Below are 72,089 nucleotides of genomic sequence, written 5' to 3' on the forward strand. Positions count from 1 at the left end.
TCAAAATAGTTGACAGCTTATTTCCATTGACAGCTTATTTTTATTGTTCAAAGAATGTGCGGGAGATGGTAGACAAAACCCACTACACCGATGGCTCCGATTAACAACTTACAAGGAGAAAAATCATCTGGTCGGATTTTGTACTGACATTGAGAATTACAATATCCACAATCAAACTCCTCAACATTATGGTAAATACGTGCCACTAGTGCATGTGTTCAACTACGGTAACTACCATGGAGATACCCTGGTAAGATTTTTACTATTACGACATCCGTGCATCTTTTGCATACTTCTAAAACTAGTACATCATTGCTAACTATGAAGTTATTACTATGTTTTTCAATAGATAATCCCAAAGAATTGTGTGACTCATTTGATGTATAAGAAAGGTAGTCTTAATGTTTTGAACATACAGCCAGGTCATCCTACGAATCTCAACTGTCCATACAAGATTTCTAAAAGAAGTGGAGACATGAAAATCAAAGGATGGAAAAAATGTATGGACAGTCGTAAGGAGGTTCTTGGAAGCAAAAGGAAGCGAAGCGCAAGAATTGGAGACGGGATGTTCTCCATTCTCCATAATGGAGAGTCAGGGTCTATATTGTTTTATGCTATTTTAGCTTAAATAGGGTATTTAGGTCCTGCCTAATACTGATGATCATGTGCTAAGAACAATTAAGTAGGGTTGGTTCGATGACTATCAAGATGATGATCGTATGACTTGTTATTAATAATGAGTAGAAGTTGTATGATGATGATTAGTAGGACTTGTTAGGATTAGTATTACTTCCGACAAACTCACTACTCGCGGTCTCGAGACTTGTAATGTTCTATCTTTTGAATTAGGAGACTAATATGATGAATTGTATTCGGAGACTAATCTTCTATTGTATTCGATGAATCTGCTCTTGTTGTGGGGTGTTGTCTATATTCTGTCCAATAATATATTTTGTAACCTGTGCAAAATTCAGAAAAGTAAAAAAACTAATATTCATACTAATGGCGCATCACCCAACAGTACGCCATTAGTATGCCAGATACTAATGGCGCATGGTGTTGTATACTAATGGCGCACTACGTGGTGCGTCATTAGTATACCAGATACTAATGGCGCACCGGTGGTGCGCCATTAGTAAGAAATACTAGTGGCATGATACTAATGGCGCACCAGTAGTGCGCCATTAGTAGGCAAAACTGGTGCGCCATTAGTAGCCCTTTTCCTAGTAGTGTACAAGAATTTGATTTGCATATCGTTGATAGAAAAGGAGCTGAGAACCCCATTGGAGATAACTTATCTAGGTTAGAAAATGTTCTTGATGACCCACTATCTATTAATGGTAGCTTTCCTGATGAACAATTAAATGTTATAAGTACTTCTCGTAGCACTCCTTGGTATGCTGATTATGCTAATTATATTGTTGCTCAGTTTATACCACCTAGTTTCACATACCAACAAAAGAAAAAGTTTTTCTATGATTTACGACATTACTTTTGGGATGACCCACATCTTTATAAAGAAGGAGTAGATGGTGTTATTAGACGTTGTGTACCTGAGCATGAACAGGAACAGATCCTACGCAAGTGTCACTCCGAAGCTTATGGAGGACACCACGTTGGAGACAAAACTGCACATAAGGTATTGCAATCTGGTTTTTATTGGCCTACTCTTTTCAAGGATGCCCGTAAGTTTGTCTTGTCTTGTGATGAATGTCAAAGAATTGGTAATGTTAGTAGACGTCAAGAAATGCCTATGAATTATTCTCTTGTTATTGAACCGTTTGATGTCTGGGGCTTTGATTATATGGGACCTTTTCCTGCCTCTAATGGATATACACATATTTTAGTTGCTGTTGATTAAGTTACTAAGTGGGTAGAAGCTATTCCAACTAGTAGTGCTGATCATAACACCTCTATTAAAATGCTTAAGTTATTTTTCCGAGGTTTGGAGTCCCTAGATATTTAATGACTGATGGTGGTTCACATTTTATTCATGGTGCTTTCTGTAAAATGCTTGCTAAATATGATGTTAATCATAGAATCGCATCTCCTTATCACCCACAGTCTAGTGGTCAAGTAGAATTGAGCAATAGAGAGCTCAAATTAATTTTGCAAAAGACTGTTAATAGGTCTAGAAAGAATTGGTCCAAGAAACTTGATGATGCATTATGGGCTTATAGAACTGCATATAAAAATCCTATGGGTATGTCTCCATATAAAATGGTTTGTGGAAAAGCATGTCACTTACCTCTCGAACTAGAACATAAGGCATATTGGGCTATTAAAGAGCTCAACTATGATTTCAAACTTGCCGGTGAAAAGAGGTTATTTGATATTAGCTCACTTGATGAATGGAGGACCCAAGCTTATGAAAATGCCAAGTTATTTAAAGAAAAGATAAAAGATGGCATGACAAAAGGATACAAAAGCGTGAGTTTAATGTAGGTGATTATGTATTGCTATACAACTCTCGTTTAAGATTTTTTGCAGGAAAACTTCTCTCTAAATGGGAAGGCCCCCATGTTATCGAGGAGGTCTATCGTTCCGGTGCAATAAAAATCAACAACTTTGAAGGCACAAATCCGAAGGTGGTAAACGGACAAAGAATCAAACATTATATCTCAGGTAATCCCATAAATGTTGAAACCAATATTATTAAAACCGTAACCCCGGAGGAATACATAAGAGACACTTTCCAGAACGTTTCAGACCCTGAAAAGGAATAGGTATGTGGTACGGTAAGTAAACCGACTCCAAAACAATTTTTAAGGCAATATTTCTCCGTTTTGGAATATTTAGAAAAATAGAAAAATAAGTAGCAGTCCAGGAAGGACACGAGGGCCCCACAAGGGTGGTGGGCGCGCCCTACCCCTCTGGGCGCGCCCCCCTACCTCGTGAGCACCTCGTGTGCCCTCCGGACTCCATTTTCTTGCACGATACGTATTTTGGTCGGTAAAAATTCATTATATATTCTCCCGAAGGTTTTGACTCCTGTATCACGCAAATATCCTATGTTTTCATTTCGAGTTGTCCCGTTGCAGATTAAATCAACATGTCTTCCCAGGATTCGGAAGGAGAAAGCTATGTGGATGATTACTTAGCAAATCCCAAGGTCTATGGAGATGTGGAACACGATGGTTGGACCACGGAGGAAGAAGAGGATTATGAACCCAAGGGGAAGGAGGAGACGAGCTCAGATGAAGATGAAGCCCCATTACCTCAACCTGGGGACATGCACGTGGAGTTCAAAAAGTCAAGTCTCCCTGATAGGGTAAAGAAACCCAAGTTCGATTTTATTCCTTTTTGTCTCTTGCGGGAAAACAAGCAGGACCTATGCAAAAAGATATTAACCCTGGAATGGGAGATTGATGATCTGAGGGATCAAAATGTTGTTCTCAAGCGCAAATTAAGGGAGAAGTCTAAGCTTGCTTCAACAACAAAACCTCCACCACCTTCTCCAATAACAAAGAAGGAGATATAATCACATGGGTATGGGCACTCCCCTTGGCAACTGCCAAGCTTGGGGGAGGTGCCCCGGTATCGTATCACAATCACAACTCCTATCTTTACCGTTTTTCTTAGTTCGATCCTATTAGTAGTATCTTGATCTAGTAGAATAAAGTTTATGGCATGATCTAGTTTTGAGTTTTGCTTTATGATCTCTCTTTGTAATCGAGTCCGTGAGCTATATATAATAAAGATTAGTGTTGAGTCAAGGGCCTGATTATTTTGCCATGATCTTGGGTGAATAAAAGAAAAGATAAAAAGAATAAAAAGAAACAAAAAGTTCATATTGATATTATTGAGAGTAATGACTTCACATAGAAAGAGTATGATGATTAAAAGTTGTTGGGAGTTGGCAGACATAGCTTTGGTCATCGTTGCAATTAATAGGAAGTAATAAGGAAAGAGAGGTTTCACATATAGATATATTATCATTGACATCTTTTATGATTGGAAGCACTCACTAAAATATGACATGCTAAAGAGTTGATGTTGGACAAGGAAGACAACGTAATGAGTTATGTCTTTCTTATATCTGAGATAAAGTATGTTGTCATGGATCCTCTAACTTGTTGAGCTTGCCTTTCCCCCTCATGCTAGCCAAATTCTCAGCACTAAGTAGAGATACTACTTGTGCCTCCAAATACCCTTAAACCAGTTTTGCCATGAGAGTCCACCATATCTACCTATGGATTAAGTAAGATCCTTCAAGTAAGTTGTCATCGGTGCAAAGCAATAAAAATTGCTCTAAATATGTATGATTGGTTGGTGTGGGAGAAATAAGCTTTATACGATCTTGTGATGTGGAAGTAATAAAAGCGACAGACTGCATAATAAAGGTTCACATCACAAGGGGCAATATAAACTGACGTTCTTTCGCATTGAGATTTTGTGCATCCAACCATAAAAGCGCATGGCAACCTCTGCTTCCCTCTGCGAAGGGCCTATCTTTTATTATTATCTTCTACCTTACACAAGAGTCATGGTGATCTTCACCTTTTCTTTTTCATTTTATCCTTTGGCAAGCTCAGCATGTTGGAAAGAACATGATATATATATCTAATTGGATGTAGGGGAGCATGAACCATTATTGTTGACATTACCCTTGAGGTAAAAGGTTGTGGGGTAAAACTATAAGCCCCTATCTTTCTCTGTGTCCGATTAAAACTCCGTAACCACAAGTATCGCGTGAGTGTTAGCAATTATGAAGGACTAGATGATAGTTGAGTATGTGGACTTGCTTTTAAGCTCTGACATAGACTCTTTCCGATGTTATGATAAATTGCAATTGTTTCGATGACTGAGATTATAGTTCGTTGGAGCCCAATAAGGTTTATGATTTATACTTCTGCTTTGTGAATAGATCATCGCTTGAATATAAGTAATCATATGACAAAATCTATATATGTTGCTGTTATGAGAATAATCATGATGCCTTCATGTCCGTATTTTATTTTTATCGACGCCTCTACCTCTAAACATGAGGACATATTTATTGTTATTGGCTTTTTGCTTGAGGATAAGCGAGGTCTAAGCTTGGGGGAGTTGATACGTCCATTTTGCATCATGCTTTTATATCGATATTTATTGCATTATGGGCCGTTATTTCACGTTATGTCACAATACTTATGGCTATTCTCTCTTATTTTACAAGGTTTACATAAGGAGGGAGAATGCCGGCAGCTGGATTTCTGGGCTGGAAAAGGAGCAAATATTAGAGACCTATTCTGCAAAACTCCAAAAGTCATGAAACTCCATGGAATATCTTAAAATAAATAAAGAAAAATCCTCGCCAAAGATGAAGTCCAGGGGGCCCACACCCTGCTCACGAGGGTGGGGGCGCCCCCCCCCCTCCTAGGGCACGCCCCCCTACCTCGTGGGCCCCCTGGTGGGTCTCCGACGTCCATCTTCTGCTATATGAAGTCTTTCGATGAGAAAAAAATCGGAGGCAACCTTTCGGGACGAGACTCCGCCGCCACGAGGCGGAACCAATCTAGAGCTCTGGCGGAGCTGTTCTGCCGGGTATACTTCCCTCTGGGAGGGGGAAATCATCACCATCGTCATCACCAACGCTCCTCTCATCGGGAGAGGGCAATCTCCATTAACATCTTCACCAGCACCATCTCATCTCCAAACCCTAGTTCATCTCTTGTATCCAATTCTTGTCTCAAAGTCCGGGATTGGTGCTAGTAGTGTTGATTACTCCTTGTAGTTGATGCTAGTTGGTTTATTTGGTGGAAGATCATATGTTCAGATCCTTTATGCATATTATTACCCCTATGATTATGAACATGCATATGCTTTGTGAGTAATTACGTTTGTTCCTGAGGACAAGGGAGAGGTCTTGCTATTAGTAGTCATGTGAATTTTGTATTCATTTGATATTTTGATAAGATGTATGTTGTCTATCTTCTAGTGGTGTTATGTGAACGTCGACTACATAACACTTCACCATTATTTGGGCCTAGAGGAAGGCATTGGGAAGTAATAAGTAGATGATGGGTTCCTAGAGTGACAGAAGCTTAAACCCTAGTTTATGCGTTGCTTCGTAAGGGGCTGATTTGGATCCATATGTTTCATGCTATGGTTAGGTTTACCTTAATACTTTTATTGTAGTTGCGGATGCTTGCAATAGAGGTTAATCATAAGTGGGATGCTTGTTCAAGTAAGAGCAGCACCCAAGCACCGGTCCACCCACATATCAAATTATCAAAGTACCGAACGCGAATCATATGAACGTGATGAAAAGTAGCTTGACGATATTCCCATGTGTCCTCGGGAGCGCTTTTCCTATTATAAGAGTTTGTTCCGGCTTGTCCTTTGCTACAAAAAGGATTGGGCCACCTTGCTGCACTTCATTTACTTTTGTTACTTGTTGCTCGTTACAATTTATCTTGTCACAAAACTATCTGCTACCACTTATTTCAGTACTTGCAGAGAATACATTGCTGAAAACTGCTTATCATTTCCTTCTGCTCCTCGTTGGGTTCGACACTCTTACTTATCGAAAGGACTACGATAGATCCCCTATACTTGTGGATCATCAAGACTCTTTTCTGGCGCCGTTACCGGGGAGTGTAGCCCCTTTGGTAGGTGGAATTTGGTAAGGAAAAATTTATATAGTGTGTTGAAATTTACTGTCACTTGTTACTATGGAAAGTAATTCTCTGAGGGGCTTGTTCGGGGTATCTTCGCCCCGTCCAATAGACATCATTCTTGGTATGGATTGGTTGACAACCCATAATGCTTTGATTGAATGTGCTACCAAGACAGTCCACCTCACTCACCCTTTTGGCCAGATAGTCCAATACTCAGCCCGAGCAGCTCAGGATGCCAAGAATCAGATATATGTTCTGAATGCATTGAATGCTTCACCTCTTGAGGGAATAGAGAACATTCCAGTCATTCGTGATTTCGAAGATGTCTTTCCAGAAGAACTTTCAGGAATACCCCTCGCTAGAGCTATTGAATTCGTCATAGACTTGAAACCGGGCACAACTCCTATTGCCAAGTGACCCTACAAGATGCCGCCACATGAACTCCTTGAACTTAAGGAGGAAATTGACAAATCTCTTCACAAGGGATTCATTCGTCCTAGTTCCTCTGCTTGGGGAGCACCTTCTCTCTTTGTCAAGAAGAAGGATGGAACTAATCGTTTGGTCCAAGATTACCGACCTATCAACCAGGCAACAATTCAGAACAAGTATCCGCTTCCCAGAATTAACGATCTGTATGATCAGCTTGCTGGTTCCTCAGTATTCTCAAAACTTGATTTGAGGTTGGGTTACCACCAGATTCGGGTTCGTGAAGAGGATATTCCCAAGACTGCTTTCGTGACTCGCTATGGTTCATACAAGTACACCGTCATGTCTTTCGGCTTGACCAATGCTCCAGTGACATTCTCTCGTCTGATGAACTATATATTCATGGAATACCTCGACAAGTTCGTCGTGGTTTATCTGGATGATATCCTTGTATATTCCAAGAACAAAGAAGAACATGCTGAACATCTTCAACTTGTTCTGGAAAAACTTCGAGAACATCAACTATATGCCAAATATTCCAAGTGTGAATTCTAGCTTCCCAAAGTGACCTATCTTGGGTGTATCATCTCCAAGGATGGTATTGCCGTCAACCCCGAACAAATTCAGGCTATTCTCGATTGGACTCCTCCGAAGAATGTCAAACAAGTTAGAAGTTTTCTCGGACTCGCCAGCTATTGTCGTCGATTTGTCGAGAACTTCTCCAAGATCGCCAAGCCCCTGACTGGTCTGCTCCACAAGGGCGTCAAGTTCGAATGGACAGAAAAGTGTCAGGAAAGTTTCCAAGCACTCAAAGACAGGCTGACTTCTGCCCCGGTGCTTGCTCCTCCCGATACTAAGAAGGATTTCATCATTTACTGCAACGCTTCACGACAAGGATTAGGCTGTGTCCTAATGCAAGAGTGCAGAGTGATTGCGTATGCCTCTCGTCAACTGCGCCCTCACGAAGAGAACTACCCAGTTCACGACCTCGAGCTTGCTGCCGTTATACATGCACTAAAATAGTGGTGACATTACCTTCTTGGTAATCGTTGCGAGATCTTCACTGACCACCAAAGTCTGAAGTACCTGTTTACCCAGCCGGACCTTAACCTCCATCAGCAGAGATGGATGGAGATCGTAGCAGACTTTGACATGGGCATTTCTTATACACCGGGTAAGGCTAATGTAATAGCTGATGCTTTGAGCCGCAAGTCATATTGCAACCATCTCGAGGTTCGCAAAGTTTAGCCCTCGCTTGTTGAAGAATTCAGAAAGTTGAACCTCCATATTGTTCCTCCGGGTGCACTCACTCCCCCTCCTAAGGAGTTTCGCAAGATGAACCTCCGTGTTACTCCCCAGGGTTCCCTCAATACCCTGGTTTTCGAACCAGATCTCTTGGATTCCATCAAGAGAATTCAGGGATATGACTCTCAAGTTGAGAAGATTAAAAGCTACCTCGTAGAAGGAAGGCCCTCATTCTTCACTATTGATAATGATCGCGCTTTGTTCTTCAAAGGTCGCCTAGTGGTTCCTTCAAAAGACAACCTGGACATGACTAAGGAGGTTATGAAAGAAGCTCATGATACACCTTTGTCTATACATCCTGGTAGTACCAAGATGTACCAAGACATTCGTCACAGATTCTGGTGGTCAAATATGAAGCAAGACATTGCTCGTTATGTTGCTGAATGTGACGTTTGCCGTCGTATCAAAGCAGAACATCAAAGGCCTGCTGGAACTTTGCAACCTATCTCTATTCCTGAATGGAAATGGGACCATGTCGAAATGGACTTTGTCACCGGTTTTCCCAAATCGCAGAAAGGTAATGATGCTATTCTTGTCGTCATTGACCCGCTTTCTAAAGTTGCACACTTTCTGGCCGTCAAAGAAACCATCACTGCTAGTCAGTTTGCAACTCTCTATATGTCCAGAATTGTTTCACTTCACGGTATTCCGCTGGTAATCAGCTCAGACCGTGACAGCTTATTCACTTCAAGATTCTGGGCAAGTTTCCAAGAAGCTATGGGTACTCATCTGTCTTTTAGCACTGCTTTTCACCCTCAGTCGCAGGGACAAGTTGAACGCGTCAATCAAGTTCTCGAAGACATGCTTCGAGCTTGTGTCATTTCCTTTGGCAAGAAATGGGAGGAATCTCTCCCGTATGCTGAGTTCTCTTACAACAATAGCTATCAAGCTAGTCTAAAGATGGCTCCCTTCGAAGTGTTATATGGACGAAAGTGCCGAACCCCTCTGAACTGGTCAGAAACTGGGGAACGTCCACTCTTTAGTCCGGATATTATCCAACACGCCGAAGAACAAGTCCGCACCATTCGCGAGAATCTCAAGACTGCTCAGTCACGTCAAAAGAGTAATTATGACCGTCATCATAAAGACATGGTCTATCAACCTGGCGAAAAGGCTTACCTTCGAGACACACCAATGAAGGGTGCACACCGCTTCGGGATCAAGGGCAAGCTAGCTCCTCGCTATATTGGTCCTTTCACTATTCTCGAAAGGCGTGGAAAAGTGGCATACCAGTTGGAGCTTCTGTCGAACCTTTCTCAGGTTCACAATGTGTTCCACGTGTCACAACGCCGCCGCTGCTTCAAGGACCCAATCCGAGCAGTGGATCATGAAGTGCTTGAGTTGCAACAGGACCTCTCCTATAAAGAGCATCCAGTCCGCATTCTCGACCAAGCTGAATGCCGCACACGTCAGAAGGCGATCAAGTTCCTTAAAGTCCAGTGGTCGCATCACTCTGAAGACGAAGCCACCTGGGAACGCGAGGACCGCCTGCGTGATGAATACCCCGATTTGTTTCCTTCTACCTCCAAAATCTCGGGACGAGATTTCTTGTAGTGGAGGAGAATTGTAACGCTCGGATAGTTATGCTACAGTATTCCCATGCTAATATTGCCACATCACCGCAATTACTGTTGTTAACCATGCGATGATTCAATTCCGTTCGTTTTCAAAATTCAAATTTAAATCAAACAGCAAAAATGAATAAAAGAAAAGGAGAAAGCAAAAAAAAGATCCCCGGCCCAACTGGGCCAATCAGCCCACCCCGGTCGGCCCACCTCTCCCCGCATAACCACCCCCCCCCACTCCCCAGAAACCCTAACCCGGTCGCCCCGTTCCCCACTCCCCCCACTCTCTTCCCTCGTGCCCAACTGGGCCAATCAGCCCACCCCGGTCGGCCCACCTCTCCCCGCATAACCACCCCCCCCACTCCCCAGAAACCCTAACCCGGTCGCCCCGTTCCCCACTCCCCCCACTCTCTTCCCTCGTGCCTCTCTCCCTCCCCCCCCCCCGTCTGGATCGGGGCAGAGGGCCACGACCCCCACTCCCCCACGACTCTCTCTCTCTCTCTCCCGATCCGATCTGGATCGGGCCGTTCCCCCTTCCCCCCCCCCCCCCGCCGCGTCCCCGACGCCACCGTCGCTCACCCCCCCCCCCCCATCGCCGGAGCCTCCCGATGCCGTCGCACGCCGTTGCCTCGCCCCTCTTCCCTCGAAGCCCTCCCTCGCGGCGATACCCCAAAGCCGCTGCCCCCTGGCGCCGCCCCGGCTTTGCCGCTCGCCGTTGCCGGACCGCGACGCCTTCGCCACTCGTCGCGCCGTCGCCACTCGTCACCACCTCGTCGGCGTCGCCTCCTCATCTCTTCCTCAACCGGCCTCCTCGAGCCTCGCCGGCGTACCCCTGCATCGGGGGTGAGCGCCTTCCCTCCTCTCCCCTATGTCCCGTCGTAAGACGCCGTTCGCCGCGTTCACCTGCTCTCTGACCGCGCGCGTGCGTCCACCTCCACTGCCGCCTCGCTGCCTGCTGCCGCCTGCACCGCATCACACCCGCGGCCGTGGTGCTCCACCCGCTCACCCCCGAGGCCTCCCGCTCGTCGCCCTGCGCCCAGACGCGTGCCCGCGCCCCTGCATCGCCACGCCCGCAGCCCCGCACGGCGCTGCCGCAACCCGCGTCACCTGCAGCCTCGCCTTTCCCCGCGCTGTCGCGCTCGCGCCGCAGCCTGGCTCCACTGCTCCTCTTCGCGGCAGTTCCACTGCCTCGCCGCGCCATCCGCCGTCCACCGCGGCTGACTGGGCCAGCGCCCAGTCAGGTGCGCTCGTCCGGGCTATGCCCGCATCCGCCGCCCGATTAGCCCCCGGGTCTATGACACTGGGGCCCCACGCCCCTGGAATATTTTGTTAAAGAAAAACAAAATGTTAATAAATAATAAAATAAGTAAATAAAGTTAATTATTTAATTAACCACTTAATTAGCTTAATTAACTCTGTTTTAGTATACCTAATTAACTTGATTAGTTAAATAAAACTGTTAATTAGCTGTTAGTCTATGACAGAACGGCCCCACACGTCAGGGTTGACTCTGGTCAACTCAGTTGACTGCTGATGTCATGATGATGTCATGATGATGCAATAACCCCGTTTATGTTTTAATAATAATATTAGAAAATGGTTAAATCTTTGAAAAATCTTATAAAATAATCTGTAGCTCGAATGAAAAAGTTTTCTACATGAAAGTTGCTCAGAACCATGAGACGAATCCGAATACGCGATCCGTTCGCCTGCCACATGCCCCTAACTACCTGAACATGCAACTTTCCCCCTCCGTTTCATCTGTCCGAAAAATGCCAAACTTCGGGAAAGGTTTCCCGGATGTTTCTCACTTTGCCGGTAGCGTGTAGTGCCGTGTTGGAAACACGCCTAGCGCTGCTTATTGCTTGTCATGCATCTGTTTGCTATATATTTATTGTTTCTTCCCCCTGTTCTCTCCGGTAGACCCCGAGATCACTCCTGATGCCCCTGTGATCGCCTACGTTGACGATGACCCCTTCTTCCCTTTCAGCGGAGCTTCCAGGCAAGCCCCCCCTTTGATCATCTCGATATCGCCCATTCCATTCTCTCATGCTTGCATTAGATTTTGCTACTGCATTTGATTTCTCCTATTCTGATGCATAGCCTGCTTTTGTACCTGCTGTTGTACCTTACCTGCTTATCCTAAACTGCTTAGTATAGGTTGGTTAGTGATCCATCAGTGACCCCCACTTGTCCTTGTTGCCCCTGCTTCATCATCAACGACTCGAGCTACATGATCAACGACCAGAGCCCGACACCGCACATCACATCACGCCCCTTTTGTTGCTCGACTCTGTAGAGCTACTATGGAGCGCCGAGGGTGATCCCTCATAACGCACTCCTGATGATAATTCTATAGTGTAGCTATTCAGTCGTGGTCATCGAGGGTGATTTCCTCTTTCACCATTCCCGATACGGCTCTGTCGTGCAACACCTCAAGTGTGAACCTCGAGGGTGGTCCCTCTTACGTTCACCTTGATGATTACATTGAGTGGAATCCTCCGAGGGTGATTCCTTGGGTTTTCCCCTTGATGTTTGGACACACGGTTACCTTGACTTTACTTGAGACCTTTGGGAAAGTCGGGCAGGCCCGGAGAGCACCCGCAAGATGGTTACGAGGCACGGCCAGGCCGGCAGGCCGCCCCCCGAGTGGGCTGGGCTAGCCCTCGCCGTATTTCCTCGAGACGGGGCGACGGGGTCACATTATCGTGAGTCTCTGCTCGTCTCCGCAAACTAATAATACGCCATGGTTTGGGAATTTGTTATGAGTTGGCCTTTGGCCTTTACACACTAACCACCACGCGAGAATAGTTATGGGCCTCGACGACGTAGTATCAGCCGAAGCTTTGTCAGACGTCCAGTTCATCATTGCGGCACGGTCGGATCGTGCTGGCCATCCGAGGCGGTGCTGGTATTCACCCTGCGCACTACGACCCAGAGTGCAACGGGTGATGGGCCCAGACCCCGGAGTGCTTAGGATGTAGACCGGCGGGGACCTCTCTGCTGAGTCTAGGTAGGGCTACGCCGTGTTGATTTTCCAAGGCCGGGCATTGACGCAGAAAAGTGTGTTCGGCCAGAGTAATCAAGCGTGTTGGAAAACGTGGTGCACCCCTGCAGGGAAGATCTTTATTCGAATACCGTGTCCACGGTAATGGACGTTCAGACTTATATCTTGATCTAATACAACTAGAAATGGATACTTAAGTTATGTGGCTCCGGGATTGCTTTCTCGCAGGGAGTCGAGGAGGGATCTCTGGGCATTTATTGTTACAACATGCTTGATAATTATAAACTGCTATGCTTTACTCTTCTACATGCTGCAAGACGCTTGGAGCTGCTTGAAGATGCTAGTCTTTGATAGGCTAGGCCTTCCCCTCTATTCTGGCATTCTGCAGTTCAGTCCACAGATACAACCCTTTCATTTTATACTAATGCATACTTAGTATAGATCTGATGCTTGCGAGTACTTTGGATGAGTACTCACGGTTGCTTTGCTACCCCTTTCCCCCTTCTTTCTTCTTTCCGGTTGATGCAACCAGATGGTGGATCCTTGGAGCCAGATGCCACCGCTAGCGGATACTACTACATGGAGGCCACCAAAGACCAGGAGTAGTTAGGACGTCCCAGGCAGGAGGCCTTGCCTCTTCGATCATGTTGCTTTTGTGCTAGCCTTCTTAAGGCATCCTTGTTTAACTTATGTCTGTACTCATATATTGTTGCTTCCGCTAACTCTTGTGTATCGAGCTTGTATTCGAGCCCTCGAGGCCCCTGGCTTGTAATATAAATCTTGTATTATTTTATTTGTGTCTAGAGTTGTGTTGTGATATCTTCCCGTGAGTCCCTGATCTTGGTCGTACACATTTGCATGCATGATTAGTGTACGGTCGAGTCGGGGGCGTCACAACTATTCTCTGTTCACAGGTACTCATGTCAGCTGCTGAATCACTAGGTTCTCATCAACTTAACTCATTTGCAGCGTTCCTCGAAGAAAAGTTGCACACCTCTTCAGAGAATTCCATTGCTCAAATTCCTCAGCTGAAGAAAATGGCTGATGGTAAGAAGCCACAGAAGGGAGGAAAGAGGCATGAGGTCAACACAGAGTTTGAAATCCCTGATGACATTTATGCTGGGTACTGCACACCCCCTGAGGAGGATAAAAATCAGCGCAAGGTGCGCATTCAAAAGATTGAGAGGAGATGGGCAAGAGAGTGGAGGGAGTACAGATATGTTACTCCCAAATACATGAGGAAATTCGCTATTACCCCTCCATGCTCAAGACCTCCAATGGCACCTGGCCAAGTGGCAAATCCCACCAACCTCAAGCACGGTGAGGATTATCCTGATGAATGGGCCAAGCGCCAAGCCAAACTGTCCAAACATGCAAAAGAAGCAGTGAGGAAATTTAATAAAGACTCTGCTGCTGCTGCTACCTCTGCTGACGCTTTTGCAAACAAGCCATAGAAGGCCATGGCAAAGAAGCCTGCTCATAAGCCAAGTGCTTCACCCCAAATGCCCTCACGGCCAAGTTGCTCAGCAATGCCCTCACGGCTAGATTCTTCAAAGCCCTCACGGCCAACTCCTCAAGCTGCTCCAGCTCCTTCCAAGTCCTCAGCTCCTCCGACAAAATCCTCAGCACATGTGCATCTTGCCACGTGCCAAAGGACAACAGGCATCTCTATTGCCTCAGGAGCTTCTGCTAGTTCTTCAGCTGCACCAAATTCATCAACTGGCCCCTCTCTGCTGAAGAAAAAGGCCACTACTGGTCGAGGCTCTCGACCAAGTCCTCACAAGAAGCAGGTCGCCTTCCAAGTACCGTCCGAAAATGACGAAGCTGATGATGAGGAACTTGCCGAAATCATCAGAGACAGGTAGGCCAAGGCCGCTAGAGCCAAAGGCAGCAATGTGCCGTTGATTCTGGATCCGAAGTTGATCCTAGACTTCATCGACCTATGGCACAAGGATCCCAACACACCTTTGCCGGAGATGAACCTCATTCCTGGTCAAAGTCATGTTTTCACTGCTGTCATTGAAGAAGAAAAATGGAAATTTGAACAAGGAAGGAGAGTGAAGAAAGCACAGTACAAGAAACAGCGCTTTCTGAAGCAAAATGTTCTGAAGCTTTCCCCTGAAGAACTCGTTGCATTGCAAGCTGAGATCAAGCAACTGAGTGATGAATTTGATCGCTGTTATGCTGACTGGCTTGGAGCCAAAGTCAGATTTGTGAAGATTACTGAAAAATTCACTTCAAATGTTGTAGCCCCAACGCAACAAGAAAATCCTCAGGCTGAGGCATCTGCTCAGCCTACTAAGGAACATGCCAGCACCGCTGATGAAAATCAGGCTGCTGATGAAACTACTAGTACTAGGGTCGATGACTCCATTCTAGCCGCTGAAGAAATTGCCAGGGCAACCATTAGTGTTGCGCTTGAAGAAAATGTCAGGACAGCTGAAGCTACAATGGCTGTGCATGAAGAAATGAAGAAATCAGGGCAACTGCATCAGTTGCACCTGAAGTAATTCAACCAATTTCCTCTGCTTCTCCTGCACCTACCCCAACTCCAATCCTTCCATCTACATCAGATGTGAAGAAGACCAAGGCTACGGAGCGTGCAACTGTGAAGAAAAGGAAGGCGTCAACTTCATCAGACTCTTCAGCTCCGCAGAAGATGAAGCCATTGACTACTTCATATGACAATCCAATTGATGTTGTTCCTGTCTCAACCATGTCATCAAAGGACCTTGTTCCTTTTGATGAAGAATATGAGATCCCAAGTGGATCAGATGATGACATTCCTTCTGCTGCTTCGTCAGAGCAGTTGGATGAAGAAATTGAAGCGGATGCAATCCCTTCAACCCCACTAGTCTCATCGCCCATTCCTCAGTTCACTGCTGAAGAGGCCGGCATTGAAGAAAAGGAAGAAGAAGAAGATGTGGACATTGGATGTACTACACCAGTGTTAAATGATGACTTTTGGGAAAGTCGGCACCCCAATTCTCCTCTGTTCACACCTCTGCACCAAATTCCTCAGTCCCCCGTCAACACTGAAGTTCAAATGGGATCTGAAGAACCTCATGCCACTCCGTCTGTACATGAAGAGATACCAACCACTAGTGCTGAAGAAAATGTTAATGAAGAATTGAAGACCCAGGCTGCCACTGAAGAAGAGCTTGAAATTCCTCAGCCTGTGGATTCTGAGATTGCGATTCCTGAGGTGGTGATGCAATTGACCGATACCCCTCACGCCAAGCCAAAGGATCCCTTCTCCAAGAAGCAGAAATTCAAGGCTGATGATTTCTTTGGCGAGCACGTGTTCTTCACTGATTATAATCCTTATGACTCTACTCATCATAGAAGGAAGCGTTTCTGAAATACGAGCCAGGCCAGTTTCTATTCTTCACTGCTCTTCAACAAGGATAAAATCTTCGACCACGAGCATATTCCTCACGTGGACATGGAATCACTGCCATGCTTCTCTCCTGTCCTCAGTGTGCTTCATGATGCACGCCTCCTCAACTTTTGCTCTGACATTGTTGATTGGAATGAAGAGCTTATTCTTTAGTTCTACGCAACGCTGCACGTCACAGGAGATGTAGATGACATCAACACCTGGGTTTTGGACTGGATGACCGAAAACACTCATTACAAAGTACCGGCCTTTGAATTACTTCATGTCCTGCCAATTAGTCCTCCCCTTGAAGGTGCTCATTGCCTATACCATGAGCCTGAACTCACTGCCCACTATATGCAAGTGCTAATGAAGCCTATGAAGCCCGGTCAAGCCCCAAGGACCAAATTCCTCGTGAAGGAATTGCTATATGTGCCCAGAATAGTCTATCGCATTCTGACGAAGACAATGAGTCCTATCAAATGCCATGACTCGTCTGATGAAGAAGTCGTTGGCATCATGAAGAATCTGCTCTTCAACATCATGCATGGCATTCCTATCAATTATCATGATTTCTTCATGAGGACTCTGGCCAATGTTGCACTCTCTCCGTTTGAGTTGAAGCCTTATACTCCTTGGATTATGAGATTCCTCAGAACAAGGTCTTCACCCAACTACAAGGCTGATTTTCAGAATCACCTCAGCTACTTGCCCCCAATTGAAGTCCTCAAACGAACATATTCCTCAGCTGATGAAAAGGGTAAGGCACCAGCTATTATTGATGAAGGCATTCGTCCATTGGATGGTCAGTTTTGAAAAGCTGCATCTTATTCCACCAATGATGACTCTGCCACACATGACTCTGCTGCCAATGCATCCAAGCCAAATCCTCAAGCCACAGCTCCCAGGGTGATGACTGACCATGAGCTGCTTCTTAGTCTTCACCAGAAGGTGGATCAAAACCATAAATGGGTTAAGCGTCAGTTTGGTTCTATTCTTCAAAACATGACTGCTACACATAATGCAGTGAAGAAAAACCATTACTACCTCCATGAAGTCTTCGGTCGCACCTGGGCTGTCTTATCTCATCTGTATGGTGAAGAAGATCTGAAGCAAATGGGTCTCAAGGAGGACTTTGACTGGTCTACACCTCCACCAAAGAAATACAAGAAGGTTAAGGTTCCCCCCTTGGTGGCTAGCTCCTGTTCTTCATCACGCGACACCGACGAGTATGAAGACTTGGACGACACTGCGGCAGGCCCTACTACGACAAACGACCCCAACAATGCTGGCGCTCCTCCATCGTCTTGATATTCTTCAGGGGTGTTAGTCCTCATTTTTCGATCCTTTTGGTCATTCGATGACAAAGGGGGGATTTGAGTTAGTCTTCAAGCAGGTCTACTTATATGGGCGGTTTTTTTCTAAGTTGCAACTCTCGTTCTTCTGAAACTTTATTCGATCGAGCTGTAAACTTAATCTCTATGGTGGCCTGATACTTCTGCTGAGATTTTCTGCATGCTTATTCCTCATTAATGTTAATGCATGCATGTTGAATTACATCAGTCACCATATTTCTCATACATTTCAAATTATTCATATTCTATGTCAAATGCGTGAACGAATTACAAGATATAGGGGGAGATCTCCATGATTCTACTCTTCAAGTGTGCATTGCTTCAAAAGCAAATTCCTCACTATGCACATCTTCAGGGGGAGTTCTTCTATATCTTGCAATCAAATTCCTCAATATCAGTATTTACACTCCATATGTTTATCCCCGTTGAAAACTTAACCTATATTGTCATCAATCACCAAAAAGGGGGAGATTGTAAGTGCATCTAGTGGCCCTTAGTGATTTTGGTGTATTGAAGACTTATAGATTAAGGGACTAATGTGTCTTTGAGTGTACACAGGTCTATAAGTCTATGAGGAGTTTGAGATTTACAGAGAAAGTCGACCCTAAAAATGAATGTCTTCGACTGAAGACTTTGGATTTCTGAAGACTTTCTGAAGACTTTGAAAGTGAAGAAATTGGTGTGACCCTGAAGACTTGGTATTCATTCGAGGAACATGGAGCATGAAGACTTTTGTTTTCGTAGTTTCATTTTCTCTTTTTTGAGTCATAGGAAGCACTGTACTGTTAAAGGGGGTCGAGGAAATACTAAGGAAAATTTTCCAAGTGATGCTCAACTCTAAATCCTACACCTACCAATCCCTTCGAGTGAAGCCATTGAAAATCTCATACAGTTCAGTCATATTCTTCAGTGACAGAGACGAAGTTCTTCTGGTCTCTGAGGAATTTGTCTGACTGAGGAGTTAGGAATTCGTCAGTGCGGATTGCCTACACAGTGAGGAACATGATAGCCCTGAGGAATTTGATACTCAAATTTCTGACCGTTGTTGTGCTATGCGCCAGCTGCCCCTAAATATCTACCCACCTAACGGCCATATCATTGAAGGGCATTTATGTCTTATCATGTTGGGCTGCTCCCTAGGCTATAAATAGCCACCCCCTACAACCACTAGCTGGTTGGCTGCTCCGAGAGAAACTGACACTTGTCATTTGAGAGCATCCCATCCTCCGAGGACTTTGAGTGAAAATCATCAAGTGAGGAAACCCAAACCCAAACACCTACAAACCCATAGTGATTGAGCATCACTGAAGAGATTGATCTTGCGTAGATCTGACGCTTGTTACCTTTGAAGATTGTGCTTCTTCCAAACGGTTAGGCGTCATGGTCTAGAGCATCCAAGAAGAAATTGTGGATCGCTGAGTGACCGAGTTTGTGAAGGTTTGGAAGTCACCTGAAGACTTACCACGAGTGATTGGGCGAGGACTGTGTGACCTTAGCTCAAGGAGAATACGTTGAGGACTGTGTGTCCGGAACTGTGTGTCCTCAGGTTTAAATACCTAGCCGCTCCAACCAGACGTACAACTTACACAACAGTTGGAACTGGTCTACCAAATCATTGTCTTCACCGAGCTTACTGGTTCTATTTCCTCAACACTTTCATTTCCTCATTACTGTGTTGTGTGCCTGTTCATATCTGTTTGAAGACTTTGACTGAAGACTTTCTCAATTTCCTCAGTCCAATTTCTTCAGTCTGTTTGTCTTCATCCTGTGTTATCCTGTGTTTATGCTTTCTGTACTCCGTGCTTGTCTTCATTTCATCATGATGATCATGCTTATGTTCTGTTATGTTTACATCTGAGTACTTATTCCGCTGCAAGTAGTTCTTTGCTTAGGAATTTCCTCACCCTGAAATTCCTCAGTGAAGAATTCATAAAAATCGCCTATTCACCCCCCCTCTAGTCGACTTAACGCACTTTCAACCGTCACCCGGTCCTTCTTTGTCGGAGTCCCCTGGATCGGCCTCGCCTGCTCCGGATGTCCCGCCGGCCCCGGTATTCGCTGCTCCGCGGCATCCACACACTCGCAGCCATAGTGGCATTGTTCATCCCAAGGAGCGCACCGATGGCACGGTCACATATCTTGCTGCTTGCCTGGCTCATGTTGTGGACGATCCAACCGCCGAACCATGTAGTTATCAAGCCGCTATGAGTATTCCACACTGGAGGGCTGCTATGGAACAAGAATATCACGCTCTTATGAAGAATAAGACCTGGACACTCGTTCCCCCTCCGTCTCGCGTCAACATCATTGATTCGAAGTGGGTGTTCAAGGTGAAGAAACATGCAGATGGTTCCATTGAGCGCTACAAAGTGCGCCTCGTGGCTAAGGGCTTTAAACAGCGTCAGGGACTGGACTATGAGGATACACTCAGCCCAGTTGTCAAGCCTACCACTATTCGACTTCTTCTGTCTCTGGCAGTTTCTCGCGAATGGTCTCTCCGTCAGCTTGACGTGCAGAACGCTTTTCTTCACAGATTGCTTGAAGAAGAGGTTTACATGAGGCAGCCACCTGGATTTGTTGATCACACTCAGCCTTATCATCTCTGTCGTCTGACGAAGGCTATATATGGACTGAAGCGGGCTCCTCATGCCTGGCATGCTCGCCTGGCTTCAGCTCTACGCACTCATGGATTCATTCCTTCGACGGCTGATACTTCACTGTTCCTGTTTCAGCGATCGAGTGTGACCATGTACCTCCTCATGTACGTGGATGATATTGTCCTGGTGAGCTCCTCTCCGACGGCTGCTGATTGTGACGCCCTCGATTTAATCGTACACTAATCATACACGCAAACGTGTACGATCAAGATCAGGGACTCACGGGAAGATATCACAACACAACTCTACAAATAAAATAAGTCATACAAGCATCATATTACAAGCCAGGGGCCTCGAAGGCTCGAATACAAGAGCTCGATCATAGACGAGTCAGCGGAAGCAACAATATCTGAGTACAGACATAAGTTAAACAAGTTTGCCTTAAGAAGGCTAGCACAAACTGGGATACAGATCGAAAGAGGCGCAGGCCTCCTGCCTGGGATCCTCCTAACTACTCCTGGTCATCGTCAGCGGGCATCACGTAGTAGTGGGCACCTCCGGTGTAGTAGGAGTCGTCGTCGAAGGTGGCGTCTGGCTCCTGGGCTCCAACATCTGGTTGCGACAACCAGGTAGAAGGGATAGGGGGAAAAGAGGGAGAAAGCAACCGTGAGTACTCATCCAAAGTACTCGCAAGCAAGGAGCTACACTACATATGCATGGGTATCAAATGGAATAAGGGTATCATATGTGGACTGAACTGCAGAATGCCAGAATAAGAGGGGGATAACTAATCCTTTTGAAGACTACGCTTCTGGCAGCCTCCGTCTTGCAACATGTAGAAGAAAGTAGACTGAAGTCCTCCAAGTATCATCACGTAGCATAATCCTAACCGATGATCCTCCCCTCGTCGCCCTGTGAGAGAGCGATCACCGGTTGTATCTGGCACTTGGAAGGGTGTGTTTTATTAAGTATCCGGTTCTAGTTGTCATAAGGTCAAGGTACAACTCCAAGTCGTCCTGTTACCGAAGATCACGGCTATTCGAATAGATTAACTTCCCTGCAGGGGTGCACCACATAACCCAACACGCTCGATCCCATTTGGCCGGACACACTTTTCTGGGTCATGCCCGGCCTCGGAAGATCAACACGTCGCAGCCCCACCTAGACCAACAGAGAGGTCAGCACGCCGGTCTAAACCTAAGCGCCCAGGGGTCTGGGCCCATCGCCCTTAGCACACCTGCACGTTGCGTGGGCGGCCGGAAGCAGACCTAGCCTAGTAGGCGTTCCAGTCCAATCCAGCGCGCGCCGCTCCGTTGCTGACGTCACGAAGGCTTCGGCTGATACGATGACGTCGAGTGCCCATAACTGTCCCCGCGTAGATGGTTAGTGCGTATAGGCCAGTAGCCAGACTCAGATCAAATACCAAGATCTCGTTAAACGTGTTAAGTATCTGCGAACGCCGACCAGGGCCAGGCCCACCTCTCTCCTAGGTGGTCTCAACCTGCCCTGTCGCTCCGCCACAAAGTAACAGTCGGGGGCCGTCGGGAACCCAGGCCCACCTCTACCGGGATGGAGCCACCTGCCCCTTCAGCCCCCATCTCCGAACAGTACCACAGGTAATGTAACTGTGTAAAGTATATAGTATATGCCCGTGATCACCTCCCGAAGTGATCATGGCCCAGTAGTATAGAATGGCAGACGGACAAGAGTGTAGGGCCACTGATGGAACACTAGCATCCTATACTAAGCAGTAGGATAGCAGGTAATGGTAACAATAGTAGTAGCAAGGACAGGCTATGCATCAGGATAGGAATAACGAGAAGCAGTAACATGCTACACTACTCTAATGCAAGCAGTATAGAGGAGAGTAGGCGATATCTGGTGATCAAGGGGGGGCTTGCCTGGTTGCTCTGGCAAGAGAGAGGGGTCGTCAACACCGTAGTCGTACTGGGTAGCAGCGGCGTCGGTCTCGCTGTCTATCGAGAGAAGAGGGGGGAGAAACAATAAATATATAAGCAAGCATATGCATAGTGATGCATGACATGACAAGTAACGACGTTAGAGGTGCCCTAACGCGGTAGTAGGTGATACCGGTGAAGCGGGATAACATCCGAGAAAGTAGCCCCGGTGTTTCGTGTTTTCGGGCAGAGGAGCCGGAGGGGGAAAGTTGCGAGTTTGATATGTTAGGGGTGCGGGGTAGACGAACGGGCTGCGTATCCGAATTCGTCTCATCATTCTGAGCAACTTTCAGGTACAAAGTTTTTTCATCGGAATTACGGTTAATTTTCTATGATTTTCCAAAGTTCTAAGTATTTTTTTGAAATTTCTGAATTTATTATATTTAGTTTAATCCAAATCGACCAAGTCAATTTGACTGGTCAAAAGGGCATGTGTGGCCCACATGTCATTGACTATTTATCTAAACAATTAAATAAATCTAATTTATTTAATGAGGGCCTACATGTCATCTACTACTAGACTAATTTAGCACTAATTAAGACCTAGTAGTACTAATCTAAGTAGGGCCGGCCATTACTGGGCATAGCCCAGCCGGCCACATGCACGGCGCGCACACACCACGCTGCACAAGGCACACACAACACACGGACACACACGCACATCACACACACTCACGCACACACAACACATAGCTAGGAGTTAATTATGTTATCTGAACATAGCATTTTGCGATTTTTATATGATTTAATCTAGGCATCGAAGAGATTTGGTCCAATGGGATAAAAAGGAGTTTGTCAAGTATACTACCTTCCCATATTTTTTTAGTCCTGTTAACAATTGTTTTGCCGGAGTTTAGGAGCCGTCGAGAGGGTTACTCATCATAGAATTAGAAAAGCTAGCTAGCGCGCTACAGTAACTAGCAGTTCAGTAAGCAGCGGCAGTAGCAACGGAGTAGCAAAGGGCAGCAGTAGTGGTTATGAGCAGCAAGCACCAACGGCGAGGCCACCCGCGGGCACGGGGCTGCGTGGGCACTCGCGTGCAACGGGCGGGCGCAGCGGCTATGAGCGTGGGCGGTGTGCAACGGCGGCAGCAGAGAGGTAGCAGCGGCGCGCGAGCGGAGCAGGCGGAGGCCGGAGCGAAGCGGGGTACGGTGAGCAGGGGCCCGGCCGGTGGTGCGGGTGGTTCGGCCGGGGCATGGCCTCGCACGCGGAGGCGCGTCCCAGGGCGCAGCTAGGAGCGAGCGGCGAGGCATGGCACGGCGGCGACTACGGCTACGGGTGCAGATCCGCGGAGAAAGAGAGGGGGAAGAAGCGGAGCTCACCGAGGGAGCACAAGGAGGCTCGGTGATAGCTTAGTAGCGCAGATGGTGGCCGGATTCGACGAAGTTCGCCGGTGGCAGCAGGAGGAAGAAGGCCTCGATCCGGCATAGCAGGGGCTTCCTGGGTTGATCTGTTCCGTGTAGTCGAAGTAGAGGTGGCCGGAGGAGTCCCTGACGTTGACTCAGCCTGCGGGGACAACGGTGGCCGCGAGAACTAGCTTGGCCATGGCGATGGTGGCGGCGGTTGCGAGCGGAGTGGCGGATCTGGGGTGAGAGGGGGAGAACCGCGAGGGAGAGTGGACGAGGCTGAACCCTAGGGCGTCGGGGACGGTCTTATACTCGTCGGGGAGCTCGGATGGCCGGCGCGTGGCGATCCCTGGCCATGGACGCGCCCCCTCTGCCCACGAGGCTTCCGTGAACAGAGGAAGGAGCTGGGGAGGTGGGCTGGGCCAGTGCGGTGGGTTAAGGCCCAGGGAAAACAAGTGGGGGGGTTCTCTTTGCTTTGTTATATTTCTTTTCCTTTTATTTATCCCTTTTCTGTTTTTTTAATGTTTAGCACCTAATTGATTATTATAAAATATGGGAGCTAGCTCATAAATTGCAGTGCATTAGATCCTAGCACCAAAAACTACTCTGGGTGAAATACCATTTCGCATTAGATTTAGATTAATTAAAAGGTTACTAAATAATGTATTCAGCCACTGTTTGAGGTTGTTTAAATGACTTATCAAATTTCAATAATGTTGTTTACTATATTATCCTAGCCTCTGATTTATCTACTATATATTGAACATTTTAGTTTTAATATTGGAAAACTTTTGTTGTTTGCCTATATTTTAAATTTTAATTTGAATCGTTTTGAACTACGCGAGCTTATAAACAATAATCGAGGTGATGTGGCATCATTACCAGAGGGTTACTGTAGCTTGATTACCCGGGCGTCACACTGATGCTCTTGTGACTGCACTTGGTCGTGATTTTGTAGTTAAGGATTTGGGACAGCCTCATTTCTTCCTGGGTATTGAAGTCGCTCATCAGTCTCGTGGCAGTTTGGCTCTCACCCAGAAGAAGTACTCTCTTAATCTCTTGCGCCGTGATGTTATGCTCAAGTGCAAGACATCACCTACGCCCATGTCCTCCACTGACAAACTTTCAGCTGCTGATGGTGCTCTTCTATCTCCTGAGGATGCTACTGAGTACAGGAGTATTCTTGGTGGCTTGCAGTATCTGACGATCACGCGTCCTGATCTCTCCTTTGCGGTTAACAGGGTGTGCCAGTATCTTCATGCATCTACTGATGTACACTGGTCTGCTGTGAAGCGCATACTGTGTTATGTATGTCTCACTGTCTCCTTTGGTCTTCACCTACGCCCTTGTTCCTCCGGAGTTCTTTCTGCATTCTCTGATGTTGATTGGGCTGGGTGTCCAGATGACAGGCGATCTATAGGGGGACATGCTGTGTTCTTGGGTCCTAATCTGATCGCCTGGAGTGCACGCAAGCAAGCCATTGTTTCCCGCAGCAGCACAGAAGCTGAGTACAAGTCGGTTGCCAATGCGACTACCGAACTTATATGGATTGAGTCCCTACATCGAGAGCTAGGAGTTGCTCAGCCACATCCTTCGGTCCTTTGGTGTGACATCATCAGTGCTACGTTTCTGCCATCAAACCCAGTGTTCCATGCACGGACTAAACACATTGAGATTGACTATCATTTTGTGAGGGAACTTGTTGCACAGAAGCTACTACAAGTTAGGTTTATCTCTTCAAAAGATCAACTTGCAGATATCTTCACCAAGCCTCTACCTTCTCGCATGTTTGAGGTCTATAGGCGCAATCTCAACCTCCTAGATAATTCAGGAGTGAGTTGAGATTGAGGGAGGGTGTTAGACTTCGTATTGTAGCCCTACTGTGTAATCCATACCATATTGGTATTAGACTTGTATGTCATCATTATATATATGTGACAGGCCACCCCATAGAGGGTTGAGCCAGTTCCCTCAAAACCTACGTTTTACAGTGGTGTTGCCGGCTTCTCTTGCGTGAGTTGTCACCGTCATACGATCTCCTCAACGTAGCCGCATGGGCGCGTCTCCCTCCGTGTCTTGAAGGTGCTGCTCCCAGACACTCGTGTAATATCCTGACCTGGGTATACAAGAGATAGATGAATGTATAAAAATTATGTTGACCCGGACGAAGCTCCACGTCGTGCCATCGGTAGCACGATTGTCAGTCGTCCCGCGCAGGATCTGCACTGGTGCACGCCACCTTCGAGTGGGCGTGGTCCTTAACGTGCGATCCACCGGATCGTAGACGCAGCCGCTGGTGCGTTCTGCTCGCTACCATGCGTCCTCCTCGGCACACGCACTGCCGCGGCCGGGCAGCACCAGGCCGCGTGCATGTTACCGGGCAAGTGCGTCGCGCCCTCTCCTCGGCCTCCTCCGTCCATCTCGTTGATGTTGTCGCCATGGGCGCGTCTCAACTTCAACTTGGCTCGAGTGCGGGTCGGGTAGTACAAACAATGCTATCGAATTAGAAATCAATGATTTATTTGAGCTGAACTTCATATAAAACTTTATTTTGCTCCAGCCTAGAACGGGCCATATAGGGGTGGGCATAAAAACCAACAAACCGAACACCGGACCGAAGCCGAAACCAAAAAAACCGAATTTTTGGTTTTTATCAATAATATATAAGAAAATCGGTTTCTGCTTGTACTAACCGAACAAGGTTCGGTTTGTTCGGTTAGCCGAAACAAAACCGAACACAGCGTATGTGAGACACATAGACAGTACGCTGAGTACCCAAACTGACAAAAGAAACAGTACGCAGACGCAAGACTACAGTGGAGCGGCGCGCTGTCCATCTTTCCTCTGCGCACTGCGCAGCCTGCCACACTTCCCTTCGATGAAGGCCTAGAGTTGATTTTTTTAATAGGGCAAGGCCTCAACGTTGCCACGCAGCCAGCCACTAGCCCATGTTTTTTTAGCAAAAGGTACTAGCCCACAGGCAAACTGCGACGTGACTTTCTTTGACCATGGGCCGATCACGTGCATGCATGCTAGCCCGCATGTGAAGATAATCAGAGACACCATATATTTATTTAGTCCCACCTCGCCTGGCCGATGACGTGCGGCAAAGATTTCTCGCTATATAAGAGTATGCCCCTGGCACAGTCCTTCAAAGCATGGTCTAATCGGTGTAAACCGAAAACCGTACCGAATTGTGGGTTAACTGAATTTTCGGTTAGTTATTTTGAGTTACCAATTTCGGTTTTTGGTTTTGCAAACCGAATTTAAATATAAACCGAATGGTAGAAACCGAAGTTTCGGTTTATACCGAACGCCCACCCCTAGGGCCATGGCCCTTTTAGCCCTGCTGAAGCTCCGCCGGCGCTCTCTGATTTGTGTGTCCCCTACATTTATAGGCAAAGGAGCAAGGCGCAGGTGACGCGCACAACCATTTGGCCCCTCCGATTTTGTTGGAAGAGATACAGATGGCAAAACAGTATCGATGTTTATCTATTCGATCGGTTTACAGCACGGCAACTATCGATCAGATATTCAGGTATACGTACGCGTATTTGCCGGCCGACTTGTAGGTATTCAGGAAAGTACGTATGAGCCCTGGCTAATCATATACCCTTAGCCTACGTGGTGGAGCCCCACTTGACCCAATTTGATGCTTGCATGCGCTAAGAATACGCATGCAATCTTTGGATAAAAAAAAAAAGAATACGCATGCAATCTTACCACAGCAAACAGGTTAGGCATTGTATCCATATACTCCTACATCACGCATGGGCCATGCAAAATGCACCCCGTTATGTACAACTGGAACAGGTATCATCCTGCCGTGACGGGATCGTCATATTAACCGGCGAGTTCACCGTATACGACTGTTCCACGGTAGGTACACATGTCTTGGACCTCCGATCACATTCAATGCCCGCGTACACTCGCCAGTGTTCGATTGGCACCCATAGCTTTAGCAGGCGAGCCCATGTGCAACATCGCCATGTCACCTGCAAGTAAAAATAATTACATTAAGTCCAGAAAGTAGCTCATACAAGATGGATTCATAGTACATGATGACAATCACTGCTGAGGGGTTCTTGGAATCTTCGTTCATAAAAAATGTGCACTACAGTCCGATCAGGTGTTAATGCTACTAGAATGATTATAGGTTTGTTGGAGCTCTAAAAACATATTTTGGTGGTGCTAGAACTTGCTGAAACAGAATGCTTGAAGGAAGCAAAACATTTGTCAGCTCCCACCAGGCTTCCGATATATATACATGACTAAACAACACGCATAAAATGAATAAGCCTACTAATGATTCTACTGGAGCAGTGGAGCGTCATGGGGTTGAAATAACTAGAGTTGGACAACTGAAAAAGATTAACAAGTGAGCAGATCTAAAGCATAGAATGACAAGAGAAAATGCAGAAATGATAGAAAGATGTAAATGCAAAAACTGAACATCTAACTGAACTTGTCATAACCTGGCAGTGTTTTTGGCGAAGGATAAGCTTGGGATGAGTTTGGGAGAGGAGCAGAGAGTGAGACAGAATGGAAATGGAGAAGGGCGGAGGAGAAAAAAGCGAAACAAGTGGGACGGTTGTTCGATGGAATTTTTTTATTTTTGAGGGCAATTCGATGGAAGTAAATGCCGGCACGTATGTGCTTGGTGGGCATACGGCGTCCCCGTACAGGACGTGGGATTTTTATCTGGGCCGGGATGCACTTGACGGACGGAGACGTAGTGATTGCGCTGCAGAGGGCCATGACTCGGGAATATATATAATCCATATACGACTGCCTTGCCTGTACGTCCTAAAATACACGAGGGAGTGCGAATCTAGGAGAGAGAGAGCGGGGATGATAAAGCGGGCAGGTGCGCTCGCGCTCAGACTAGCACTTTCGTCGTTTGCTAGTCGTTTGTTGCTTTTACAGAAACGTGCGCAAAGGCACTATAATCGTCAAGATTCTGACTATGTGGCTAACGGGAAGAGATAAGGGCATGGAAGAAATACGTCAAGGACTTGAGTGAAAAGAAAAGAAGTAACCAGGGAAAGCAAAAGAAGAAAATGGACATTGTGAAGAAATTGTGAAGATTCCGACTATGTGGTTAACGAGAAGAGACAAGGGCATGAAAGAAATGCGTCAAGGACTTTGAGAAGAAAAGAAGTAACCAGGGGCAAGCTAAAGAAATAACTGGACCTTCTTGCGAAGAAAGAAGAAAAGGAGAAGGGCCAAAGAGCAATAGTGGCAGATCAGGAAGGGGATCAAAATCCCTAGCCGCACCTCCATTGCAAATCGAACCTGGCTACATCTCCTTCTCCCCCAACCTCTGGGGTGGTGGTGCGCCACCCAGTTATCCATCTCCATCTCCACCACGTGCCACCTCCCTTTGCGAGAGCCACTAGCACCCCGGAGCCACAGCGCTACCTCCCTTTGGTGCTGCCTGTTCCTCACCTCTCCGATCTCTGCTGTTGCTCTATGCTGCTCTCTCCCTCCCTCCCTCCCCCTCTCCTCTCTGTCCCTCTGTCTGTGAGTCTGTCTGTCTTTCCCACGCCTTGCTCGCATGATATTGATGGAAGGGAGTTCAATACGAATCAAATCAACAGCAGCAGGGAGAGGATTTGAAGGAGATAAAAGAGGAAGGAGAGCAGATGATAAGATTAGTGGAAAGTTGCAGCAACAGCTGGTGTTGCAACCACCAGTAATGCCAGTGGCCGCCTTGCAAGGCTCAGGTTAGAAACACGCAGGAGGAGGCATGACCGTGCGTGAGTGCAGGGGAGAGAATAGGGTTCAGGGGCCAGCCTTAGACCTCCTCCTGATTACATTTTTAAGAAAACGGTGGGCCCATTTTGAATCGCTCGACTCAAAAGACTAGACTAGTCAACCAGCTAGTGGAGTCGAGTTAATCCCAAGCTACAATACTAGACTAGTTGCACAACTAGTTAAACACCATGGGGATAAATATGCACAAGCAAAAATAATCTCAGAATGCTGAAAACTAAATAACTAAAAACCGAAGGCTACGCAATCATCTTATATATCCTCACATTTTGCGGCTATCGAAAATAGAGGTCCAGATTATTCATTATTATAAGTAACTTCAAGTGGTGACTACGCTGCTACCTTGTCATGGATCATGATAAAGCAGGTGATCACTACCACTATTCAGTATAAAGAGTACAATATCCCCATAACAGTTACTAATTTTACAAGCTGGAATTGTTACCACATGATGCAAAACTGTCAATGATAGGAGGTAAGCAAAAAGTGGGTACCTTCAAAGATTATACTTATCTATCCTACTCAGGCTCTAAATAATACCACCTGAAAAGGTAAACATCGTAATCATTAAGTGAAAAGGACATCAGAAAATGTACAAACCTATCAAAATGCGCTTACCGAAGTTTCGTGCCCTTCTTTTTGGAGTATGGCCTTGGTGGCATGGGCCACACTCTGCCTCTGTACTTCCCGATGTCTCCATGCTCTTCTACAGTGAAAAGCGTTCCTCTTCTGAGATTTGCTTCGAGTAATCTTTCTTTAAAGTGCTCATCATTTTCATCACTATGCTTCATTATTGCAGCAGTTTCTTGCTCCAAGAACTCAGATTTCTTGTTCGGGAGAAAGAACCTGGTTTTGATAACTTTTCTTCTTCGCAGTATAACATAGGCATCAAGGCACTGGGATAATCTTCGGAAAGGCACACCAGTCACAAGCTCGTATGCCTTCTCCTCCTCCTCCCGTCTCTTCTCCTCTTCCCGAATCTTAACCTTGTCATCCTCCTCAATGTCATCATTAGCAGGACCCGTCACTGTGTTGCATGAATTGATTTTACCCTCTTCCTGCTCCAGCCCCTTCTCCTCCTCCTCATCCTCCTCCTCAACATCAGCAAGACCAATGTTGCATGAATTTGTTCCATCCTCTTCCTCCTCCAGCCCCTTCTCCTTCTCCTTCTCCTCCTCCCCCTTCTCATCATCATATGCAGTAGCATCATCATTGACACATGTATCAGCAGCAGCAGCAGTAAAAACATCGCCATTATATGAACTGATTCCACCTTCTTTATCCTCCTGCCCCTTCTCCTCCTCCTCATCATCATCAGCAGCAGCAACAGTGCTAACAGTAGAGGCAGCAAAAGTATCAATTGCTGTTTTTTCAGTTATTGTATCCTCTTCCTCCTTCAGCCCCTTCTCCTTCTCCTTCTCCTTCTCCTTCTCCTTCTCCTCCTACCCCTTCTCATCATCATACGCAGTAGCATCATCATTGACACATGTATCAGCAGCAGCAGCAGTAAAAACATCGCCATTATATGAACTGATTCCACCTTCTTTATCCTCCTGCCCCTTCTCCTCCTCCTCATCATCATCAGCAGCAGCAACAGTGCTAACAGTAGAGGCAGCAAAAGTATCAATTGCTGTTTTTTCAGTTATTGTATCCTCTTCCTCCTTCAGCCCCTTCTCCTTCTCCTTCTCCTTCTCCTTCTCCTTCTCCTCCTACCCCTTCTCATCATCATACGCAGTAGCATCATCATTGACACATGTATCAGCAGCAGCAGCAGTAAAAACATCGCCATTATATGAACTGATTCCACCTTCTTTATCCTCCTGCCCCTTCTCCTCCTCCTCATAATTATCATCTTCATCGGCAGCAGCAGCAGCAGCAACAGTAGAGGCAGCAAAAGTATCCATTGCTGTTTTTTCAATTACTTTATCAAGGGCATCCAGAGCAATATGAGATACCTGTCTCTGATTTGTGACACTGCCATCCAAACAAGGTGCTGGAATAGGCACATCAGCATTACAAGCAGCAGCAGTTCCTATAGATCTTTTCTCAGTTATTGTGTCGAGGGCATTGAGAGCACTATGAGAAACTTGTCTGTGGTTTGTCACCGTTCCATCCAAACAAGAGGGTATTGAAATAGGTGCATCCACCTGCTTCCTCTCCAGGGACTTCATGGTGTACTGAAATATCCAATCGTTCTTTCCAGCCTCAGTGGAATACAAAATAAGCATATCAGACGCAACATGGCATGGCAGGTGTCCTTAAAAGACATGTTCTCTTCGTGAGTACTAATAGCATTAACAGCAGCACGAAGCGCGTGTATTTTTAGCTTTAGCCCTGAAACACCACCATCGTACGAACCACCTAAATTTGATAACATCAAATCAGAGGCAATAATATATTTTTCAAAGTTTGCTTCATCATGACTGTCAATGTCTTTGATCTGCCAGCAGCTGTCAATATATTGTTTGAAGGTTGCTTCATCATGCCAACAGAGAAATGGATAGGAAGATTATAAGAAAAGCTTCCATCGTCATTACGACTCCTTCGGACGAAACCCGAAATCCAAATACTTTGACCATCAATCACTACACCAACATCATTATTATTATTCCTGAACCAAAATATAAATGTCCCATCTGCTCTCGAAACAGTGACTTTATTGCCACCAGGTCCAAGCTCATAAACTGTATCAGACCCCGCAAAGTGCCAAAAACGATAAACACTTATTGCCCTCAAATAACTCGCCTGTACCTTGGTGGGACTAGGACTTGTGATGTCAAAAATGACACTGCTCTGCAAAGATGTAAGGGGCTAAGGCAATTAAATACATTGAGAAGCAAAGATGTAAAGGACCAAGGCAATTAAGAGTTACACATTCAGAAGGCAAAGATTATACCTTTATTTCTCCAACATCATAATGAAAATTCGATTCGGTTCTGGCAGTCCATACAATGTAGACTCATAAAACAGCCGCTTCTTTGCGGCTGACCATTTGGAAAAGAACTGATACTCTGTTTCTGGTACCATTGCCTTGATTTTAAGGTTGATTTCTTCGTCCGACAGAATACTCACGTTCATCTGAAACAAAATTTTACAGATCAATTTACTGAACATCATAAAGAATGCAGATATATACATGGCGAATTCTTGCAACATTAAATTCATTAACATGTTGAAATGCATATCAATTTAACACACCTTAGTCGATGAAATTCTTCTCAAAGTGGTTTCCTTATGTGAAACGTCTAGCGGCTGAAAATGCATTGAATTCTTATCATGAGAATTATAGCATAAAAGATTTCAATTCATAAACATATAATGATACTGCATAATCAATATAAAGTTCACTTGGCACCTTGTTCTCAGCATAAGTCTCAATAATACCAGCCACGGACCAGTTCAAAATATCTGAAATTTCTGTGGTCCATGGGAAAAGAAACTCAACAATATCAACATGTTTACGTTGTGCGGCAACTTGTATTGGCTTCAACCCATCGACATGCTATAGGAAAGAAAAGGATAATAAACAGTCAAAACTTAGTTTTACTTGGCAGTACAAGAAACATGCAAAATTCAACGAAATGTGAGTGTACAATATAACCAAGATGCACAAAAGGTTCATAGTTGCAGCTACAATGCAAAAAAACAAAGTTCAATGATTATACGTTTTTTTAGTATGAAAAAGAAGCAATAGCATCGCTAAACCGGCAAATACAGGTATCGCTCAGATTAGTGTGGATACAACAGGTGTTCTTTCCAATTTGTAAAGAAACGTAAAAAATATGAAGGTTTATTCAAGAAAAATTGAAGTTCGTTGATTACATCACAATAATCTGGGTCAGCTCCATATTTTAGAAACCAATCGACTAGCTTGATGCTCCCACTAGCAGCAGCAGCGTGTAGAGGATTCTTGATAAATTTAGGATCTGCGCCTGCCTATTTTGCAGAAAATGTAGTTAGTTTAAGAAGTAAATACAAATGTAGAAGTTTCACTGAGTAAATACAAATATGTTACATGCTGAAATGAACACAAAACAGAAACAGAGCAATAATGAACCCAAAAGGGGCTTGATTAATTCTGTACCTCTATTAAAAGATCAAAACACTCGAATGAACCGAAGGAGACAGCACAAGATAGAGGTGTGACTTCATGAACGGAATTGAACTCTGGTTCTGGCTGCACCTGCAAAATCATCGATGTCATAGCTACATGTTCTATAAACCTTCATGAGGAAATTATAATGAAAATTCACCTTAGCACCGTGTTCTATGAGAAACTTGACTGCACATATTTGTCTGCACCTAGCAGCACACGCAAGTGCAGTACCCTCAAAGCCTTTGGCATCAACATTAACTCCCTTGTCAAGTAGAAGCTTCATTATTCCTAATCTTCCTGTATTAAGAAACATACACAACATTATATTACTCCCATTTTAATGAAAACAAAAAACAAGGTATCACTTACCAAACTTTGCAGCCATACACAGTATAGTTGGCCCAATATTCAGGACAGATGGATCGGCCCCGTTGTTGAGCAGGCATTCAACAGTTTCCATATGACTTTTATCTGTAGCTATCTTCAATGCTGTTTGACCTGAAATTTATTCAGAGATAACGTAGACAACATATAAACACTAGGTACAACTAACGCCTATATTCCATCACACGATAGATGTACAGGACAATCAAATAGCATGCTATCATTAAGAAAGCTACACATACGAAGTATTTTAATGATATAGCATCCATCTACTAGTTTTCTTTTGTCATATTGTATCCGTCTTCCAATCTTTTCCTACTTGATGAAATTTGTGCAGCAATTAACATTACACGCTGTTACAATTTCAGGAAGATGACTGTCTGTTTTTACTAAGAACATCAAGCACATCGTGATATATGACCCAGAAGTACAATGGGTGTGAAACCAGTACAAATTGCAGTTTAGACACATATCAAACTGCAATAACACTCTATCCATCTCCAATTATACTCGAAACGAACTGCACCACCAAACTGTGCTGCATGGGCCGATTTCAGATTTAAAATTCTATACTCTGATGCTATTGTGGTACTGTAACTGAACCAAAGGGTATTTTTTAGGCATGAATGGAAGGAGTTAAATATAGAATATGAATATGGAAACCACCCTTTAATTTACTCTCCGGTTGCTACTTTCTACAAGGGTTTAATCCATGCAAGGGTTCAATCAGATATACCTGAGGGTTTACAAGTTTATTATACAAACCTAGTTTATTCACGAACATATATTATTTAATAATATACTAAGAAAATACCTAACAAAAATTATTTAAAAAGGAAATCATGCTACACATGCATAAAAAATTTAAGTAGTACCTTTACCATAGGCAGCATTCACATCGATGCCAACTTCACTAATTAGATATGAGCAGATATCCGCCTTGCCTTTGCGAGCTGCAAGGTGAAGCAACGTTCGACTCTTGCTGTCCCGAAAGCTGGCGACCATATCATTCCCCTCCTTCTCAATAAGTTCCATAACATCTTCATCGTAAACGGAAAATCAGTTGGTAACACGGGAAAGGAAAGCGTCAGGTCAGATCAGACTAGAGCCTACCTTTCAGTGCCATAGAGTATTTGACAAAAAACTACCACATTAGGGGTTACCGTCCCACAGAACTACCACATTCAAAAAAGTGACTGATAACTACCAAAAAATTCTAATTTTGTGACTAAAAACTACCACATTTGAAAAATGACCGGTTTAGACGATTTAAACACGTTTATGACATGCGGGACCCACCCGTCAGGGGTGACGTGGCGGCACGGTCAACCTTGTTTATTTAGACCGTTAAGTTGAGCGTTATGACAAGTGGGGCCCACACGGTATTCTTCTTCCTCCTCTCCGTATCTTCCTTTGGCATTTTACCAAACACCTCCTGTGCATGGGAGGGAAGCGGGTCAACTCCGGTGACGCGCCCGCCGTGAAGACGCCCCCGTCGCTCCTGACCGAGGAAGATGGTCCAGAGGACGCCACATCCTCGCGCGCCCAGGACGACAGCGAGGTGCGCGCCTCACCTGCTTGAGGTGCTTTGCCAAGGTGCTCGCACGTGCTGCAGGAGCTGCTCGTCGTGGTGCTCGCGCACTGTGGCCGAGCCTCGTGGAGGGCGGGAGCCTCAATGTCTCGTTCCAGCGGAAGGGGAGGAGGGTGTTGCGGAGCTCTGGCTCACCCGCGGTCATCGCAGGAGGCGAGAGGAGGCCGGAGCTGTGGTGCTGCTGCTTGCGGCCGCTGCTACTGCTCCTATGTTGGAGGATGTTGCGGTGGTCTTTTTGGAGGTGGCAGCGAAGGACACGGCTTCGACAGCCGAAACACGGTAGTGGCCACGGCCTTGGCGAGCACCCCGGACACCTCGACCTCCGCCGCGCTGTTGGACGCGGAGGGCATGGGGAACTTGACCGTGGCGTGCACAGAGGCGGAGAGGTGGGCCAGGTCCTTCTCGGCGCGACGCAGGGACCGAACCGCGAATGCGAGCCTGTTGCCGCCTCGGCGCCGGAGTGCGGCCTGCGGCTCGGCGGCAAGGGGATGAGCAGGAGCTCGGCGTGCACGTCGAGGCGAGCGAGGCCCGTGGTGCTGTTGCTTGCAGCCGCTGCTACTGCTCCTTGCCGCTGACCACGAGCTCCAGCTCGAAGGGAGGCCGGCGAGGGCGGCAGCAGCAGGGCCTAGAGCTCGCAGCACCTCGGCTTCGCGTGCGGCTGCGCGGGCTTCTCTTCCGGCACCCTCTGGCATGGAAGGCCACCGGAGTGCAGGGCGGCAAAGGCCACCGGAGCATGAGGGGGCGACTGGGCGCCCACTGAAAGCAGCATAGGATGATGCACAGGAGGTGTTTGGTAAAATGCCAAAGGAAGATACAGAGAGGAGGAAGAAGAACGGCTGTGGGCCCCACCTGTCATAACGGTCAACTTAACGGTCAAACTAAACAGAGTTGACCGTGCCGCCACATCACCCTTGACGGGTGGGTCCTGCATGTCATAAACATGTTTAAATCGTCTAAACCGGTCATTTATCAAAAGTGGTAGTTTTTAGTCACAAAATTAGAAATTTTTGGTACTTATCAGTCACTTTTTTGAATGTGGTAGTTCTGTGGGACGGCAACCCCTAATGTGGTAGTTTTTTGTGAAATACTCCAGTGCCATATGTCCATCGCGCGCGGATATTATCAAAGCTTCCATGACACCAGCCGCGAACGAGAAGGGAGAGGGAGGATTCTTAGCCTCCAACGAGGAATCTAGGGTCTGCATCCCGATAATCAATTAACCTGGTTCGGCATCTAAGGAAACGAAACGCGGGGAGCAGAGGAGGCGAGTCCGAGCTTACCTGCAGGTCGCGGTGCACGCTCCAGTCGCCCCCGTCGTACACGTCGTCGCCGCCGCCTTAAATCGGAAGGCAGCTGATGTAGTCGGCTCGCCTCGGTCGCTGCAGCTCTGGAGCAGGAGAGGAGGCAGCAGAGCGGCGCCGGCTCGTCCCGTTCCTAGACGGAAGCGACGGGGGTGGTGGCTCTGGTCGTCGAGCTCGCCCCGTTGGAGATGAAGGCGCTGGGGGGTTGGACCAGGAGGAGAGGAGGCGACGGAGCTCGTCGGGGTGGCGGAAGGGGCGGACGCGAGGCTGCGGCTGCGGCTGCGCTCGGGGTGACTCGGGCGCGTCGGGAAATGGGCGAGTAGGGAAGGGTCGGAAAGCAACTCGGGCCTCCCCGTGCTCCCATGATACGGACTCCCGAGAGCCCTTGATCTGAGATCCAATGGTTGAGCTTCTGCAAGTTTGCAAAACCCCCTCCAAAATCTGATATTTACACGCAAGTCTAGAAGTTTTGGTCAGTGGGCGTTGGAGGGAAAGTATTAGGTGCTAGGTGGTACGCCCTGTGTGCTCCCATCCATGATACGGACTCCTGAGAGCCCAATGATTGCATAAGGTCTGCAAGTTCGCAACAAAAAAAAACCTTCAAAATCTCATATTTACACACAAATCTAGAAGCTTGGTCTTTGGCCGTTGGATCTCAGATCCAAGGTCTCTCGGTATCAGCTGATATTTTCCCGTGTCTCCAATGTTGACTTCAAATTTCCTCCCGCATCCATACATGGACACAGGGCCAGTTCGCGGACACGAATGCATGAGCCAGCCATCCAACGCTATATGTATACATCGGGTCCCAATCTTTTTTAAGTCTGCATGTTCAAATAGCCGCATATATAGTCTAGCATGGTTCAAATGTTCAAATGCACCTATAGTTCTAATTAAAAAAAATCAAATATTACACTCCAACATTGTTGTACCCTCTAACCGTCCACGGATATTCAATTAAATCTTTCTTCAGTTGCTCGATGCCGAATTTGTGATGCATTTGAACAAACTCTGTAAATGTGGCAGGATTTTGATCTCGAAGTTCGATAGGATCACTCATATTCTCAAATGCAAGAGTTGTGACAGCATCCTCACCCTCATCCTCAATGATCATGTTGTGCGTGACCACACAAATAGGTTATCACCTCTCACAAGGTCTCCAAATCTCGTTGTTTAGAAGGTCCACGAACAACTGCAATACATGCCAACAGAACTTCAAATGCCCTCTCAATATCCTTTCTAACTGGTTGTACCGTTGAAGGTGACAGACTCGTCGAGTGCCGGCGGGGGTGTGGCGTGGCGGCCGGGGTGGTAGAGCAACGGCGAAGGCAAGAGAGAAAGATGAAAGGAGAGAAAATGGGAGGATGGATGCGGGGGGTCCAGGAGTGGTTTTGGTGGGGTTTTGGGTGGGCTGGGGGTGTCGGAGTCCTATGTGATTGATGTCCGGACTCCCGCAAAGCCCCCCAGTTTGTCTCGGGTTTACAGGAAAAAAGTAGTTCCAGACCGCTCGGCGGATCAATACAGATCCGTGTTGGATGGCCAAACACGTTAGGACCGCGCAGTCTGGGCGGTTATGGGAGGTTGAGGGTCCGCTTTGGAGATGACCTAATAGCATCTTTAACAAATCTCGTGTGAGTATAAAATCCCCATAAGCGGTACCTAGCCGAACATATATCTCTACTCCTAAAGGGGACTTGGTAGCCCGGTATCCAGGTTTATTTTCGTCAGTCTATTTTTGCCTCACCTCCCACCACCCCCTCCCAGGCCGGTTCGCCTCACCTTTCCCCACTAGTAGAACATTTGTGCGTTGCTACGGACTACAATGCATGCATATAAATGAATCAAATGAATTGTTAAGATCATTTTCAAGGTTGAATCTCATTTCTCCTACATATGTCCGAGTCTTGCTACGGGCTACAACGCATATAAATGTATGATACAAATGGTTAAGGTCTTCTTCAAGGTGAATCTCATTTCTCCTTCATACGTCTGGACGTGGTCGCACATCAAACGGACGCCCAACGAGCTTCCCAAAATTCAACTGCCCGGACAGTCCGGACTTCCCCTAATCTAGCCCTATGTGAGGAAGAAATGTGGTTCTCCGGACTATCTTTCATGTTATCTCCAACATGTGGTCCCAACATAAAACCCCACCACACGACGCACCCTTCATTTTTACTATCGAACCCTCCCTTTCCCACTCGGTTTCCCGCCATAATAGGACATTTCTTCATGGACCCCTCTCCTTTAAAACTGGATGACGCCTATCTCACCTTCGCCATGGCGCCCTCTCTCCTTCACACCTTATTTCCCCATGGACCGCCAAGGAGGGGTCCCCCGTGAGCTGCCCCGATTTCCAACACGACCCTCTTGTGTTCATGTCGATCCACCATTGCCATCAACAGGAGGAGGCATGCACCACCCGTGATGCCTACTACTTGTGAGTTGCGTTGAGATTTTCCCCGAAGAGGAAGGGTGGAGCAGTACAATAGAGATAAGTATTTCCCTCGGTGAGAACCAAGGTTTATCAAACCAATAGGAGAATCACACAAACCCTCGTGAACATCACCTGGACACACAAAAGCAAACACTTGCACTTAACGGGGGAAAGAGGGTTGTCAATCTCCTTGAACTCGTTACTTGCAAGGATCAAACCTTGTATAGGTAGATAGATATATTGCAAAATAAAATAAAAGTAAATAAATTGCAGCAAGATATTATTTGTTTTTATAATATGATAGAGTAGACCCCGGTGGGTCATAGTTTTCACTAGAGGCTTCTCTCTCGAACACATAGCATACAGTTGATACGTCTTCAGCGTATCTATAATTTTTTATTGTTCCATGCTATTATATTATCTATTTTGGATGTTTTATATGCATTACTATGCTATTTTGCATTATTTTGGGGATTAACTTATTAACCTAGAGCCCAGTGCCAGTTTCTGTTTTTTCCTTGTTTTTGAGTTTTACAGAAAAGGAATATCAAACGGAGTTCAAACGAAATAAAACTTTCGCGATGATTTTTCTTGGACCAGAAGACATCCACGGAGTTTGGAGAGGGGGCCAGAAGAGTCCCGAGAACTCCTCAAGCCCTCAGGGCACCCCCAGGTGCTTCTCTGGCCCAAAGGATGTCTCCTGGCCCATAAAAAATCATCGTGGAGTTTCACTGCGTGTAACGCCCTCGATGCGGCTATAGCTCCCACGTGTCGAGGCACGACTTAGAGGCATAGCCGCATTGAAAGCAATGTCGCAAGTTAGGCAATCTTCACAACATCCCATGTAATATAGATAATAAAAGGGGAGATACATAGTTGGCTTACACTCGCCACGTCAATCAAAGTACATAAATAGCATTACAACAATCAAACACTCATGGCCCGACTACAGCGCCAAAATGAAAGATAAACCCAACATGCGACACAGTCCCGATCACCCCAACTGTGCACCACTACTGATCATCAGGGAAAGACACGTAGTAACGGCGTGAGTCCTCGTCGAACTCCCACTTGAGCTCAAGCGCGTCATCTGGAACGGAATCATCAGGCCCTGCATCTGGTTTGGAAGTAATCTGTGAGCCACAGGGACTCAGCAATCTCGCACCCTCGCGATCAAGACTATTTAAGCTTATAGGTAAGGCAAGGTAAGTATATGTGGAGCTGCAGCAAGCGACTATCATATATGGTGGCTAACCTGTTCGCAAAAGAGAGCGAAAAGAGGAGGCAAAGCGCGAACGAGTAACTAGAGGGCTTCCTGCGGCAAGCATTACTCCAACACCGTGTTCACTTCCCGGACTCCGCCGAGAAGAGACCATCACGGCAACTCACACAGTTGATTAATTTTAGTTAAGTTAAGGTTCAAGTTATCTACAACTGGAATTAACAAATTCCCATCTGCCCATAACCGTGGGCACGGCTTTCGAAAGTTCAAATCCCTGCAGGGGAGTCCCAACTTAGCCCATGACAAGCTCTCACTGTCAACGAAGGAATAGACCTTCTCCCGAGACATTCCGATCAGACTCGGTATCCCGGTTCTACAAGACACTTCGACAGGTTAAAACAAATCCAGCAACACCGCCCGAATGTGCCAACAAATCCCGATAGGAGCTGCACATATCTCGTTCTCAGGGCACACTCAGATGAACACTACGTACAACTAAAACCAACCCTCGAGTTGCCCCGAGGTGGCGCTGCAAGTGGCTCTGTTTGGACTAACACTCAGAGGAGCACTGGCCCGGGGGGGTTTAAAATAAGATGACCCTCGGGCTCCGGAAACCCAAGGGAAAAAGAGGCTAGGTGGCAAATGGTAAAACCAAGATTGGGCATTGCTGGAAAAGCTTTAATCAAGGCGAACTATCAAGGGGTTCCCATTATCACCCAACCGCGTAAGGAACGCAAAATCCGGGAACATAACACCGATATGACGGAAACTAGGGCGGCAAGAGTGGAACAAAACACTAGGCGAGAGGCCGAGCCTTCCACCCTTTACCAAATATATAGATGCATTAAGATAACATGGCAATATAATGATATCGCAAAAAGTAAATAATGCTCCAACAAGGAACGGTCTCCAATCTTCACCTGCAACTAGCAACGCTATAAGAGGGGCTAAGCAAAGCGGTAACATAGCCAGTCAACGGTTTGCTAGGACATGGTGGGTTAGAGGTTTGACATGGCAATTTGGGAGGCAGGATAAGCAAGTGGTAGGCATCGTAGCATAGGCATAGCAAAAGAGCGAGCATCTAGCAAAGCAAAGATAGTAGTGATTTCGAGGGTATGATCATCTTGCCTGCAAAGTTGTCAGAGTTGACTGGATCCTCGAAAGCAAACTCAACGGGCTCCTCGTTAGCGAACTCGTCTCCCGGCTCTACCCAAACAAGACAAACAAGCAACAAGGACACAATCAACCACGTGCAAGGCTCAAACAATATGATGCAAAGATGGTATGCTATGCGGGATGCAGTATGGGATGCATATGCAAGATTTGACAAGGAATGCATGAAACTGGCCTCAACTTGGAAATCCAAGTGTGCCACTGGAAAGGTGAGATGAAATCGCTTGAAAACGATATAAAGAACGCCGGAATAGGAGTTACGGTTTGGAAATGGCAAGCAATTCAAATATGGCCACGTTCTGCGATTTACAGCAAGTAGCCATCTAAATGCAACAAGATGAACATGCTACAACACTCAAACATGGCATCAAAATACATGGCAGGGATCCATTCATGACGCTTAACAAAAGACTAGCACTGAGCTACGGCTAATTCATCCATTAATAGGTTCAAACAAGCATGGCAAAAATGCATTTGGTGAACAGATTTCAGACTTAGTGAAATTAACACTTGTCTGGAATTTCAGATCAGATAGCACACTTTGGAGCATGAAAACTATATGCTACAGGACCTGAACATGGCACAGTAAAGCATGGCATGGAGCTACTCAAAGAGCTTAACAAAAGTCCCGTAGTGACCTTGAGCCAAAAGGGATCAGAAAATACACTTGCAAGCATGTGAACATGGCAAAAACATAATCAGTTCTCAGACTTGGTGAAAACTGGAACATGCTGAAACAGATATCAAGTAGGCATGTTTACGAGCTCGATGCACTCACTATAGAGCAAGTCATGACAATCTAAGCATACACCCATAAAGAATACACAAAATACAAGCTAGACATGGCAAGAACAATAACATAGCATGCACGGATCAACTACAACATCCTCGGCAAAATTGCTAACAAGTAGACAATATGCCCAGATTCACAAAATGACAAAAGTAGAGCTCGATTGACTGAAGCTAGGGTGCTCCATAATTGCAAACAAGGACATGGATGGATAGAGCACTACAAGATTAACAAAACATCCTTACTGATCATCCTCAAAAGAGGCATGGATCACTAGGAAACAACATGAACATATGGCATATTGAGATAAACAGCTCAAGGACTTAGTGGAAATGCTAAGTCCCTGAAATCAGCATTAACGAATGCTCCACTTTGCAAGCTTGTGCTAGTCACCACACACATCACAAAAATACATGGGTTGCAACCCTGGATAGATGGCAAAACATATAACAAAACTCATGTAGAGCTCAGGGGCATATCATGCACACAATAATCATGGCAAAAATGACAAATATCTAATTGGAGCAGCAGATCTGACAATTATCTCAAATAGCATTCTTCCAACAGCATTTAGGGCATCAAGATGAACTCAAACGAAAATGATGCAATGAGATGAAATGATGTACTCTCTGAGACGAACATTTTGATATGCTATATTCCCAAAACGGAGTTACGGATGAGGAGTTACGATGCGATGAACATAGACAAAAAGTTAGGGTTTCGGGGCAAAAGTCAACCGAGGTGGATCTCAGATCCAGATCTGGCGCGTTTTACGAGGATGGCCGGATTTCTCGCCGGCGTTGAGGAAGAACTCGCCGGAGACGTCGGGGCGGCCGGATCCGGGCGGGGAGGCGAGGAGGCGGCGGTCGCCGGCGTCGAGGCGGACGAGGCGGCACCGGCGCAGTGTCGGCGGAGCAGGGCGGCGCTTGGGCGCCGCGGTGTCGCGGTCGGCGGCGAGGCGAACCGCGGCGGCGTGGCGGCGCCGGCCGGCGGGGCAGCGGCGTCGGGCGGCGGGGCGAAGAAGGCGCGGGGAGGCGACGACCGGGCCCGGGAGGGCCTCCCGCGGGCTCGCCGGGCCGGTGGCGCGGGGGCGGCGGCGCATGCCACGTGGCGCGACGGGAGAGGGCGGCGGCGATGCGTCCGGCCGGAATTGGACGTGTCCGGCGCGGCGCGAGTAGATTTAGGGTTTGGGGAAAGAGGAGACCCGGGATTTTCGGAGGGGGGGTCTTTAAATAGGCATAGAGGGAGCTAGGAGAGTCCAAATAAGGTGCGGTTTTCGGCCATGCGATCGTGATCGAACGCTCTAGATGATGGAGAGGGTTTTGGTGGGTTTTGGGCCAACTTGGAGGGGTGTTGGACTGCAACACACATGAGGCCTTTTCGGTCCCTCGATTAACCGTTGGAGTATCAAACGAAGTCCAAATGGTACGAAACTTGACAGGCGGTCTACCGGTAGTAAACCAAGGCCGCTTGGCAAGTCTCAGTCCAATCCGGAAATGTTTAATCCCCACACACAAAAGAAAGGTAGAAATGACCATCGGAGGAGAACGGAGCGCCGGAATGCAAAACGGACAACGGGGAAAATGCTCGAATGCATGAGATGAACACGTATGCAAATGCAATGCACATGATGACATGATATGAGATGCATGACAACGACAACAACACATGGAGACAAAAACCCGAACCCGAGAAAATAAATTAACTTAAGGCCGGAAACGGCAAGAGTTGGATTTCATATTGGGTAAATCATATCCGGGGTGTTACAACACTCCACCACTACGAAAGGATCTCGTCCTGAGATCTAGGACTGAAAGAATGCCGGGTATTCGGAATGGAGGTGATCCTCGCGTTCCCAGGTAGCTTCACGGTCGGAATGGTGTGACCACTTGACTTTGAGGAATTTGATCGACTTGTTGCAAGTCTTGCGTTTAGTCTCTTCAAGAATAGCAACGGGGTGCTCACGATAAGAGAGATCTTCTTGGAGCTCAATGTCCTCGAAGTTGATGGTGCGGTCAGGAGTCTTGAAGCACTTTCGGAGCTGAGAGACATGGAACACGTCATGAACATTTGCAAAGTTTGAAGGAAGCTCGAGGTGATAGGCGAGATCGCCTCTCTTGCTGGCAATCTTGAAAGGTCCCACGTATCTAGGGGCAAGCTTCCCTTTGATACCGAAGCGACGAGTACCTTTCGTTGGAGAGACGCGGAGGTAAACATGATCTCCGATCTCGAAAGCCAAATCACGGTGCTTACTATCATAGTAGCTCTTCTGGCGGGATTGGGCTGCTTTGAGGTTATCTCAAATGACTTTGCACATTTCCTCTGCCTCTGTGATTAAGTCATTACCCAGAAGCTGACGTTCACCGGTTTCAGACCAGTTGAGAGGGGTACGACACTTCCTGCCATACAGAATTTCAAATGGGGCCTTGCCCGAACTTGCTTGAAAACTGTTGTTGTAGGAGAATTCAGCATAAGGAAGACAATCCTCCCACTTCATGCCGAAGGAGATCACACAAGCCCTGAGCATATCTTCAAGAATCTGATTGACACGCTCGACTTGACCGCTAGTTTGCGGATGGAAAGCTGTGCTGAAGCGGATGTTGGTGCCCATGGCCTTCTGAATAGAATCCCAAAACTTGGAGGTAAAGATGCTGCCACGGTTTGAAGATATCACTTGAGGAATACCGTGCAGAGAGACAATTCGAGAGGTATAGAGTTCCGCCAATTGAGCTGCAGTGATTGACTCTTTGATAGGCAGAAAGTGAGCCACTTTAGTGAGTTTGTCGATGACAACGAATATAGCATCATTGCCATGCTTGGACTTTGGAAACCCAGTCACGAAGTCCATCTCAATGTGGTCAAACTTCCATTCTGGAATGGCAAGAGGTTGGAGGAGACCAGCTGGCCTTTGGTGTTCTACCTTCACTCTTCTACAGACATCACACTCATTCACAAACTGAGCAATCTCGCGCTTCATTAGAGTCCACCAATAAGCCTGCTTGAGGTCCTGATGCATCTTCGTGCTCCCAGGGTGGATGGAGAGGAGAGAATTGTGAGCCTCGTTCATGATCACTTTACGAAGGTCACCTTTGGGCACAACAATACGATCCTCGAAGAAGAGAGTATCCTTGTCATCAAGGCGGTAGCACTTGTACTTGGGTTGTCTCTTGGCAATCCCAATCTTCACCTTCTTCACCATAGCATCAAGAAGCTGAGCTTGGCGAATCTGGTCTTCCAAAGTAGGAGAGACTTGAAGGTTGGCGAGGAAACCTTGAGGAACAATTTGCAGATTAAGTTTGCGGAAAGCTTCACAAAGCTCGGGTTGATAAGGCTTGAGAATAAGACTGTTGTAATAAGCCTTCCTGCTCAATGCGTCAGCAATCACATTGGCCTTGCCTGGAGTATACTCGATACTCGGATTATACTCTTGAATCATTTCGACCCATCGAGTTTGCCTGAGGTTGAGATTAGGCTGAGTGAAGATGTACTTGAGACTCTTGTGGTCGGTGAAGATGTGCACTTTTCTTCCCAATAAGAGATGTCTCCAAGTCAAAAGAGCATGCACAACTGCCGCCAACTCGAGATCATGAGTGGGGTAGTTCTTCTCGTTGGGCTTCAACTGGCGAGAGGTATAAGCCACAACTTTCTTCTCTTGCATCAATACTACGCCAAGACCTTGGAGAGAGGCATCACAAAAGACCTCGTACGGCTTGGATTCATCAGGCGGAGTCAGAACTGGAGCAGTGACCAATTTCTCTTTCAAAGTGTTGAAAGCTATGTCACACTCCGGAGACCAAACGTACTTGACGTGCTTCTGGAGAAGATTTGAGAGAGGCTTCGCGATCTTAGAAAAGTTTTCAACGAATCTTCGATAGTAGCTTGCGAGACCGAGGAAGCTACAGAGTTGCTTCATGTTCTGAGGAGGTTCCCAGTTCACAATTGCATACACCTTCTCAGGATTCACCGCAATGCCCTTGGCAGAGATGATATGACCAAGATAAAGAACCTCATCGAGCCAAAATTCGCACTTGGAGAACTTGGCGTAGAACTTGTGTTCCCTTAGCTATCGAGTACCAAACGCAAGTGCTTGGCATGATCTTCCTTGTTCTTCGAAAAGACTAGAATGTCGTCGAGATAGACCAAAACGAAGTCATTGGTGTAGGCGTTGAAGATGAAGTTCATCATGCGAGAGAAAGTCGGAGGAGCATTGACGAGGCCAAAAGACATGACAGTGTATTCATATGAACCAAAGCTTGTCCTGAAAGCCGTCTTGGGAATATCTTGCTCACGGATTCGAATCTGATGATAACCCATACGGAGATCAAGCTTGGAGAATACTTGGGCACCTTTGAGTTGTTCGAACAGCTCATTGATGTTGGGAAGTGGGTATTTGTTCTTGATAGTCTTCTTGTTCAATGGACGGTAATCAACACAAAGTCGGTCCGTTCCATCCTTCTTCTTCACAAAAAGAACACCACAACCCCACGGAGAAGAACTAGGTCGGATGAGGCCCACTCTCTCTTGAATATCGAGTTGCTTCTTCAGCTCCTTCAACTCTTCAGGTCCGAGCTTGTAAGGACGCTTGCACACAGGTTCCGTGCCAGGCTCAAGATCAATGACGAATTCAACTGGCCGGTGCGGAGGCATTCCTGGAAGCTCTTCTGGAAAGACGTCTTGATATTCGCAAACGACTGGAATTTGCGAGATAGCATCCAGTTCACCCTTCTCATTGAGAGAAAACAGATGGATGGTATCATCACGAGCGGCAAAGACAATTACATCCTCAGACGAATGAGTCAATTGAATCTGCCTGGCTGCACAATCAAGATGCGCCTTGTGCTTAGTAAGCCAATCCATTCCGAGAATAAGATCGATATCCGAGTTACCAAGAACCATCGGAGAATAAAGAAACTTGTAATCGCCCAACGTGATGGAGACATCCGAGACGCAATTGTTAGAAGTCATTTGCTTGCCCGGAGACACAATCTTCAATGGGTCAGGAATCCTTTCGGTCACAAAATTATGCTTGGCAACAAATGGTGTTGAAATAAAAGAAAGCGATGCACCAGTGTCAAAAAGAACTTTAGCTGGAATATCGTTAACAGGAAGGTTACCCATGATGACATCTGGTGAATCCTCTGCCTGAGCTGCATTCAGCAAGTTAACCTTGGCGTGCTTGGGGTTATGCTTGACCACAGCTGTACTTGCCGATCTCACAGGAGGAGGAGGAAGACGCCTCTGATTGAAGCATCTGTTGGCATAGTGACCCTTCTGTTGGCACTTGTTGCACGTGACCTCTGAAAGCGGACGGTGATACGGAGCACTTGATCTTGGATCTTGAGACGAAGTCTTGTTCTGAAAGCCAGGGTTGGGTGGGTGGGAAGATCCACTGCCACCTTTGCTCTTCTGATACGGCTGACGGAACGGAGGAGGAGGAAGCCAATACTTCTGCTGCTTGGCCACTTGAGTAGAGGAAGAAGTAGTAGCATCTCTGACTCGCTTCTTGGAAGCATCACACCTCAGTTGAGCGGCCTCTTGCTTCAATGCCATGTTGTAGAACTCATCGTACCTCAAGGGCTCAAAGAGAACAAGAGCTAGCTGAATTTCTTCTCTGAGACCACCCCTGAACTGGTATATCATGCTCTTCTCGTCAGGGACGTCCTGCTTAGCAAAGCGGGCGAGCTTCTGAAACAACTTGTTGTAGTCATAGACAGACAAAGAGCCTTGCTTCAGGTTGCGGAATTCCTCACGCTTGCTTTCAACCACGCTCTGAGGCAGACGAGGCGGCGCCGGCGCAGTGTCGGCGGAGCGGGGCGGCGCTTGGGCGCTGCGGTGTCGCGGTCGGCGGCGAGGCGAACCACGGCGGCGTGGCGGCGCCGGCCGGCGAGGCGAAGGCGGCGGGGCAGTGGCGTCGGGCGGCGGGGCGAAGAAGGCGCGGGGAGGCGACGGCCGGGCCCGGGAGGGCCTCCCGCGGGCTCGCCGGGCCGGTGGCGCGGGGGCGGCGGCGCCTGCCACGTGGTGTGACGGGAGAGGGCGGCGGCGATGCGTCTGGCCAGAATCGTACGTGCCCGGCGCGGCGCAAGTAGATTTAGGGTTTGGGGAAAGAGGAGACCTGGGATTTTCGGAGCGGGGGGGGGGGGTCTTTAAATAGGCATAGAGGGAGCTAGGAGAGTCCAACTGAGGTGCGGTTTTTGGCCACGCGATCGTGATTGAACGCTCTAGATGATGGAGAGGGTTTTGGTGGGTTTTGGTCCAACTTGGAGGGGTGTTGGGCTGCAACACACACGAGGCCTTTTCGGTCCCTCGGTTAACCGTTGGAGCATCAAACGAAGTCCAAATGGTACGAAACTTGACAGGCGGTCTACCAGTAGTAAACCAAGGCCGCTTGGCAAGTCTTGGTCCAATCCGGAAATGTTTAATCCCCACACACAAAAGAAAGGTAGAACTGACCATCGGAGGAGAACGGAGCGCCGGAATGCAAAACGGACAACGGGGAAAATGCTCGAATGCATGAGATGAACATGTATGCAAATGCAATGCACATGATGACATGATATGAGATGCATGACAACGACAACAACACATGGAGACAAAAACCCGAACCCGAGAAAATAAATTAACTTAAGGCCGGAAACGGCAAGAGTTGGATTTCATATTGGGTAAATCATATCCAGGGGGTTACACTGCGTTTGGACTCCATTTGCTATTGATTTCCTGCGATGTAAAAAACAGCAACTAGCACTGGGCACTGGGTCAATAGGTTAGTCCCAAAATGATATGAAGTTGCTATAAAATGATAGTAAAACATCCAAGAATGATAAAATAACAGCATGAATACTTCATAAATTATAGATACGTTGGAGACGTATCAGCATCCCCAAGCTTAATTCCTACTCGTCCTCGAGTAGGTAAATGATAAAAGAAATAATTTATGAAGTGTGAATGCTAGCAAAGTGCACAAGTTTGATGAATGACAATTTCAATCACTTTTCCTAGCATCATAACAGCAATTCTTTCTTATAAAACTTCTCATGTTATAGTAGCAACCAATTCACATGTTAAGGTTCAAACAATGAACTCTCTTGAAACTCGACAACCTATGTTCTTAGTCACCAAGAAATTGCAATTCATCTTATTCAAGAGAGTTTAAGTAAGAGATCCACATTGAAAGTGCGTTAAGTCGACTAGAGGGGGGTGAATAGGCGATTTTTAAGAATTCTTCACTGAGGAATTTCAGGGTGAGGAAATTCCTAAGCAAAAAACTACTTGCAGCGGAATAATTACTCAGATGCATACATAACATAACATAAACATGAACATCATGATGAAATGAAAATAGACACAGAGTAAGCGTAAGCACATGATAACACAGGATGAAGACAAACAGACTGGAGAAATTGAACTGAGGAAATGGAGAAAGTCTTCAGTCAAAGTCTTCAAACAGATATGAACAAGCACACAACACAGTAATTAGGAAATGAAAGAGTTGAGGAAATAGAACCAGTAGGCTTGGTGAAGACAATGATTTGGTAGACCAGTTCCAACTACTATGACAGTTGTACGTCTAGTTGGAGCGGCTAGGTATTTAAACCTGAGGACACACAGTCCTCACCGTATTCTCCTTGAGCTAAAGTCACACAGACCTCGCCCAATCACTCGTGGTAAGTCTTCAGGTGACTTCCAAACCTTCACAAACTAGGTCGCTCGGCGATCCACAATTTCCTCTTGGATGCTCAGACCATGACGCCTAACCGTCTGGAAGATACACAGCCTTCAAAGGTAACAAGCATCGGATCCACGCAGGATCAATCTCTTCAGTGATGCTCAATCACTTTGGGTTTGTAGGTGTTTGGGTTTGGGTTTCCTCACTTGATGATTTTCGCTCAAAGTCCTCGGAGGATGGGATGCTCTCAAATGACAAGTGTCAGTTTCTCTCGGAGCAGCCAACCAGCTAGTGGTTGTAGGGGGCGGCTATTTATAGCCTAGGGAGCAACCCGACATGATAAGACATAAATGCCCTTCAATGATATGACCGTTAGGTGGGTAGATATTTTGGGACAGCTAGCGCATAGCACAGCAACGGTCAGAAATTTGAGTATCAAATTCCTCAGGGCTATCATGCTCCTCACTCTGTAGGCAATCCGCACTGGCGAATTCCTAACTCCTCAGTCAGAACAAATTTCTTAGAGACCAGAAGTACTTCATCTCTGTCACTGAAGAAATTGACTAAACTATATGAGATTTCCAATGGCTTCACTCAAAGGGATTGGTAGGTGTAGGATTTTGAGTTGAGCATCACTTGGAAAATTTTCCTTAGTATTTCCTCGACCCCCTTTAACAGTACAGTGTTTCCTATGACTCAATAAAGAGAAAATGAAACTACGAAAACAAAAGTCTTCACGCTTCATGTTCCTCGAATGAATTCCAAGTCTTCAAGGTCACACCAATTTCTTCACTTTCAAAGTCTTCAGAAATCCAAAGTCTTCAGTCGAAGACATTCATTTTTAGGGGTTGACTTTCTCTGTAAATATCAAACTCCTCATAGACTCATAGACCTGTGTATACTCACAAACACATTAGTCCCTTAACCTATAAGTCTTCAATACACCAAAATCACTAAGGGGCACTAGATGCACTTACACACATACTCAACTATCATATAGTCTTCTATGATTGCTAACACTCACCTCATACACATGAGCAAAACGTTTCAAGTTGATGGAGGAGCGCCAGCATTGTTGGGGTCGGTTGTTGAAGTAGGGCCTGCCGCAGTGTCGTCCAAGTCTTCATGCTCATCCGTTTCGCTTGATGAAGAATATGAGCTGGCCATCAAGGAAGGAACCTTGACCTTCTTGAATTTGTTCGCTAGTGGTGTAGACCAGTCAAAGTCCTCCTTGAAACCCATTTGCTTCAGATCTTCTTCACCATACAGATGTGACAGAACAGCCCAGGTGCGACCGAAGACTTCATGGAGGTAGTAATGGTTTTTTTCACTGCATTGTGTGTAGCAGTCATGTTGTGAAGAATAGAACCAAACTGATGCTTAACCCATTTGTGGTTTCGATCCATCATCTGGTGAAGACTGAGAAGAAGCTCACGATCAGTCATTACTCTTGGAGCTGTGGCTTGAGGATTTGGCTTTGAAGTATTAGCGGTAGAATCATGAGTAGCAGAGTCATCATTGGTGGAGTAAGATGCAGCTTTGCGAAACTGACCATCCAATGGACGAATGCCTTCATCAATAACTGCAGCGGCCTTGCCCTTTTCATCAGCTAAGGAAAATGTCCGCTTGAGGACTTCAATGGGGGGCAAATAGATGCCATGGTTGAGGGTGTCAGCTTTGTAGTTGAGTGAAGATCTTGTTCTGAGGAATCTCATAATCCAAGGAGCGTAAGGCTTCAGCTCAAACGAAGATAGCGCAACATTGGCCAGAGTCCTCATGAAGAAATCGTGATAGTTGACAGGAATGCCATGCATGATATTGAACAGCAGATTCTTCATGATGCCAACGACTTCGTCATTAGTTGAGTCGTGGCCTTTGATGGGACTCAAAGTCTTCGTCAGAATGTGATAGACTATCCTAGGCACATACAGCAATTCCTTCATGAGGAATTTGGTCCTTGGGGCTTGACCGGGCTTCAGAGTCTTCATTAGTACTTACATGTAATGAGCAGTAAGTTCAGGTTCATGGTATAGGCAACGAGCGTCATCAAGGGGAGGACTGATTGGCAGGGCATGAAGCAATTCAGAGGCCGGTGCTTTGTAGTGAGTATTTTCGGTCATCCAGTCCAATACCCAAGAGTTCACATTGTCAGCATTGCCCGTGATGTGTAGCGTTGCATAGAACTGAAGAATTAGCTCTTCATTCCAATCAACAATGTTAGTGCAAAAGTTGAGCAGTCCTGCATCATGAAGCACACTGTGGACTGGGGCGAAGCAAGGCAGTGATTCCATATCCACGTGAGGAATATGCTCATGGTCGAAGACTTTTTCTTTGTTGAAGAGCGGTGAAGAATAGAAGTTGGCTTGGCTAGCCATCCAGAAATGCTTCCTTCTAAGACGAGCAGAGTCATATGGGTTATACTCTGTGAAGAACACATGCTCGCCGAAGAAGTCATCGGCCTTGAATTTTTGCTTCTTCAAGAAGGGATCCTTTGGCTTGGGCTTAGGAGTATCAGTCAATTGCATCACCACCTCAAGAATTGCAATCTTAGGTTTCATAGGCTGAGGAATTTCAGTTTCTTCTTCAGTGGCAGCCTGGGTCTTCAATCCTTCAGCATCAATTTCATCAGCACTAGTGGTTGGAATCTCTTCATGGACAGACGGGGTGGCGCGAGGTTCTTCAGATCCCATTTGCACTTCAGTATTCACTGGGGACTGAGGAATTTGTTGCAGAGGTGTGAACAGAGGAGAATTGGGTGCTGACTTTCGCAAAATTCATCATTCATCACTGGAGTAGTGCTTCCAATGTCCACATCTTCTTCTTCACTCATTTCTTCAATGCCGGCCTCTTCAGCTGTGAACTGAGGCATGGGTGATGAGACAACTGGAGTGGAAGGGATTGCATCCGCTCCAATTTCTTCATCCAACTGCTCTGAAGAAGCAACAGAAGGAATATCATCATCAGATCCACTTGGGATCTCATATTCTACATCAAAAGGAACGAGTTCCTTCGATGGCATGCTTGAGACAGGAACAACATCAATCGGATTTTCAAACGAGCTTGTCAATTTCTTCATCTTCTTCGGAGCTGAAGATTCTGATGAAGTTGATGCTCTCCTTTTCTTCACAGCTGCACGCTCCACAACCTTGGTCTTCTTCACATCTGATGCAGAAGGAAGAATTGGACTTGGTGTAGGTGCAGGAGGAGTAGAGGAAATTGGCTCAATTACTTCAGGCACAACTGATGCAGTTGCCCTGGCATTTTCAGTTTCTTCAGGCACAGCCAATGAAGCTTCAGCTGTCCTGACAGTTTCTTCAGGCGCAACACTAGTGGTTGCCCTGGCAGAGTCATCAGAGGCTAGAATGTAGTCATCAGCCCTTACACTAGCAGTTTCATCAGCGATGCTGGCATGTTCTTCAGTAGGCTGAGCAGATGCCTCAGCCTGAGGAATTTCTTGTTGCATTGGAGCTGCAACATGTGTGATGAATCCTTCAGCTAATTTCACAAAACGGAGCTTTGCTCCCAGCCAATCAGCATGGTATGCGTCAAATTCATCATTGAGTTTCTTAATCTTAGATTGAATAGTGACAGGTTCTTCAGTTGTCATAGTGACAACATTCTTCTTCAGGAAGCGCTCCTTCTTGTACTGTGCTTTCTTCAACTGTCTGGCCTTTTCAAATTTCCACTTTTCTTCGCATATGAAGGCGGTCAACATGTGACTTTGGCCAAGAGTCAAGTTGAAGTCAGGCATGGGGGTGTTGGGGTCCTTGTGCCATAAGTCGATGAAATCGAGAATCAACTTAGGATCCAAAAGCAGAGGCACATTTATGCCTTTGGCTCAAGCAGCCCTGAGCTGCCTGTCCCTGATGATTTCAGCAAGTTCCTCATCATCAGCTTCGTCTTCATCAGACGACACTTGAAAGGCGACCTGCTTCTTGTGCGAACTTGGTCGAGAGCCTCGTCCAGCAGTAGCCTTTGTCTTCAGCAGAGAGGGGTGTGTTGAGGAATTTGGTGGAGCTGAAGAACTAGCAGAGGCTCCTGAGGCAATAGAGATGCATGTTGTCCTTTGGCACGAGGCGAGATGCACAGGTGCTGAGGTTTTGGATGGAGGAACTGAGGACTTTGAAGGAGCTAGTGCAGCTTGAGGATTTGGCCGTGAGGGCTTTGAAGAACTGGGCCGTGAGGGCATTGCTGAGGAATTTGGCTGTGAGGGCATAGAATTTGAAGCTCTGGGCTTGTGAGCGGGCTTCTTTGGCATGGCCTTATTTGGCTTGCTTGCAGAGGCCTCAGCAGTGGTAGCAGCAACAGCAGAGTCTTCATTGAATTTCCTCACTACTTCCTTAGCCATTTTGGCTAGCTTGGCCTGGCGCTTAGCCCATTCCTTTGGAAATTCTTCACCTCTTCTTATGCTAGAGGGATCAACTTCTTGGCCAGGTGCCAATGGAGGTCTTGGGCATGGAGGGTGTACAGCGAATTTCTTCATGTACTTGAGTGTGACATAACGATATTCCCTCCATTCTCGTGCCCATCTCTTCTCTATCCTCTGAATTCGCACTTTGCGCTCATTCTTTGTCTCTTTGCCATGTTTGGCCTCATTTGGTGTGCAGTACCCTGCATAGATGTCATGAGGGATTTCAAACGTTGTGTTGACCTCAGGCCTCTTTCCTCCCTTCTGAGGCCTTTTGTCGTCAGCCATTTTCTTCAGTTGAGGATTCTAAACAACAGAGTTTTCTAAAGAGGTGTGCAACTTTTCTTTGAGGAACGCTGCAAATGAGTTAAGTTTATGAGAACCTAGAGATTCAGCAGCGGACATGTGTACCTGTGAACAGAATATAGTTGCGAACAATTTGGAGAGGTCATATGCATTCTCAGAAGTTTTTGCAAAACATAGCAAGTTGAGGAATTTGACCAGATGAGTCTTGAAGAATTTCACTAAGCGTCCTTTGTCTTAGGTTCCAGAGTTGTACAGATTGAAAATCCATACAATTGAGGAATCTTGAAGAAAAAAATGTTGCTTAGGGAAACAGATCAAGAACATATGTTATGTGAGGTGTCTAGAGTGTGAGGATTTGAAGAATAAACACCTTTTGAAGATTTTGTAGAAAACATCCGAATCAACGAGGGCAGTAAAAGTAACTTTTAATTACCCTTGATGAAGAACACGACAAACTGGTAAGTGTATATTTGAATCTCGTCGGTTCAGATCTTCCACGCCCTAACTTGGCTAAGGAAGACAGCTACGGCGGCGGCAGGGTGAAGAAATCCGCAACCGGCGCGAGTACGACGGCGACAAGGTCGAGGCAGTGAAGCTCTTCCTCACCGGCGATGATGGAAGTAGCGGCGGTGCTAGGTTTTGGGAAGCTCGAGCAAGGGAGTGAGATCGAGCGGAGTAAAAACAAAGTGAGGAAGGGGAGGGGGTATTTATAGCCGAAGTGAAAAACTGTTCGCCCGAAGAAATTGGACGAACATGCCCCTGACCCGTCTCATTCGCGTGACATGTGTCACCCATGTACTGAGAGGTGGCGATCGTGCGAGATCGTAGGTGAGTAGATAAGTATTTCATGGAATGTGGAACCGTTTGAGCGGCAAACGCTGAAAATTCAGATAAGATCAGTTTTTAAAGTTTTGTTCGCAAATTCTTTAGCTGACAAGGACACAGTGAAGATTTTGAACGGGTTTCAAATAAAACGCACCTGAAGAATTTGTGAATAGATTGGGTTGAGTTTAGGATAGAGGGGGAAGGGTCGATCACATTCACTTAGCAGAAAAGGCAGCTTGAAGAAATAGCAATAAGTGAGTTTATGAAGAAAAATGGCGGAAACAATGAAGACATTGCAAAGTTGAAGAAATTGAACAACTGAGGAATTTCAGAAATGAGGAAAAACTCAAATTGAAGATTTTCAAATTTTTGTGGTGGCGTGACCTACCGTGTAAGAATGATGATTTCAGACACCGCGTACAATTGTCGTAGGGCTCTGAGAATCAAATTCTTCGTTAATTTCTTCACACTTAGAGTGTTAGTCTTCATTGATTGAAGAAAAATGTTTCTTCATGTGTTGCTCATCTAAGTCATCAATTTTGCGTAAGTGTTAGGATGTGTGTCCTTTTCAAAGGACATTCGAAGATTCTAAGATATTTAGCTCACACCGCAACTTGCTAAATCTCTTATCATCCAAGGGCTTTGTGAAGATACCGGCTAGCTGTTCTTTAGTCTTCACATGCTCAATATAAATGTTGCCCTTCAACACATGATCACGAAGAAAATGATGACGAACCTGAATGTGCTTTGTCTTCGAGTGCTGAACTAGGTTATGAGCAATCTTGATGGCACTCTCATTGTCACAGTAGAGAGGCACATTCTTCACGTTGACGCCATAGTCCTTGAGAGTTTGCTTCATCCATAGTAATTGAGCACAGCAAGAACCAGCAGCAATGTACTCAGCTTCAGAAGTAGACAGTGATACGCAGTTCTGTTTCTTCGAGGACCAACAAACCAAGGATCATCCGAGGAAATGGCATGTGCCAGATGTTGAATTGCGGCCCACACGATCACCATCATAGTCAGAATCTGAATATCCAATGAGATCAAAAGTCGAGCTCTTGGGGTACCATAATCCAAGTGTTGGTGTGTGAGCTAGATATCGAAGAATATGCTTCACAGCCTTATGGTGTGATTCCTTCGGTGTAGCTTGAAATCGGGCACACATGCAAACACTAAGCATAATGTCTGGCCTAGATGCACATAAGTACAATAAATAACCAATCATGGAGCAGTATACCTTTTGATCGAAGTCAATACCATTTTCATCAGTGCATAGATGGCCATTTGTGGGCATAGGGATTTTGACGCCTTTGCAATCTTGCATGCCGAATTTCCTCAATACATCCTTGAGGTATTTCTCCTGAGATATGAATATGCCATTGCGTTGTTGACGAATTTGAAGACCTAAGAAGAATTTCAATTCTCCCATCATAGACATTTCATATTCCTCCCTCATCATATAACCAAATTCGTCAGTGTAACGTTGGTCAGTACAGCCAAAGATAATATCATCAACATAAATTAGTAACACAAACAATTCACCATCATAAGATTTAGTGAAAAGAGTTGGGTCAAGTGAACCGGGTTTGAAGCCTTTCTTCATGAGGAATTCCTTCAAAGTATCATACCATGCCCGAGGGGCCTGCTTGAGGCCATAGAGGGCCTTATTGAGTCTGAAGACTTTGTCAGGATGCTTTGGATCTTCAAAACCAGGGGTTGAGCAACATATACTTCTTCTTCAAGCTTACCATTGAGGAATGCACTTTTCACATCCATTTGATATAAAGTGATATCATGATGGTTAGCATAAGCAAGTAATATGCGAATAGCCTCAAGTCTAGCAACATGTGGAAAAGTTTCATCGAAATCACTTCCTTCAACCTGTGTGTAGCCTTGAGCTACAAGCCGTGCCTTATTCCTCACCACAAGGCCATTTTCATCTTGCTTGTTGCGGTAGATCCACTTTGTGCCAATGATATTGTGCTTGCGAGGATCTGGACGTTTGACCAGTTCCCAGACGTTGTTGAGCTCGAACTGATGTAATTCCTCTTGCATAGCTTGAATCCACTCAAGCTCCAGAAATGCTTCATCTACCTTAGTGGGCTCTGTTATAGAGACGAAAGCAAAGTGCCCACAAAAGTTAAACAAATGTGAAGCTTTTGAGCATGTGAGAGGACCTGGAATGTTGATGTCGCTGATGATTTTCTCAATCTGCACTTCATTTGCAACACGAGGATGAGCTGGTTGTCGTCAAGGAATTTGATCAGCATTTTCTTCAGCAGCATTTTCTTTAGGTGCATTAGCATGATGTTCTTCACGTTCTGGAATGATTTCTTCAGAAGGAATGACATCCTCAGTAGCCTTGAACTTGATAGTTTCCTCAGGTGACTGTTCATCTAACACAGAAGGTAGGTGCACTCTTTGCAAGCCATTAGTTTCATGGAACCGCACATCTACAGTTTCAACAAATTTGTGGTGTACATTGTTGAAGACTCTGTAGGTGTGCGAGTCCTTTCCGTAACCAAGCATAAAACCTTCATGTGCTTTTGGTGCAAATTTAGAATTGTGATGAGGATCTCTGATCCAACATTTAGCACCGAAGACTTTGAAATAACTCACATTGGGTTTCTTGTCAGTGAGGAATTCATATGCAGTCTTCTTGAAGAATTTGTGAAGATATACCCTGTTGATGATGTGGCACGCAGTATCAATTGCCTCAGTCCAGAAACGACGAGGTGTCTTGTATTCATCAAGCATAGTGTGAGCCATCTCAACAAGAGTCATGTTCTTGCGCTCCATGATGCCATTCTGCTGAGGAGTATAGGGAGCAGATAACTCATGAGTAATACCAAGTTCATCAAGATAGTCAACAATACCAGTATTCTTGAACTCAGTTCCATTGTCACTTCTGATGTGCTTTATCTTCACACCAAAGTTGGTTTAAGCCCTCGAGGAAAATCGTTTGAAGACTTCCTGCACTTCATGTTTGTAAGTGATGATATGCACCCATGTGTAACGAGAGTAATCATCAACAATAACAAGGCCATATAGAGATGCTTCATTTGTAAATGCGGAATAGTGATTAGGACCAAAGAGATCCATGTGAGGCAATTCAAATGGTCGAGTGGTAGTCATGATGGTCTTCGCTGGATGCTTGGCCTTGGTCATCTTTCCAGCTTCACAGGCTCCGCACAAGTGATCCTTGAGGAATTTGACATTCTCAATGACAATGACATGCTTCTTCTTCGCGAGCGTGTGCAAATTCCTCATGCCAGCATGAGCAAGTCGTCGATGCCATAGCCAGTATTCTGAAGCTTTTGCAAGTAGACATACAGCTGGTTGTGGTCCTATAGAGAAATCAACAATATACAGATCTCCTCTCCTAAAGCCTTCGAAGACTTTGGAATTGTCAGCTTCCATTATCACAACACAACGATACTTGCCAAAGATGACAACCATATCAAGATCACAAAGCATTGAGACAGACATGAGGTTGTATCCTAAGGACTCGACAAGCATGACTTTGTCCATGTGTCGATCCTTTGAGATCGCAACCTTACCTAGACCCAACACCTGACTTTCGCCTTTGTCAGTGAAGATGATATGCTTCAGATGCGATGGAGATAAGGGGACATCCATCAATAGATTCTTGTCACCAGTCACGTGATTTGTACATTGATAACCCACAAGTATAGGGGATCGCAACAGTTTTCGAGGGTAGAGTATTCAACCCAAATTTATTGATTCGACACAAGGGGAGCCAAAGAATATTCTCAAATATTAGCAGTTGAGTTGTCAATTCAACCACACCTGGATAACTTAATATCTGCAGCAAAGTATTTAGTAGCAAAGTAGTATGATAGTAACAGTAACAGTGCCAAAGGTAACAGTAGTAGTATTGTAGTGATTGTAACAGTAGCAATGGTAAAGTAACTAAGCGAAGAACAATATGTGAAAAGCTCGTAGGAATTGGATCGGTGATGGATAATTATGCCAGATGCGATCATTCATGTAACAGTTATAACATAGGGTGACACAGAACTAGCTCCAATTCATCAATGTAATGTAGGCATGTATTCCGAATATAGTCATATGTGCTTATGGAAAAGAACTTGCATTATGTTGGGGATATTACCACTAGGCGTAAACCGGCCAGGAGAGGCCCGCACTTGGCTGAAGAGCTTACCGGCTAATTCTATCAGGTCATGGGCCGAGTTGAGAGCCCGGTTTATCCAGAATTTCAAGGATACATGCAAGCAGCCCATGTCAATTGTGGACTTAGCTGCCTGTGTCCAGGAGGAAGGAGAATCAACAACCCGTTGGGTGCGCCAGGTTTCAGAGATTTTGCATTCATCGGACCGCATCAACGCTGATACCGCAATTTTAACATTGGAAGGCAATTATCGGTTGAACCTCTGAAGTTGAAGTTGGGACGGCTCAAACGTCATTGTAATTACATGGGAACCCTCATGGCTGCTCTGGTGAAGTATGCCAACTCTGATAGTACCAAGGATCCCGAGTCTGACGATGATAAGACAGGGAAGGGAAAAAGAAGCGGCAACGCCAAGGGGCAGCACCACAACCCGGCGGGTCATGGAAACGGCGGCAAGCGTAAAGCGGACCACGGCTTAGACTTTGTGGCTAATACCAGCACACATGACAAGGGCCAGCGGCGTAAGGGTAAACCGCCCTAGTGCGGTGGAGGGCCAAGTCCTAACCCGGACCGCCTATCTTATCTATTGAACCAGCCTTGCCCAAAACATGGGACGAAGGAGAACCCGTCCATGCACCTTTGGAAAGATTGTTACATCATGCAAGAGTTCAAAAATTCTGATTCTTTTCGGTATGATCATGGACCGGGTGGCGGTTCGGGCCCCGGGTCTCATGGGTCGGGTTATGGTGGAGGCAGTTCCGGTTCAGGTTTTCACGGTAACCAGAGCGGACATGGCAATCAGGGTAATCAGGGCAACCAAGGTGGTTATAACAATCAGGGGAATCAGCAACAGCAGCAGCAGCAGTCGGGTTACCAGAGCAATCCGAAGCAGTTGAATAGCGGACAGTATCATGTCTTCACCACTAGCCTAGACAAGCGCGATTAGAAGCTTCATAAAAGGGCAGTGAATTCCGTTGAATCGGCGGTTCCCCGGTACTTACGTTGGTCTGAACAGCCTATTGTGTGGAGTCGAGAGGATCATCCGCCCCGGGTTGACAATCCGGGTCATCTGGCGTTGGTGGTGGCGCCTCAGGTGGGAGGTTATAAGTTCACTAAGGTACTCATGGATGGGGGTAGTAGTATCAATATCCTTTATTATGAAACTTTCCGTCGCATGGGGTTAACCGATAAAAATCTTAAACCGTCCAATACGGTGTTCCATGGCGTGGTGCCTGGTAAATCGGCATATCCTGTTGGTAAAATAGCTCTGGAGGTGGCTTTTGGAGATGAGCATGACTCAAGATCAGAAACTTTGACCTTTGAAGTGGTGAAAATCAAAAGCCCATATCATGCCCTGTTTGGACGGCCAGCTTATGCTAAGTTTATGGCGCGGCCTTGTTATGTCTATCTGCAGCTCAAGATGCCGGGTCACAAGGGAGCTATAACAGTGCATGGGAGCCGCAAGATCGCTTTGGAGTGTGAAGAAGGTGATGCGGCTTATGCTGAGTCGGTTTGTGCAACAGAAGAGTTGAAGTTTTACATAGACAATGTTGATCCGGCAGATATGACTTCATTGAAGAAACCAACTACAGAGCATGATCCGGCCCTGAAGTTTAAATCGGCTGATGAGACTAAGCTTGTTGACTTCGTGCCTGGCGATTCGTCCAAGCAGTTTAGCATCAGCGCTAACTTGGATCCGAAATAGGAAAGCGCGCTCATCGAGTTCATCCGTGAGAATCGGGACATCTTTGCGTGGAAGCCTTCTGACATGCCAGGTGTACCGAGAGAACTCACTGAGCACACCCTCAATGTTGATCCCAAGTATAAACCGGTCAAGCAGTCTCTCCGCCGGTTCAGTGAAGAAAGACACAAGGCTATTGGAGAAGAAGTAGACAGGCTCTTGGCGGCTGGATTTATCATTGAAGTATTTCATCCTGAGTGGTTGGCTAATCCGGTGCTGGTCCTTAAGAAGAACGACACTTGGCGTATGTGTGTGGACTACACAGATCTCAACAAAGCTTGTCCAGCAGATCCTTTTGCCCTCTCCTGTATTGATCAAATTATTGATGCTACGGCGGGTTGCGAGCGTTTAAGCTTTTTGGATGCATATTCTGGTTATCATCGGATCAAAATGGCAGTTAAGGACCAGGAGAAGACAACCTTCATAACTCCCTTTGGAGCCTTCTGTTATGTGTCCATGCCCTTTGGGCTCAAGAGTGCCCAGGCAACTTATCAACGGTGTGTGCAGAATTGTCTTCATAAACAGATCGGCCGCAATGTTCACGCCTATGTGGATGATATTGTGGTGAAATCAAGGAAGAAGGAGACATTGATTGATGACTTGAAGGAAACCATTGATAACCTGCGGGTTTATAAAACGATGCTTAATCCAGCCAAGTGCGTCTTTGGTGTACCTGCAGGCAAGCTCTTGGGCTTTTTGGTGTCTAACAGGGGCATTGAAGCTAATCCGGAAAAGATCAAAGCCATCGCCTCCTTGGCCAAACCGAAGTGTATCAGTGATGTTCAACGCCTGGCAGGCCGGACTGCCGCGTTGAGCCGGTTTATCAGTCGCCTTGGCGAGAAGGCCATCCCTTTATATCAGATGCTGAAGAAAACGGATAACTTCGTCTGGAGTGACGCCGCTAATGAAGCATTTGAAGACTTAAAGCGGAAGCTAGCTAATCCGCCGGTTCTCGCTACTCCGGTTGACAAAGAACCATTGTTGCTATATGTGGCAGCTAACGCTCGGGCTGTTAGTGTGGCTATTGTGGTGGAGCGCAAGGAGGCAGGAAAGGAATATCCGGTTCAGCGGCTGGTTTACTATATCAGTGCGGTACTTATTGAGTCCAAGCAGAGGTACCCGCATTGGCAAAAATTGGTGTATGCAGTTTTCATGGCAAGCCGGAAGCTTAAGCAGTAATTCCAAGGTCATCCCATCATGGTGGTCAGCTCTGCTCCTTTGGGGGATATAATCCAGAATAGGGAAGCAACTGGCCGGATTGCTAAGTGGGCTATCGAGCTCGGGCCTCACGGGTTGAAATACATACCCCGAACAATGATCAAATCTCAGGCACTTGTGGATTTCATCAATGATTGGACAGAACTACAAGCGCTAGAAGAGAAGTCGGATCATACTTATTGGACTATTCATTTTGATGGGTCCAGGCAATTGGAGGGCTCGGGGGCTGGAGTCGTATTAACTTCCCCACGAGGTGATAAGTTTTGTTATGTTCTGCGTTTAATGTTCCCTTACACTAACAATGCAGCTGAATATGAGGCTTTACACCATGGTCTTCGGATGGCTAAGGAGATGAACCTAAGCCGAGTTAAGTGCTTCGGTGACTCGGATCTGGTGGCTCAACAAGTGTCCGGCACTTGAGATTCCAAGGATCCACTCATGGCAGCATATCATCGTGAGGTGGATATTGTTGCAGGTCACTTTAAAGGTTATCAGGTGGATCATGTGGACCGGCGGAAGAATGAAGCGGCGGACGCTTTAAGTCGCCTGGGTTCCCAACGTAAACCGGTTCCACCTAATATCTTCCTGGATGTTCTGCATAATCCATCCTTCAAGCTCCCTGGTGAAGAGGATTTGGCTATTCCTGATCCGGAAGCTCAGTTGGTGGCAGCTCTTCATGTTATTCCGGATTGGACGGTTCCATATCTGGCATATATGAGCCGGGGCGAGTTACCAGAGGATGAAACTTTGGCCAGGCAGATAATCCGACGGTCCAAGTCCATGACTATTATCAATGGAGAGTTACATCATTACAGTGTGACAGGGGCGTTTCAACGCTGTGTGTCTCCTGAAGAAGGCCATGAAATTTTGTGTGAGATCCACGAAGGAGATTGTGGTCATGATACGTCTCCAACGTATCTATAATTTTTGATTGTTCCATGCTATTATATTATCTGTTTTGGATGGTTATGGGCTTTATTATACACGTTTATATTACTTTTGGGACTAACCTATTGACCCAGAGCCCAGTGCCAGTTCCTGTTTTTTCCCTTGTTTCAGTGTTTCGAAGAAAAGGAATATCAAACGGAGTCGAAACGGAATGAAACCTTCTGGAGAAGTTATTTTTGGAATGAAAGCAACCCGGGAGACTTGGAGTCCACGTCAAGGAAGAATTGAGGGAGGCACGAGGTAGTAGGGCGCGCCCTCCACCCTCGTGGGCCCCTCGTGGCTCCCCTGACGTACTTCTTCCTCCTATATATACACATATACCCTAAAATGATCGGGGAACGGAATAGATCGGGAGTTCCGCCACCGCAAGCCTCTGTAGCCACCAAAACCCAATCGGGACCCTGTTCCGGCACCCTGCCGGAGGGAGGAACCCTCACCGGTGGCCATCTTCATCATCCCGGCGCTCTCCATGATGAGGAGGGAGTAGTTCACCATCGGGGCTGAGGGTATGTACCAGTAGCTATGTGTTTGATCTCTCTCTCTCTCTCTCTCGTGTTCTTGATTTGGCACGATCTTGATGTATCGCGAGCTTTGCTATTATAGTTGGATCTTATGTTTCTTCTCCCCCTCTACTCTCTTGTAATGGATTGAGTTTTCCCTTTGAAGTAATCTTATCGGATTGAGTCTTTTATGACTTGAGAACACTTGATGTATGTCTTGCTGTGCGTATCTGTGGTGACAATGGGATATCACGTGATTCACTTGATGTATGTTTTGGTGATCAACTTGCGGGTTCCGCCCATGAACCTATGCATAGGGGTTGGCACACGTTTTCGTCTTGATTCTCCGGTAGAAACTTTGGGGCACTCTTTGAAGTACTTTGTGTTGGTTTGAATAGATGAATCTGAGATTGTGTGATGCATATTGTATAATCATACCCACGGATACTTGAGGTGACATTGGAGTATCTAGGTGACATTAGGGTTTTGGTTGATTTGTGTCTTAAGGTGTTATTCTAGTACGAACTCTAGGGCTGTTTGTGACACTTATAGGAATAGCCCAATGGATTGATTGGAAAGGATAACTTTGAAGTGGTTTCGTACCCTACCATAATCTCTTCGTATGTTCTCCACTATTAGTGTCTTTGGAGTGACTCTTTGTTGCATGTTGAGGGATAGTTATATGATCCAATTATGTTATTATTGTTGAGAGAACTTGCACTAGCGAAAGTATGAACCCTAGGCCTTGTTTCCTAGCATTGCAATACCGTTTACGCTCACTTTTATCATTAGTTACCTTGCTGTTTTTATATTTTCAGATTACAAAAACCTTTATCTACCATCCATATTGCACTTGTATCACCATCTCTTCGCCGAACTAGTGCACCTATACAATTTACCATTGTATTGGGTGTGTTGGGGACACAAGAGACTCTTTGTTATTTGGTTGCAGGGTTGCTTGAGAGAGACCATCTTCATCCTATGCCCTTACGTCATCCACTTGAGGGAAATTTGCTACTGTCCTACAAACCTCTGCACTTGGAGGCCCAACAATGTCTACAAGAAGAAGGTTACGTAGTAGACATCAGGTCACCACGCCGGTTCAAAGTCTTTGTTGGCCAAGGCGTTTCGTCACGGTTTCTACTGGTTGACAGCTCATGCTGATGCCGAGGACTTGGTCAAAAGATGTGATGGCTGTCAGAAATTCTCAAGGCGCGCTCATGTACCGGCTCAAGAATTGAGGATGATTCCAATCACCTGGCCGTTTGCAACTTGGGGGCTGGATATGGTTGGGCCTTTCAAGAGATCCAAGGACAAGAAGACCCACCTTTTGGTGGCGGTTGATAAGTTCACGATGTGGGTGGAGGCAGAGCCAGTTAGTAAGTGTGATGCAGCTACGGCGGTTCAATTCATCAAAAAGGTGATCTTCCGGTTTGGCTTTCCACACAGTATTATAACAGACAATGGTACCAATCTGTCAAAGGGTGCCATGAAGGAGTTCTTTCAACGTGAGTACATCCGGATTGACGTGTCATCAGTGGCTCACCCCCAGTCCAATGGTCAAGCGGAGAGGGCCAATCAAGAGATCTTGAGAGGCATCAAACCCCGGCTTATGGTTCCTTTGCAACGGACACCGGGTTGTTGGGTTGAGGAGTTACCTTCTGTGTTATGGAGCATCAATACCACACCCAAGAGATCGACAGGATACACACCGTTCTTCATGGTTTATGGAGCGAAAGCGGTTCTTCCTAGTGACATCCTTCATGACTCACCTCGTGTAGTGGCATATGTTGAAGCTGACAACGAGAAGGCACGACAGGAAGCTCTTGACCTGTTAGATGAGGAGCGTGACATGGCGGCAGCCCGTTCGGAGATTTATCAGTAAGATCTGCGTTGTTATCACAGTCGCCGGGTTAGAAGCAGAACCTTTCAAGAAGGCGATTTGGTGCTTCGACTCATTCAGGATCAGACGGATATGCACAAGCTATACCCCCCTTGGGAAGGACCATTTGTGGTCAGCAAGAATCTACACAATTGGTCATACTACCTAATCGATGTTCGAGAGCGCAAAGACTCATGTAAATCGGACGAGGAGACCAACCGGCCGTGGAATATTGCTCATATTCGGCCTTACTATACTTGAGCCATAGGCTCTGCTTATGTACATATTATGACAATGTATATATTATGATCAATATAATAAACCGGAACCTTAGCTAAAGCGGGGTATCTGTTGTTTTTCTTACATCATGTGTGGTTACATGGAGCTTCTGTTTATAAAGCGGCGTCCGATTTACCCCTTGATTCAGCTACTCAAAGCTTTATGTTACATCACTTGGGGGCTTGGTCGTATCCGAACCATAGCTACACCTCTTGATCGGCGCAATGCCACAACATCACTTGGGGGCTTGGTCGTATTCGAACCATAGTCACACCTCTTGATCGGCTCAAAGCCAAATCAATCCGGGGCCAAAGAGAGTGTTGTAAAACAACAACTCAAACATAGGCACCCACTGAGCACAGCTCAAAATGTTACTTGGGGATTCTTTGCTATCGAAATGAACTTAGAATCTACACTTGTAATAGGCTATCAAGCCATGGCTTGGAAGCCTAGTGTATACACCTAAAACCCCGGGTTAACCTGCCTATTTAAGTAAGTCACTCCGCCTAGGTAAACCTGGTATGACCCTTCAAACTTTGACAAGTTACTCTAAAATAAATACCCTGAACTTGTCAAGTTAAAACGATGATTGGTTAAGGATTGAGGACCATCTTAAAAGGCTTTGCAAAAATGGTTTACTCAGTGGCCTGGCAGCCCATGAAAAGCCTCGAATTTGGGGCCTGGCAGCCCATGAAAAGCCTCGACTACAACGGTTTTATTTGCCTTTTGCTAAGTTTTTCTTTCTTTTGATAAGATTTGTGATGTTTTCAAACCGGTGTTTATCTACCCGGTTAGGCTGTCAACTACAAGTTGTCAGTACATGATCAAGTTATAATCCGGAGACTATCAGCCCGGTCTGGTTTTGACTCAAAGTCACCAGTATAGAATAAACCGGTGTTTATCATAACCCAGAACGGTTTTATTGTCAACCAACATCATAGAACAGGAGTTACTTATACTCCAGATTAGGGTTATGCCCCGCACTACGAAGTTGGTCAGCCAACATTATGCCTAAAGGTCACATGTATCATATATTTCCATATTTGGTTATCTTTTACAACCTTGGTTATAAACCTTGGTTGTATATATATATATTTGGGTATCATGACCCGCCCAGTGGTAAACCGCCAAGGCGCTTTAAGCTTCTTATCTGCAGGAACAACTTGAATAAATGGCTATGGATTATGAACATCATATCTTAAGCATGTCGGATTAAGCAACCATCAGTCACAGATAAATATGCACGAAGGCATAAAAGACCAAGTGTTTTAACTAGCCTATTACAAGGCGTTTCAATGCCCAAAAGGATAATTGTTTTCTCAAATACGTGTTGCAGCATGAAGAAGCCTAAACCGGCCTCCGGATCATGATTCGCCACCAGCTCGGCCTGACGGCTGCGGGTCATCTTGCACCGGTTCAACTCCCTCCTCTCTACCAAGTGGCTGGAAGTCAACAGTTGCCTAGTCGATCCTAGTTAGGGCTTGGAATACAACTTCATCACTTATAAGCATGGACGGTTCAATGTCAGGGGCATAAGTGTGCTTACGGATTGGTGGGATAAGATTTTGCGCTTCTGGAATTGATGCAACAATCCGTCTGTTCTTGTCATCATAACTCGCCTGGTAGTACGAGAGATTCGCCTCTTTAGCCAGTTGACAAGCCAATGGGCATACTTCCCGGTTTATGGTTTGGAGATCATCATTGCCAAATTCTGTTCCGTCTTGTTTCAAGCCGGGATAGCCTTGGGCCGCTTCTACTGGATCAAAGTCAGGTACCCATGCTTTTGCCGGGTTAGTGCGGTCAGAGCGCCCGCTCTTGCGGCAGACTTTTTTAGCTCTTCTACCTGAGAAGGAAGCATAGATAACCTTTCTAAGGTTTCCTTGATCAAGGTGGGAGGAGGCTTATTGTGTGAAGCGGTATAGATGATCCGCTGCGCGCCGGTGTACAACTGCTCTATCAGAGTGTAGGCAGCCTTCAGCTTCTTCTGTACATCAGAGCCCAGATGGCTAATACGAGTTCCTGCACCATTATACACATCACTAAACCGACAACACATGGGAAAACATGTTGAAAGTATAAGGACAAGATGTTTACCGAATACAGCAGCAATCATGGCATGAATCTGCCGCTTTACACTGGTCAGTTCATCAACCACCGGTTTAAGAGCGGCTTCTGCGTTCTCGGCCCTTTTTATCAAAGCGGATTTTTCAGTCTCCCAATCCGCCCGCTCCTTGTTGAAGCCCTCTTTCAGTTTTTCCATAGTGCCTAAAGCGCTGGTCAACTCCTCCCTGGCTTTGGAGGTTTCGGCTTGCTGGGATTTGAGGTTCTCTTGCAGATCAGCGGTTTGGCTTTCCTTCTTGCTCAGTTCAGCCTATAAAGAGACAGATTTATAATGAGTTGACAGTACATATTTGAAGTACCAAGCACATAACAAGTTATGCCCTTGGTACTTGGGGGCTAATGCATATTTGCTCCTTATCAGAAATTTTTACAAGTCCCAAGCACAATACAAGTATTAAACTTGGCACTTGGGGGCTAATGTGTGTTTGCTCATAATTGCTGATATGGGAATTCTTCTACAAAGTCCCGGTTCATCTTTATAAAGTTAAACCGGCCCTTGGGGGCTACATCAGAGAAGTTAAGATGCATTGTTGCAAACGTGAAATTGTTACTAAGTCCCAGTTTAGATTGGTATCCTAAACCGTCACTTGGGGGCTACTGGAGTTGATAAGCTGCAATTGAATGTAAGAGAGAAACACTTATGTAGTTACCTCATATCGCTCCTTCATCAAATTTACCAAACCAGCTTCATAGTCACGACTGGTGTACAGACGGTTCAAGAAACCGGAGTGAAGGTCTTGAGCATTCACATGGGCATAATTTGACAAATCGGCGTTCCATTTGCCTTTGCCAATTGCAGAGAGCTCGTCTTTGGCAGTATGCTTTGACAAAGCGACAGGATTGCCAGGAGTGGTATGGCCAGTGCCAGTAATCATAATGTCATCATCTTTGTCATCAGCAGCCGTTACTGGGGTTGGCGGTTTGTTAGTATTTTTAACTGGACTTGCCGGTTTTGTCATCAGTTCGGACAGGGATGGTTGGCTGGTCAGCATGGCTTGTGGTGTCAACTTCTACCTGCTCAGCAACAAAGTCATGATCTTGAGGCGGTGGGTCATTCAGTATGGCATCAACGTTGGTCTCTTCAGGATCTGGAGTTTTTTCCGGTTCAACAGCCACGTCATCATCAGCCGGTTTATTCAACCGAGCCTTCTTGCTGGGTCTGGGCTTGGCGTTGAGAAAGATAAACATGAGGATCAGTATAGTATATATTAAAATAACATATCAAGGATAAAAATAAGTGTATGGCTCACCCAAGAACTGTTTTGAGGGGTGGAAGCTTTGTGGTCGATGACTCGCCAGAAGATGAGTGAGAAGTACCCTGATAATTTGAATCAGACGGGTTAAGAGGCTGAGGGAAACAACCCGCTTTGGGGCATGAAGTGTCAAGGGGATAAGAGACCTCTGATTAGCGTTTCCGAACCGGAGTGTTTGGTAAACCGTCGTAGGTAACTACCTGGCCGCTGTGCCGGGTTGTGCGGCGAGCTTCGTGCTGCTGTGTCTTCAAAAGAAAGTTTGGGTTCAATTAAGCAAGGGGGTGAGAAAATTTTACTTTCCGGTTTGCTCGACGGATTTTTGATGTTGGCAGAGGATCTGAATCGGAGGAAAGAATAATTACTTCTACATCATCAGCATGACTGCCTTCAGCGTCGTCCTGATAATAATCATTGTCAATGAGGTGTGCGAAAAATGAACCAAGAGAGTCAAGTTCTACCTCTGATTCCGGGTTACCCACATCGTCATCAGCTGGTAGCTCGGAGGATGCAGTGGTCCTTTTCTTGGCAGGTTTCTTAACAACCTTGGTCTTTGGGCGAAATGGCTTGGCCGTTTTGTCTTGCGGCTTTGCCAGTTTTTCTTGAGGTTTCTTGTTCCAGAACGGATCATTACCCTGTCAGAGAATAATCACGCTTTCAGAGAATATTTGGACAAAAGGAAATTAAGATGAAAAGATTATATGATTCTTACAGCGGACGGTTTGTTGAAAGTGCAGAAAGGGAGTAGTCCGGTTTGGGCACAGACAGCCTCCGGTTCGTTCAGCATCTTCTTTACATCCTCAGTGACTTCCGCATGTGTAAGCTCAATGTCAATGTGTCGTTGAGCATCCTTCAAACTCCCCGTGTACTCACACATCAAACCAGAGCGCCGGCTTAAGGGCAGAATACTCCAGCTTATCCAACAACGAGCAAGATCAACTCTTGTCAAACCGTTCGCCGCCATGAAGGCTCTAAGCTTTGATAGTTGAGGAGCATAGTTGGCCCTTTCTTTTGCAGTCAACCACTAAGGAAAAGATGTGTATTGCTAATGCGTTCAGGGCGGTAACCCAGCAGGGGGTTTTCATCAGGTGGAGATGTATCCTTGCAATAAAACCAGGTCTGGTTCCACTCTTTGGGGTGACTATGGAGCTTGGGATGAGGGAAGGTGAGTTCCTTCCTTTTCTGAACCGCCATTCCGCCCAATTCAGTATTGGGTCCATCCATGAATTCTGTGCGACGGTTTAAGTGAAAGAAATCCCTAAACAGTTTGATGGTAGGTTCCTCTTGTAGATAAGCCTCACAGAAGACTTGGAAGTGGCAGATGTTGGTCATAGAATTTGGACCGATGTCTTGAGGGCGCAGTTGAAAACTGGCCAATACATCCCGGAAATTTTTTGAACCGGGAGGGCTAAAACCTCGACTCAGGTGATCAGCAAACACAACTACCTCTCCATCCTTGGGTATAGGAGGATTTTCCGGGCCAGGGACCCTCCAGTGGATGACATCTTTCTTGGCTAAAGCGCCCGTTTTAACACAATTGTTTAACTGCTCTTCGGTTACTTGAGAAGGAGCCCAATTGCATTCATAGACTTGCTTGGCCATGGCAATGAAAATCTGAAACATGATTGTTGCCGGTTTAAGATTTATAGTGGACAACTATACAACGGTATAAGGATGCAAGCATATTGTTAAACCGGAATTGGTTATTCATAAACCGGAGTCTGATAATGGAAACAGTACAACGATGAATGCATTGGCGGTTCAACAGGGGACTAATGGTATCTATTGGGTCATCATTTTTTCTATAAGGTTAAACCGCCTAATCTGGTGTTAAAGGTATAAGTCTAAAGATGTATAAGTGAAGGAAAAATAAGTTCCATAGTTTGGCATGGGAATTTCAGATCTGCCTTGCGTTGGATAATCAGAATATATTCTGGTCTGAACTCAAATGTTCAAACAGTTCAGTAAGTTCAGATGAGTTTGATATCAAGCAGATGCCTTAAACAAGAAGAAAGGAGTTTAAACTACAAAGGGCGCTGAAAACAATCAGATCTAAATGGCCATTAGTATTGCTAAAAGAGGAACAACTTCAAGCCATGAAGAACACCGAACCCTAATGGCGGATCTGGGGTGAGGAAAGAGGAACTTACTGGTGCAGGAGGAAGCAGCGGAGGATCACCGCGTTTCTCTGATATGGTCAGGTTGATGCAGCAGCCTTTGTCGGAGCAGAGGCGAAGGACGACAGCGGTGTCAGAGCTCGAGGGTCGATCGACGCGAGGAAGATGACGACGCGAATAGGCATGAGGGGGAAAAGTGAAAGTGACCCCTCGGCCTTATTTATAAGATGAATGGATAAAAGGCAGGCGCGAGAATCAAGGAGCCTGAAAAATGGGGTGTGTGACAGCTCTGTTGCCTCGATCCTCGGAGGCCCATTAATGAAGATGGGTTATACACATTTTTAAATAACAGATGACGTCATGGCG

The 72,089-nt window shown here is 46.1% G+C and overlaps 1 protein-coding gene across 4 annotated transcripts; it reads right to left on the reverse strand.

Annotated features, from left to right (window-relative positions):
• Nucleotides 1–27,232: 27,232 nt before the first annotated feature.
• On the reverse strand, nt 27,233–37,021 carry LOC125543601 (uncharacterized). 4 transcript variants are annotated; one of them, XM_087546788.1, is made up of 14 exons: nt 36,667–37,018; nt 36,476–36,584; nt 34,909–34,942; nt 34,671–34,835; nt 33,781–33,909; nt 33,569–33,708; nt 33,400–33,498; nt 33,138–33,251; nt 32,671–32,817; nt 32,514–32,567; nt 32,212–32,393; nt 29,934–32,108; nt 29,810–29,858; nt 27,233–27,535 (listed from the first exon to the last, which is right to left on the reverse strand). In XM_087546788.1, exons 3-11 carry the CDS (start codon nt 34,919–34,921, stop codon nt 32,214–32,216), a joined length of 1,041 nt encoding a protein of 346 aa, XP_087402914.1. In that variant the 5' UTR covers nt 34,922–34,942; nt 36,476–36,584; nt 36,667–37,018; the 3' UTR covers nt 27,233–27,535; nt 29,810–29,858; nt 29,934–32,108; nt 32,212–32,213. The 4 variants fall into 4 exon arrangements, with proteins under 4 accessions (XP_087402914.1, XP_087402915.1, XP_048562949.2 ...); XM_087546789.1 differs by having other exon boundaries at nt 33,781–33,900; nt 34,909–36,584; nt 36,667–37,021; XM_048706992.2 differs by having other exon boundaries at nt 29,934–32,103; nt 34,909–36,584; nt 36,667–37,020.
• Between the last annotated feature and the right edge of the window lie 35,068 nt (nt 37,022–72,089).

Source organism: Triticum urartu, chromosome 3A (genome assembly GCF_056163025.1).
Source record: "Triticum urartu cultivar PI428250 chromosome 3A, HENAU_Tu73, whole genome shotgun sequence".
In the NCBI taxonomy this organism is placed as follows: domain Eukaryota; kingdom Viridiplantae; phylum Streptophyta; class Magnoliopsida; order Poales; family Poaceae; genus Triticum; species Triticum urartu.

Bases quoted from the DNA above. Each gene is read 5' to 3' on its own strand.
- LOC125543601 (XM_048706992.2), bottom strand. The intron at 33,910-34,670 runs GTACTACTTAAA...AATAAATTTCAG, and splicing joins GAATGCTGCCTATGGTAAAG to GTCAAACAGCATTGAAGATA. The intron at 32,818-33,137 runs GTAATCAACGAA...TCTTTCCTATAG, and splicing joins CTGACCCAGATTATTGTGAT to CATGTCGATGGGTTGAAGCC.